This window comes from Balaenoptera acutorostrata, chromosome 18, assembly GCF_949987535.1.
Source record: "Balaenoptera acutorostrata chromosome 18, mBalAcu1.1, whole genome shotgun sequence".
In the NCBI taxonomy this organism is placed as follows: Eukaryota; Metazoa; Chordata; class Mammalia; order Artiodactyla; family Balaenopteridae; genus Balaenoptera; species Balaenoptera acutorostrata.
Window position 1 is genome coordinate 35,620,270 of NC_080081.1, and position 72,089 is coordinate 35,692,358.

Here is a 72,089-nt window from a genome sequence, read left to right on the forward strand (position 1 = left end):
TTGGTTCATTTGTGTTTATGAAGCATTTTATTTTTATTTATTTACTTTTTTAACATCTTTATTGGCATATAATTGCTTTACAATGGTGTGTTAGTTTCTGCTTTATAACAAAGTGAATCAGCTATACATATACATATATCCCCATAATTCCTCCCTTTCCCACCCCTCTACGTGGTCACAAAGCACCGAGCTGATCTACCTGTGCTATGCGGCTGCTACCCACTAGCTATCTATTTTACATTTGATAGTGTATATATGTCCATGCCACTCTCTCACTTTATCCCAGCTTACCCTTCCCCCTCCCCATGTCCTCAAGTCCATTCTCTAGTAGGTCAGCATCTTTATTCCTGTCCTGCCCCTAGGTTCTTCATGACCTTTTTTTTTTTTTTAAGATTCCATATATATGTGTTAGCGTACGGTATTTGTCTTTCTCTTTCTGACTTACTTCACTCTGTATGACAGACTCTAGGTCCATCCACCTCACCCAAATATTCCATTATATATATGTGCCACATCTTCTTTATACATTCATCTGTCGATGGACACTTAGTTTGCTTCCATGTCCTGGCTATTGTAAACAGAGCTGCAATGGACATTGTGGTACATGACTCTTTTTGAATTATGGTTTTCTCAGGGTATATGCCCAGTAGTGGGATTACTGTGTCGTATGGTAGTTCCACTATTAGATTTTAAGGAGCATTCATATTGTTCTCCATAATGGCTGTATCAATTTACATTCCCACCAACAGAGGAAAAGGTTTCCCTTTTCTCCACACCCTCTCCAGCATTTATTGTTTGTAGATATTTTGATGATGGCCATTCTGACCAGTGTGAGATGATATCTCACTGTAGTTTTTTTTTTTTTTTTTTAACATCTTTATTGGAGTATAATTGCTTTACAATGGTGTGTTAGTTTCTGCTTTATAACAAAGTGAATCAGTTATACATATACATATGTTCCCATATCTCTTCCCTCTTCCATCTCCCTCCCTCCCACCCTCCCTATCCCACCCCCCTAGGTGGTCTCAAAGCACAGAGCTGATCTCCCTGTGCTATGCAGCTGCTTCCCACTTGCTATCTATTTTACATTTGGTAGTGTATATATGTCCATGCCACTCTCTCACCCTGTCACATCTTGCCCCTCCCTCTCCCCATATCCTCAAGTCCATTCTCTAGTAGGTCTGTGTCTTTATTCCTGTCTTGCCACTAGTTTCTTCATGACCTTTTTTTTTTTTTCTGAGATTCCGTATATATGTGTTACCATACTGTATATGTTTTTCTCTTTCTGACTTATTTCACTCTGTATGACAGACTCTAACTAAATCCACCTCACTACAAATACCTCCATTTCATTTCTTTTTATGGCTGAGTAATATTCCATTGTATATATGTGCCACATCTTCTTTATCCATTCATCTGTTCATGGACACTTAGGTTGCTTCCATGTCCTGGCTATTGTAAATAGAGCTGCAATGAACATTTTGGTACATGACTCTTTTTGAATTATGGTTTTCTCAGGGTATATGCCCAGTAGTGGGATTGCTGGGTCGTATGGTAGTTCTATTTTTAGTTTTTTTAAGGAACCTCCATACTGTTCTCCAAAGTGGCTGTATCAATTTACATTCCCACCAACAGTGCAAGAGTGTTCCCTTTTCTCCACACCCTCTCCAGCATTTATTGTTTCTAGATTTTTTGGTGATGGCCATTCTGACCGGTGTGAGATGATATCTCATTGCAGTTTTGATTTGCATTTCTCTAATGATTAATGATGTTGAGCATTCTTTCATGTGTCTGTTGGCAATCTGTATATCTTCTTTGAAGAAATGTCTATTTAGGTCTTCTGCCCATTTTTGGATTGGGTTGTTTGTTTTTTTGTTATTGAGCTGCATGAGCTGCTTGTAAATCTGGGAGTTTAATATTTTGTCACTTGCTTCATTTGCAAATATTTTCTCCCATTGTGAGAGTTGTCTTTTGGTCTTGTTTATGGTTTCCTTTGCTGTGCAAAAGCTTTTAAGTTACATTAGGTCCCATTTGTTTATTTGTGTTTTTATTTCCATTTCTCTAGGAGGTGGGTCAAAAAGGATCTTGCTGTGATTTATGTCATAGTCTTCTGCCTATGTTTTCCTCTAAGAGTTTCATAGTGTCTGGCCTTACACTTAGGTCTTTAATCCATTTTGACTTTATTTTTGTGTATGGTGTCAGGGAGTGTTCTAATTTCATACTTTTACATGTTCCTGTCCAATTTTCCCAGCACCACTTATTGAAGAGGCTGTCTTTTCTCCACTGTATATGCTTGCCTCCTTTATCAAAGATAAGGTGACCATATGTTCCTGGGTTTATCTCTGAGCTTTCTATCCTGTTCCATTGATCTATGTTTCTGTTTTTGTGCCAGTACCAAACTGTCTTGATTACTGTAGCTTTGTAATATAGTCTGAAGTCATGGAGCCTGATTCCTCCAGCTCCACTTTTCGTTCTCAAGATTGCTTTGGCTATTCAGGGTCTTTTGTGTTTCCATACAAATTGTGAAATTTTTTGTTCTAGTTCTGTGAAAAATGCCAGTGGTAGTTTGATAAGGATTGCATTGAATCTGTAGATTGCTTTGGGTACTAGAGTCATTTTCACAATGTTGACTCTTCCAATCCAAGAAAATGGTATATCTCTCCATCTATTTGTATCATCTTTAATTTCTTTCATCAGTGTCTTATAATTTTCTGCATACAGATCTTTTGTCTCCTTAGGTAGATTTATTCCTAGATATTGTATTCCTTCTGTTGCAATGGTAAACGGGAGTGTTTTCTTAATTTCACTTTCAGATTTTTCATCATTAGTGTATAGGAATGCAAGAGATTTCTGTGCATTAATTTTGTATCCTGCTACTTTACCAAATTCATTGATTAGCTCTAGGAGTTTTCTGGTAGCATCTTTAGGATTCTCTATGTATAGTATCATGTCATCTGCAAACAGTGACAGCTTTACTTCTTTTCCGATTTGGATTCCTTTTATTTCTTTTTCTTCTCTGATTGCTGTGGCTAACAATTCCAAAACTATGTTGAATAATAGTGGTGAGAGTCGGCAACCTTGTCTTGTTCCTGATCGTAGTGGAAATGGTTTCAGTTTTTCACCATTGAGGACAATGTTGGCTGTGGGTTTGTCATATATGGCCTTTATTAGGTTGAGGAAAGTTCCCTCTATGCCTACTTTCTGCAGGGCTTTTATCATAAATGGGTGTTGAATTTTGTTGAAAACTTTCTCTGCATCTATTGAGATGATCATATGGTTTTTCTCCTTCAATTTGTTAATATGATGTATCACGTTGATTGATTTGCATATGTTGAAGAATCCTTGCATTCTTGGAATAAACCCCACTTGATCATGGTGTATGATCCTTTTTTTTTTAATAAATTTATTTATTTATTTATTTTTGGGTGTGTTGGGTCTTCGTTTCTGTGTGAGGGCTTTCTCCAGTTCCGGCGAGCGGGGGCCACTCTTCATTGCGGTGTGTGGGCCTCTCACTATCATGGCCTCTCTTGCTGTGGAGCACAGGCTCCAGACGCCCAGGCTCAGTAGTTGTGGCACACGGGCCCAGCCGCTCTGTTGCATGTGGGATCTTCCCAGACCAGGGCTTGAACCCGTGTGCCCTGCATTAGCACATGGATGCTTAACCACTGCGCCACCAGGGAAGACCCATATGATCATTTTAATGTGCTGTTGGATTCTATTTGCTAGTATTTTGTTGAGGATTTTTGCATCTATGTTCATCAGTGATATTAGCCTGTAGTTTTCTTTCTTTGTGACATCTTTGTCTGGTTTTGGTATCAGGGTGATTGTGGTCTTGTAGAATGAGTTGGGGAGTGTTCCTCCCTCTGCAATATTTTGGAAGAGTTTGAGAAGGATAGGTGTTAGCTCTTCTCTAAATGTTTGATAGAATTTGCCTGTGAAGCCCTCTGGTCCTGGGCTTTTGTTTGTTGGAAGATTTTTAATCACAGTTTCAATTTCAGTGCTTGTGATTGGTCTGTTCATATTTTCTATTTCTTCCTGGTTCAGTCTTGGCAGGTTGTGCATTTCTAAGAATCTGTCCATTTCTTCCAGGTTGTCCATTTTATTGGCATAGAGTTGCTTGTAGTAATCTCTCATGATCATTTGTATTTCTGCAGTGTCAGTGGTTACTTTTCCTTTTTCATTTCTAATTCTATTGATTTGAGTCTTCTCCCTTTTTCTCTTGATGAGTCTGACTAATGGTTTATCAATCCTGTTTATCTTCTCAAAGAACCAGCTTTTAGTTTTATTGATCTTTGCTATTGTTTCCTTCATTTCTTTTTCATTTCACTGTAGTTTTGATTTGCATTTCTCTAATGATTAATGATGTTGAGCATTCTTTCATGTGTTTGCTGGCAATCTGCATATCTTCTTTGGAAAAATGTCTATTTAGATCTTCTGCCCATTTTTGGACTGGGTTGTTTGTTTTTTGATATTGAGCTGCAAGAGCTGCTTGTAAATTTTGGAGATTAATCCTTTGTCAGTTACTTCATTTGCAAATATTTTCTCCCATTCTGAGGGTTGTCTTTTGGTCTTGTTTATGGTTCCTTTGCTGTGCAAAAGCTTTTATGTCCCATTTGTTTATTTTTGTTTTTATTTCCATTTCTCTAGGAGGTGGGTCAAAAAGGATCTTGCTGTGATTTATGTCATGGAGTGTTCTGCCCCTGTTTTCCTCTAAGAGTTTGACAGTGTCTGGCCTTACATTTAGGTCTTTAATCCATTTTGAGTTTATTTTTGTGTATGGTGTTAGGGAGTGTTCTAAATTCATTCTTTTACATATAGCTGTCCAGTTTTCCAAACATGACTTATTGAAGAGACTCTCTTTTCTCCATTGTATATTCTTCCCTCCTTAATCAAAAATACGGTGACCATATGTGAGTGGGTTTATCTCTGGGCTTACTATCTTGTTCCATTGATCTATATTTCTGGTTTTGTTCCAGTACCATACTCTCTTGATTATTGTAGCTTTGTAGTATAGTCTGAAGTCAGGGAGCCTGATTCCTCCAGCTCTGTTTTTCTTTCTCAAGATTGCTTAGGCTATTCGGGATCTTTTGTGCTTCCATACAAATTGTGAAATATTTTCTTTTGTTTCTGTGAAAAATGCCATTGGTAATTTGATAGGGACTGCATTGAAACTGTAGATTCCTTTGGGTAGCATAGTCATTTCCACAATATTGATTCTTCCAATCCAAGAGTACGGTATATTTCTCCAGCTGTTTGTATCATGTTTAATTTCTTCATCTGTGTCTTATACATTTTTGCATATAGGTCTTTTCTCTCCTTAGGTAGGCTTATTCCTAGGTATTTTATTCTTTTTGTTGCAGTGGTAAATGAGAGTGTTTTCTTAATTACTCTTTCAGATTTTTCATCATTAGTATATAGAAATGCAAGAGATTTCTGTGCATTAATTTTGTATCCAGCTACTTTACCAAGTTCATTGATTAGCTCTAGTAGTTTTCTGGTAGCATCTTTAGGGTTCTCTATGTATAGTATCATGTCATCTGCAGACAGTGACAGCGTTAGTTCTTCTTTTCCGATTTGGATTCCTCTTATTTCCTTTTTGTCTTTGATTGCTGTGGCTAAAACTTCCAAAACTGTTTTGAATAATCGTTGTGAGAGTGGACAACTTTGTCTTGTTCCTGATCTTAGAGGAAATGTTTTCAGTTTTACAGCATTGAGAACTATGTTGGCTGTGGGTTTTTCATATATGGTTTTTATTATGTTGAGGAATGTTCCCTCTATGCCTACTTTCTGGAGGATTTTTCTCATAAATAAATGTTGAATTTTGTCAAAAGCTTTTTCTGCATCTCTTGAGATGATCATATGGTTTTTCTCTTTCAATTTGTTAATATGGTTTATCACATTGATTGATATGCATATATTGGAGAGTCCTTGCATTCCTGGGAGAAACCCCACTTGATCATGGTGTATGATCCTTTTAATGTGCTGTTGGATTCTGTTTGCTAGCATTGTGTTGAGGATTTTTGCATGTATGTTCATCAGTGATATTGGCCTGTTGTTTTCTTTCTTTGTGACATCTTTGTCTGGTTTTGGTATCAGGGTAATGGTGGCCTCATAGAATGAGTTTTGGAGTGGTCCTCCCTCTGTTATCTTTTGGAAGAGTTTGAAAAGGATAGGTGTTAGCTCTTCTCTAAATATTTGATAGAATTTGCTTGTGAAGCCATATGGTCCTGAGCTTTTGTTTGTTGGAAGGTTTTTTATCACAGTGTCAATTTCAGTGCTTGTGATTGGTCAGTTTATATTTTCTATATCTTCCTCATTCAGTCTTGGAAGGTTGTACTTTTCTAAGAATTTGTCCATTTCTTTCAGGTTTTCCATTTTCTTGGCATATGGTTGCTTGTTGTATTGTCTCATGATCCTTTGTATTTCTTCAGTGTCAGTTGTTACTTCTCCTTTTTCACTTCTAATGATACTGATTTGAGTCTTCTCTCTTTTCTTCTTGATGAGTCTGGATAATGGTTTATCAATGTTGTTTATCTTCTCAAAGAGCCAGCTTTTAGTTTTATTGATCTTTGCTATTGTTTCCTTCATTTCTTTTGTATTTATTTCCGGTCTGATCTTTATGATCTCTTTCCTTCTGCTAACTTTGTTTTTTTGTTGTTGTTGTTGTTCTTTCTCTAATTGCTTTAGTTGTAAAGTTAGGTTGTTTATTTGAGATGTTTCTTGTTTATGGAGGTAAAATTGTATTGCTATAAACTTCCCTCTTAGAACAGTTTTTGCTGCATGCTATAGGTTTTGGGCTGCCTGGTTTTCATTGTCCTTTGTTTCTAGTTATTTTTTGATTTCCTCTTTGATTTCTTCAATGTTATCTTGGTTATTTAGCAGTGTATTATTTAGCCTCCATGCATTTGTATTTCTTACAGATTTATTCCTGTAATTGATATCTAATCTCATAGCTTTGTGGTTGGAAAAGATATTTGATACGATTTCAATTTTCTCAAATTTACCAAGGCTTGATGTGTAACCCAAGATATGATCTATCTTGGAGAATGTTCCATGAGCACTTGAGAAGAAAGTGTTTTCTATTGTTTTTGGATGGAGTGTCCTATAAATAAATATAAATTAAGTCCATCTTGTTTAATGTGTCATTTAAAGCTTGGTTTCCTTATTTATTGTCATTTTGTATGATCTGTCCATTGGTGAAAGTGGGGTGTTAAAGTCCTCTCCTATGATTGTGTTACTTTTGATTTCCCCTTTTATGGCTGTTGTCATTTGCCTTATGTTTTGTTGTGCTCGTATGTTGGGTGCATAAACATTTACAATTGTTATATCTTCTTCTTGGATTGATCCCTTGATCATTATGCAGTGTTCTTCTTTGTGTCTTGTAATAGTCTTTATTTTAAAGTCTATTTTCTCTGATATGAGTATTGCTACTCCAGCTTTCTTTTGATTTCCATTTGCATGGAATATTTCTTTCTATCCCCTCAGTTTAAGTCTGTATGTGTCCCTAGGCCTGAATTAGTCCCTTGTAGACAGCATATATACGGGTCTTGTTTTTGTATCCATTCAGCTAGTCTATGCCTTTTGGTCGGAGCATTTAACCCATTTACAATTAAGGTAGTTATAGATATGTATGTTCCTATTACCTTTTTCTTAATTGTTTTGTGTTTGTTATTGTAGGTGGTTTCCTTCTCTTGCTTTTCCTGCCTGGATAAGTTCCTTTAGCATTTGTTGTAAAGCTGGTTTGGTGGTGCTGAATTCTCTTAGCTTTTGCTTACCTGTAAAGTTTTAAATTATTTTGTCAAAGCTGAGTGAGATCCTTGCTGGGTTGAGTAACCTTGGCTGTAAGTTTTTCCCTTTCATCAGTTTAAATATGTAATGCCAGTCCCTTTTGGCTTGCAGAGTTTCTGCTGAAAGATCAGTTGTTAACCTTATGGGGATTGCCTTGTATGTTATTTATGGTTTTGCACTTGCTGCTTTTTGTATTTTTTCTTTGTATTTCATTTTGAATAGTTTGATTAATATGTGTGTTGGCGTGTTTCTCCTTGTATTTATCCTGTATGGGATCTCTGCCCTTCCTGGACTTGACTGACTATTTCCTTCCCCATATTAGGGAAGTTTTAAACTATAATCACTTCAAATATTTTCTCAGTCACTTTCTTTTTCTCTTCTTCTTTTGGGAACTGTATAATTTGAATTTTGGTGCATTTAATATTGTTCAAGAAGTCTCTGAGATTGTCCTCAATTCTTTTCATTCTTTTTTCTTCATTCTGCTCTGCAGTAGTTATTTCCAATATTTTATCTTCCACATCACTTATCCATTCTTCTGCCTCAGTTATTCTGCTATTTGATTCCTTCTAGAGAATTTTTAATTTCATTTATTTTGTTGTTCATCATTGTTTGCTCTTTAGTTCTTCTAGGTCCTTGTTAAACGTTTCTTCTGTTTTCTCCATTCTATTTTCAAGATATTGAATCATCTTTACTATCATTACTCTGAATTCTTTTTCAGGTTGACTGCTATTTATTCTTCATTTCTTTGATCTGGTGGTTTTTTTACCTTGTTTCTTCATCTGCTGTGTGTTTCTCTGTCTTCTTATTTTGCTTAACTTACTGTTTTTGAGGTTTCCTTTCACAGGCTGCCCGTTCGTAGTTCCTGTTGTTTTGCTGTCTGCTCCCAGTGGCTAAGGTTGGTTTAATGGCTTGTGTAGGCTTCTTGGTGGAGGGGACTGGTGTCTGTGTTCTGGTGGATGAGGGTGGATTTTGTCTTTCAGTGGGCAGGAACGCTTCCAGTGGTGGGTTTTGGTGTGTCTGTTACCTTATTATGATTTTAGGCAGCCTCTCTGCTAATGGGTGGGGTTGTGTTACTGTCTTGCTAGTTGTTTGGCATAGGGGTCAAGCACTGGAGCTTGCTGGTCATTGAGTGGAGATGGGTGTTAGTTTTGAAATGGAGTTCTCTGGGAAAGCTTTTGCCTCTTGATATTACGTGAAGCTGGGAGGTCTCTGGTGAACCAATGTCCTGAACTCGGCTGTCTCATCTCAGAGGCATTTGCGTGACACCCAGCCAGAGCACGAAGACCCTGTCAGCCATATGGCTAAGAAGATAAGGGAGAAAAAGAGAAAGAAGAAAGAAAAAATGTAACAAAGTTATTAAAATAAAAAATGAAAAAATTAAAAGTTAAACATTAAAAACTAATAAGAAAAAGGAAAAAGAAAAGAAGAAGAAAGTAGAGAGCAACCAAACCAAAAAACAAATCCACCAATGATAACAAACGCTAAAACTATACTAAAAAAAAAAAAAAAAATGGACAGGCAGAACCCTCAGCCAAGTAGTAAAATCAAAGCTATACAGACAAAAATCACACAAAGAAGCATGGACAGAAACACTCACAAAAAGAGAAAAAGGGAAAAAAAATATCTATATCTATATCTATATATATATATATATAAAGAAAACAGCAACCAAATCAATAAACATATCTACCAGTGATAATAAACTCTAAATGCTAAACTAAGATAAACATAAAGCCTGAAACAAGTTAGATGCAGAAAACCAACTCCAAGTCTACAGTTTCTCCCAAAGTCCATTGCCTCAATTTTGGGATGATTCATTGTCTATTCAGGTATTCCAGAGATACTGGGTACATCAAGTTGATTGTGGAGATTTAATCCGCTGCTCCTGAGGCTGCTGGGAGAAATTTTCCTTTCTCTTCTTTGTTCGCACAGCTCCTGGGGTTCAGCTTTGGTTTTGGCCTCGCCTCTGAATGTAGGTCACCTGAGGGTGTCTATTCCCTGCCCAGACAGGACGGGGTTAAAGTATCAGCTGCTTAGGTGGCTCTGGCTCACTCAGGACGTGGGGAGGGAGGGGTATGGAATGCGGGGTGAGCCTGTGATGGCAGAGGCCAGCGTGATGTTGTAACAGCCTGAGGTGCTCCATGTGTTCTCCTGGGGAAGTTGTCCCTGGATCAAGGGACCCTGGCAGTGGTGGGCCATACAGGCTCCCAGGAGGGGAGGTGTGGATAGTGACCCATGCTTGCACACAGGCTTCTTGGTGGCTGCAGCAGTCTTAGCATCACAGGCTTATCTCTGGTGTCCGCACTGATAGCCGGGGCTTGTGCCAGTATCTGGAGCTCATTTAGGCAGTGCTCTGAATCCCCTCTCCTTGTGCACCCTGAAACAATGGTCTCTTGCCTCTTCAGCAGGTCCAAACTTTTTCCTGGACTCCCTCCCGGCTAGCTGTGCACTAGCCCCCTTCAGGCTGTTTTCATGCAGCCAACCCCAGTCCTCTCCCTTAGATCTGACCTCTGAAGCCCGAGCCTCAGCTCCCAGCCTTCACCTCTCCCTGCTGGCGAGTGAGCAGACGAGCCTTGCAGGCTGGTGAGTGCTGGTTGGCACTGATTCTCTGTGCGGGAATCTCTCCGCTTGGCCCTCTGCAGCCCTGTTGCTGCGCTCTCCTCCATGTCTCCAAAGCTTCCCCCATGCCAACCCCCGTCTCTGCCAGTGAAGGGACATCCTAGTGTGTGGAAACTTTTTCTCCTTCACAGCTCCCTCCCAGTGGTGTAAGTCCTGTCTCTATTCTTTTGTGTCTGTTTTTCTTTTTTCTTTTGCCCTACCCAGGTACGTGTGGAGTTTCTTTCCTTTAGGGAAGTCTGAGGTCTTCTGCCACTGTTCAGTAGGTATTCTGTAGGAGTTATTCCACATGTAGATGTATTTCTGATGTATTTGTGGGGAGGAAGGTGATCTCCACGTCTTACTCCTCCCCCATCTTGCAGGTCTCCCCTTGCCTAGTATAATTGATACAACTGCCTCATGGTAGCCTAGCTTGTACACTAATGAATAAATCTTTATAAAATTTTTATGAGGGAGACCTTCAAGATGGTGGAGGAGTAAGACATGGAGATCACCGTCCTCCCCACAAATACATCAGAAATACATCAACAACTCCTACCAGATACCTACTGAACACTGGCAGAAGACCTCAGACTTCCCAAGAGGCAAGAACTCCCAATGTACCTGGGTAGGGCAAAAGAAAAAAAGAAGAAACAGAGGCAAAAGAATAGGGATGGGACCTGCACCTCTGGGAGGGGGCTGTGAAGGAGGAAAAGTTTCCACACACTAGGAAGCCCCTTCACTGGTAGAGACAAGTGTTGGCAGGGGGGAAGCTTAGGAGCCATGGAGGAGAGCACAGCCACAGGGGTACAGAGGGCAAAGCAGAGAGATTCCCACACAGAGGATCGGTGCCAACCAGCACTCAACAGCCTGAGAGGCTGGTCTGCTCACCTGCTGGGGTGGTGGGGGCTGGGAACTGAGGCTCCGGCTTCAGAGGTCAGATCCCAGGGAGAGGACTGGGGTTGGCTGCGTGGACAAAGCCTGCAAGGTGTAGTGCACCACAGCTAGCTGGGAGAGAGTCCGGGAAAAAGTCTGGAACTGCCTAAAAGGCAAGAGACGATTGTTTGGAGAGCGCGAGGAGAGGGGATTCAGAGTACTGCCTAAACAAGCTCCAGAGACGGGTGCGACCATGGCTATCAGCACAGACACAAGAGAAGGACATGAGATGCTAAGGCTGCTACTGCAGCCACCAAGAATCCTGTGTGAAAGCACGGGTCACTATTTACACCTCTCCTCCCAGGATCCTGTGCAGCCCACCACTGCCAAGGTCCCTTGATCCAGGGACAACTTCCCCAGGAGAACATGCAGTGCACCTCAGGCTGTTGCAATATCATGCTGGCTTCTGCTGCTGCAGGCTGGCCCCACATTCCATACCCGTCGCTTCCCGTGGCCTTAGTAAGCCAGAGCACCTGAAGCAGCTGCTCCTTTAACCCCGTCCTGTCTGAGTGATAAACAGACACCCACTGGTGACCTAAATGCAGAGGCATGTCCAAATCCAAAGATGAACCCCAGGAGCTGTGAGAACAAAGAAGAGAATGGGCAATCTCTCTCAGCAGCTGCAGGAGCAGTGGATTAAATCTCCACAATAAACTTGATGTACCCTGCATCTATGGACTACCTCAATAGACAACGAATCACCCCAAAATTGAAGCGGTGGACTTTGGGAGCAACGATATATATATATATTTTCCATTTTCGTTTTTGTGAGTGTGTATGTGTATGCTTCTTTGTCTAATTTTGTCTGTATAGCTTTGCTTTTACCATTTGTCTTAGGGTTCTGTCTGTATGTTTTTTTTTTTTTTTCTTAGTATAGTTTTTAGCACTTGCTATCATTGGTGGATTTGTTTTTTGGTTTGGTTGCTCTCTTCTTTCTTTCTTTTGTTCTCTTTTGTTTTTCTTTTCTTATTACTTTTTAATTTTTTTTTTATTTTTAATAATTCTTTTTTATGTTTTAATTATTTTATTTTATTTTATTTATTTATTTTCTTTCTATCTTTATATTTTCTCCATTTTATTCTGAGCTGTGTGGCTGGCAGTGTCTTGGTGCTCCAGCCAGGTGTCAGGCCCTGTGCCTGTGAGGTGGGAGAGCCAAGTACAGGACACTGGTCCACCAGAGACCTCCCATCTCCATGTAGTATCAAATGATGAAAGCTCTCCCTGAGATCTCCATTTCAATGTGAACAACCAGCTCCACTCAACGTCCAAAAAGCTACAGTGCTGGACCACTATGCAAAACAACTAGCAAGACAGGAACACAACCTGACCCATTAGCAGAGAGGCTGCCTAAAATCATAATAAGGTCACAGACACACCAAAACACACCACTGGACGCAGTCCTGCCCACCAGAAAGCCAAGATCCAGCATCATCCACCAGAACACAGGCACCAGTCCCTCAAACAGGAAGCCCACACAATCCACTGAACCAACCTTACCCTCTAGGGGCAGACACCAAAAACAACACAAACAACAAACCTGCAGCCTGTGAAAAGGAGACCCCAAACACAGTAAGTTAAGCAAAATGAGAAGACAGAGAAACGCACAGCAGATGAAGGAGCAAGGTAAAAACCCACCAGACCTAACAAATGAAGAGGATATAGGCAGTACCTGAAAAATAATTCTGACTAATGACAGTAAAGATGATCCAAAATCTTGGATATAAAATGGAGAAAATACAAGAAACGTTTAACAAGGAACTATAAGAACTAAAGAGAAAACAAACAATGATGAACAAAATAAATGAAATTAAAAATTATCTAGAAGGAAACAATAGCAGAATAACTGAGGCAAAATAAAGGATAAGTGACCAGTAATATAAAATAGTGGGAATAACTACTGCAGAGCAGAATGAAGAAAAAATAATGAAAAGAATTGAGGACAGTGTCAGAGACTTCTGGGACAACATTAAATGAACCAACATTCAAATTATAGGGGTCCCAGAAGAAGAAGAGAAAAAGAAAGGGACCGAGAAAATATTTGAAGAGATTATAATTGAAAACTTCCCTAATATGGGAAAGGAAATAGTTAATCAAGTCCAGGAAGTGCAGAGAGTCCCATACAGGATAAATCCAAGGAAAAGCACTCCAAGACACCTATTAATCAAAATATCAAAAATTAAATACAAAGAAAAAATATTAAAAGGGAAAAACAACAATAAAAATGAAGGGAATCCCCATAAGGTTAACAGCTGAACTTTCAGCAGAAACTCTGCAAGCCAGAAGGGACTGTCAGGACATATTCAAAGGGATGAAAGGGAAAAACCTACAAAAAAGATTACTCTACCCAGCAAGGATCTCATTCAGATTTGACAAAGAAATTAAAAACTTTACGGAGAAGCAACAGCTAAGAGAATTCAGCACCACCAAACCAGCTTTACAACAAATACTAAAGGAACTTCTCCAGGCAGGAAACACAAGAAAAGGAAAAGACCTACAAAACCAAACCCCCAAAAATTAAGTAAATGGATATAGGAACATACCTATTGATAATTATCTTAAATGTAAATGGTTTCAATGCTCCAAGCACAAGACATAAACTGGCTGAATAGATACAAAAACAAGACATGTATATATGCTGTCTACAAGAAACTAACTCAGGCCTATGGACACATACAGACTGAAAGTGAGGGTATGGAAAAAAATATTCCGTGCAAATGGAAATCAAAGGAAACATGGAATAGCAATTCTCATATCAGACAAACTAGATTTCAAAATAAATACTATTAAAAGAGACAAAGAAGGAAACTACATAATGATCAAGGGATCAATCCAAGAAGAAGTTATAACAATTGTAAATACTTATGCACCCAACATAGGAGAACCTCAATACATAAGACAAACGCTAACAGCCATAAAAGGGAAATCGACAGTAACACAATCATAGGAGGGGATTTTTGCACTCAACTTCCACCAATGGACAGATCATCCATACTGAAAATAAATAAGGAAACACAAGCTTTAAATGATACATTAAACAAGATGGACTTAATTGAAATTTATAGGAAATTCCATCCAAAAACAACAGAATACACTATCTTCTCAAGTGCTCATGGAACATTCTCCAGGATAGATCATATATTGGGTCACAAATCAAGCTTGGTAAATTTAAGAAAACTGAAATCCTATCAAGTATCTTTTCTGACCACATCGCTGTGAGACTAGATATCAATTACAGGAAAAAAATCTGTGAAAAATTAAAGCACATGGAGGTTAAAAAATACACTACCTAATAACCAAGGCATGACTGAAAAAATCAAAGAGGAAATTAAAAAAATACCTAGAAGTAAATGACAATGAAAACTCGACGATCCAAAACCCATGGGATGCAGCAAAACAGTTCTAAAAGGGAAGTTTATAGCAATACAATCCTACCTTAAGAAACAAGAAACATCTCAAATAAACAACCTAACCTTACACCTAAAGCAATTAGAGAAAGAAGAACAAAAAACCCCCAAAGTTAGCAGAAGGAACAAAATCATAAAAATCAGATCAGAAATAAATGAAAAACAAATGAAGGAAACAATAGCAAAGATCAAGAAAACTAGAAGCTGGTTGTTTGAGAGGATAAACAAAGTTGATAAACCATTAGCCAGACTCATCCAAAAAAAAAAAAAGCGAAGACTCAAATCAATAGAATTAGAAATGAAAAAGGAGAAGTAACAAATGACACTGCAGAAATACAAAGGATCATGAGAGATTACTACAAGCAACTATATGCCAAAAAAATGGACAAGCTGGAAGAAATGGACAAATTTTTAAAAAGCACAATCTTCTGTGACTGAACCAGGAAGAAATGGAAAATATAAACAGACCAATTACAAGCACTGAAATTGTGACCGTGATTAAATATCTTCCAATAAACAAAAGCCCAGGACCTGATGGCTTCACAGGCAAATTCCATCAAACATTTAGAGAAGAGCTAACACCTATCTTTCTCAAACTCTTCCAAAATATAGCAGAGGGGGAACACTCCCACACTCATTCTATGAGGCCACCATCACCCTGATACCAAATCCAGACAAACCTATCACAAAGAAAGAATACTACAGACCAATATCACTGATGAATATAGATGCAAAAACCCTCAACAAAATACTAGCAAACAGAATCCAACAGCACATTAAAATGATTTACACCAGGATCAAGTGGAGTTTATCCCAGGAATTCAAGACTCTTCAATATATGCAAATCAAACTATGTGAGAAAACTTATTAACAAATTGAAGGAGAAAAACCATATGATCATCTCAATAGATGCAGAAAAAGCTGTTGACAAAACTCACCACTGATTTATGATAAAAACCCTCCAGAAAATAGGCATACAGGGAACTTATCTCAACATATTAAGGGCCATATATGACAAACCCACAGCCAACATCGTCCACAATGGTGAAAAAGTGAAACCATCTCCTCTAAGATCAGGAACAAGACAAGGATGTCCTCTCTCAACACTATTATTCAACATAGTTTTGGAAGTTTTAGCCACAGAAATCAGAGAAGGAAAAGAAATAAAAGGAATCCTAATCAGAAAAGAAGAAGTAAAACTGTCACTGTTCCAAAGGACATGATACAAAACACAGAGAATCCTAAAGATGCTACCAGAAAATTACTAGAGCTAATCAACAAATGTGATAAAATAGAAGGATACCTAATTAATGCACAGAAATGTCTAGCATTGCTATACACTAATGATGAAAAATCTGAAAGTGAAATTAAAGAAACACTCCCATTTACCACTGCAACAAAAAGAATAAAACACCTAGTCATAAACCTACCAAAGGAGACAAAAGACCTGTATTCAGAAAACAATAAGACACTGATGAAAAAAATTAAAGATGATACAAACAGATGGAGAGATGTACCATGTTCTTGGATTGGAAGAATCAATATTGTGAAAATGACTGTACTACCCAAAGAAATCTACAGATACAATGTAATCCCTATCAAACTACCAATGTCATTTTTCACAGAACTAGAACAAAAAAAATCACAATTTGTATGGAAACACAATAGACCCCGAATAGCCAAAGCAATCTTGAGAAAGAAAAATGGAGCTGGAGGAATCAGGCTCCCTGACTTCAGACTATACTGTAAGGCTACAGAAATCAAGACAGTATGGTACTGGCACAAAAACAGAAGTATAGATCAATGGAACGGGATAGAAAGCCCAGAGGCAAACCCACACACTTATGCTCACCTTATTTTTGATAAAAGAGGGAAGAATATATAATGGAGAAAAGACAGCCTCTTCAATAAGTGGTGCTGGGACAACTGAACAGCTCCATGTAAAAGAATGAAATTAGAACACTCCTTAACACCACACACAAAAATAAACTCAAAATGGATTAAAGACCTAAATGTAAGGCCAGACACTATCAAACTCTTCGAGGAAAACATAGGCAGAACACTCTATGACATAAATCACAGTCAGTTCCTTTTCGACCCACCTCCTAGAGAAATGGAATTAAAACAAAAATAAACAAATGGGGCCTAATGAAACTTAAAAGCTTTTGCACAGCAAAGGAAACCATAAACAAGATGAACAGACAACCCTCAGAATGGGAGAAAATATTTGCAAATGAAGCAACTGAAAGAGGATTAATATCCAAAATTTACAAGCAACTCTTGCAGCTCAATATCAAAAAACAAACAACCCAATCCAAAAATAGGTCAAAGGCCTAAATAGACATTTCTCCAAAGAAGATATACAGATTGCCAACAAACACATTAAAGGATTCTCAACATCATTAATCATTAGAGAAATGTAAATCAAAACTACAGTAATATATCATCTATCACCTGTCAGAAGGGCCATCATCAAAAAATCTACAAACAATAAATGCTGGAGAGGGTGTGGAGAAAAGGGAACCCTCTTGCACTGTTGGTGGGAATGTAAATTGATACAGCCACTATGGAGAACAGTATGGAGGTCCCTTAAAAAACTAAAAATAGAACTACCATATGAGCCAGCAATCCCACTACTGGGCATAACCCTGAGAAAACCATAATTCAAAAAAACCTCGTGTACCACAATGTTCATTGCAGCTCTATTTACAATAGTCAGGACATGGAAGCAACCTAAGTGTCCATCGACAGATGAATGGATAAAGAAGATGTGGCACATATATGCAATGGAATATCACTCAGCCATAAAAAGAAACGAGGGCTTCCCTGGTGGCGCAGTGGTTGAGAATCTGCCTGCCTATGCAGGGGACATGGGTTCAAGCCCTGGTCTGGGAAGATCCCACATGCCGTGGAGCAACTAGGCCCATGAGCCACAACTACTGAGCCTGCGCATCTGGATCCTGTGCTCTGCAACAAGAGAGACCATGATAGTGAGAGGCCCGCCCGCTGCGATGAAGAGTGGCCCCCACTTGCCACGACTAGAGAAAGCCCTCGCACAGAAATGAAGACACAACACAGCCAAAAATAAATAAATAAATAAATTAAAAAAAAAAAAAAAGAAACGAAACTGAATTGTTTGTAGTGAGGTGGATGGACCTAGAGTCTGTCATACAGAGTGAAGTAAGTCAGAAAGGGAAAAACAAATACCGTATGCTAACATATATATACGGAATCTAAAAGAAAATATGGTTATGAAGAACCTAGGTGCAGGACAGGAATAAAGATGCTGACATAGAGAATGGACTTGAGGACATGGGGAGGGGGACCTGGAAGATAGGACGAAGTGAGAGAGTGGCATATGTAATGTAAAATGTAAATGTAAAATAGATAGCTAGTGGGTAGCAGACGCATAGCACAGGGAGATCAGCTCGGTGTTTTTTGAACACCTAGAGGGGTGGCATAGGGAGTGTGCAAGGGAGACTCAAGAGGGAGGAGATATTGGGATATAAGTAAATGTATAGCTGATTCACTATGTTATAAAGCAGAAACTAACACACCACTGTAAAGCAGTTATACTCCAATAAAGATGTTAAAAAAAAAAAATGATGGGTGAAATTAGCAATATCTGCATCTCTTGTTATTTCTTAAATCCAACCCATAAACAATTTGTTATGACAGCTCTAGGCTGGGATTATGGCATGTTGGATGAGGTCTGATTATAGCTAAAAATAGACCCGTGTATTGAAAATCCAAAGAAGAATATTAAACAATTGAAATTGTGTGAAAAAAATAATTTTTACGGTATACAGTATTACAGTCAATAATACAGTATTGAAAACATTGTTATATTTTTAAAAAATGGAAATGTTATATTTTTTTAAAAAACACCTGTGAACATAAGCTCATACACAGTTTCTCCAAATAAAAGCGAGAGAGGCATTCTACAAGGTAATACCCACTTCAATGGAAGTCTTGCGCATAATATTCTATGCATATATTTTTGTATATTTATTGAAAAAAATCCATGTATAAATGGGCCTATGCAGTTCAAATCTATGTTGTTCAAGGGTCAACTGTACATACTGTGTAAGAGTTCTATTGTAGGTTGGTTTCCCCTAGAAACAGTCTCTAAGATAGAGATTAGAGTGCATTCAGGGAATGCCTTTGGAATCACCACCTATGGATAGGCCAGGAAGGAAGCAGGATTTGGCAGAGAAGTAAACTGAGCTTGATGTATTCCCAATGATGACTCAGCCAACCTTATATGTTGACTTCAATGTTATAGGCAGCTTGAACTTGGTATGGCCCTTCAGAGTTTTCCTAAGTTGGGGGAAAGAAGGGAGGCACCTATGTTGATCAGGCACTGGATACCACTGTCCCTAGAAAACAGGTATGACTTCAGGTAAGGAAGGTTTCTTCAGGTGAGGCAGTCCTCAAAGTGGGCTGAATCTGAGAGCCATTTTCTGTTATACTAATAGCAGTTGAGGACTAATAACTTCATTCCTGAAAGGGGATCTGGGCAGCACATCAGAATCTACCATGTTCTCTTAACCAGTATTTCTTTCGTTAATGATAGCATAGACATGATTCAATTAAAGAATATAAGTCCAAAGGAATGAATATATTATCGTTGAGAATTGAATGAAATAATTTGTGTTGGAGATTAATGGGGGATATACTTAACATGTACTATTGGAACTTGGCTTTAGGGTTATAAAATCTGGAAGAGGAAGTTGGATTTGATACAAGTAAGCAATATAGTGGTCCTCGTGCTTTCATGATTGGATTATTACAACAGTGGAATGTTGGTTAAGTTGAAGAACAGAAGACTGGAAGTTAGGAGATCAAATAAATGACTCTAACAGTAACAGGTTTTAGTAAATGTAGGTATGGACTTGTTAATATTGATGATAAAAACAGAAAATACATATATGAGAAATATTTTAACAACAAAAAAGACAACAGTTAGGCATAACAAGAAGAGAGAAACAATGATTTGGATTTTGTTGTTACGTTAATAGGAAGACTTAAAAGATATTTGCACCACTGAAAAGACATTTGTATTTTTATAGACTTTCACATTAAAAAATGAAATTCTAATTTTGAAAATTGCATTATCAGGGGGATGGAAATTTTGGATATTCTAAAGCAAGGGATTTTTAAATAGCATAATATAGATAGACTTCTACAACAATTATGTATGGATAGCATTCCAATAAATTGATTTTACAGTGTGTTTAGGACAGGAAACAACAGGATTGATTGCTTTTAGAGGAAAAGACACCAGTAGATATTAATAACCCATGCCTTAGCTGTGTTGCATCAGAAGTTGATTATGCAAGGCTCAGTAGCTGCCAGGAAAAAGATTATATCCACAGACCCACTGCTTCTTTTCCTGTATTATAAGACAGGTCCACTAGGCTCTGAGTGAGTAAATGATAACAGGCTATGTAAGTAGCTGATGCATTTGGGATTTTTCCAGAATCTTCAGTGAGGATTAGGAGATATTGTTCTCTTAATGACCATGTAGTAAACTATCAAAACAGCACTGTGCTACAGAGTCAGAAGGAAAGCAACTGTCTACATCGAGATATATTTTTTTCACAGAGTGAATTTAAACTGAAATTTCTTCCAAGATTCAATCTATTTTTTGCAGTTATTTTTAAAAATAACACCATTATTGAGATAAAATTCACATACAAGTTACTCTTTTAACCATTCAACTTAATGGTTTTATTATTATTCATACGGTTGTTCAATAATCAGCAGTATTTAACTTTATTTTTTAATTTTATTTTATTTTATTATTATTATTTTCTTTAGGTTTACGGTATTTATTATTTACTTATTTTGGAATTGATATTTGAGTGACATTTTAAAATTTATGTAAACTATCTGGTTTGGATAAGTACATTCATTTCAAGATAATTTACTTTATCAATAAAATTCAGAAGGTAAGTCTTAAAATAAATAATGATCTATAAAAAGAGCAATATTTTCACCTGTTATTCTTCATGTATTAAAAATGTTAGCATAAACAATTCTCCCAAAATTTTTAAATGATTTTTCAAGAACTGAAAACTATTCAGTACTTGAGCACTTATTTTTATAAGATTATATATTTATTTTTATGTATTTATTTATTTATTTTTGGAACTGTTTAGGTATTTATTTTTAAATTTTTTTAACATCTTTATTGGAGTATAATTGCTTTACAAGGGTGTGTTAGTTTCTGCTTTATAACAAAGTGAATCAGCTATACATATATACACATCCTCATATCTCTTCCCTCTTGCATCTCTTTCCTTACCACCCTCCCTATCCCACCACTCTAGGTGGTCACAAAGCATCGAGCTGATCTCCCTGTGCTATGCAGCACCATCCCACTAGCTATCTGTTTTACATTTGGTAGTATATATATGTCCATGCCATTCTCTCATTTGTCCCAGCTTACCCTTTCCCCCTCCCTATATCCTCAAGTCCATTCTCAAGTAGGTCTGTGTCTTTATTCCCTCCTTGCTCCTAGGTTCTTCATGACCTTTTTTTTTTTTTTTTCTTATATTCCATATATATGTGTTAGCATACGGTATTTGTTTTTCTCTTTCTGACTTACTTCACTCTGTATGACAGACTCTAGGTCCATCCACCTCACTACAAATAACTCTATTTCATTACTTCTTATGGCTGAGTAATATTCCATTGCATATATGTGCCACATCTTCTTTATCCATTCATCTGTTCATGGACACTTAGGTTGCTTCCATGTATTGGCTATTGTAAATAGACCTGCAATGAATATTGTGGTACACGACTCTTTTTGAATTATGGTTTTTTCATGGTATATGCCCAATAATGGGATTGCTGGGTCGTATGGTAGTTCTATTTTTAGTTATTTAAGGAAACCCCAAACTGTTCTCCATAGTGGCTGTATCAATTTACATTCCCACCAACAGTGCAAGAGGGTTCCCTTTTCTCCACACCCTCTCCAGCATTTATTGTTTGTAGATTTTTTGATGATGGCCCTTCTGACTGGTGATAGATGATATATTACTGTAGTTTTGATTTGCATTTCTCTAATGATTAATGATGTTGAGCATTCTTTCATGTGTTTGTTGGCAATCTGTATATCTTCTTTGGAGAAATGTCTATTTAGATCTTCTGCCCATTTTTGGATTGGCTTCTTTGTTTCTTTGGAATTGAGCTGCATGTGTTGCTTGTAAATTTTGGAGATCAATCCTTTGTCAGTTGCTTCATTTGCAAATATTTTCTCCCATTCTGAGGGTTGTCTTTTTGTCTTGTTTATGGTTTCCTTTGCTGTGCAAAAGCTTTGAAGTTTCATTAGGCCCCATTTGTTTATTTTTGTTTTTAATTCCATTTCTCTAAGAGGTGGGTCAAAAAGGATCTTGTTGTGATTTATGTCATAGAGTGTTCTGCCTATGTTTTCCTCTAAGAGTTTGATATTGTCTGGTCTTACATTTAAATCTTTAATCTATTTTGAGTTTATTTTTGTGTATGGTGTTAGGAAGTGTTATAATTTCATTCTTTTACATGGAGCTGTCTACTTTTCCCAGCACAACTTATGGAAGAGGCTGTCTTTCCTCCACTGTATAATCTTTCCTCCTTTATCAAAGATAAGGTGACCATATGTGCGTGGGTTTCTCTGGGTTTTCTATCCTGTTCCATTGATCTATATTTCTGTTTTTGTGCCAGTACCATACTGTCTTGATTACTGTAGCTTTGTAGTGTAGTCTGAAGTCATGGAGCCTGATTCCTCCAGCTCCATTTTTCTTTCTCAAGATTCCTTTGGCTATTCAGGGTCTTTTGTTTTCCATACAAATTGTGAATTTTTTTTTCTAGTTCTGTGAAAAATGCCACTGGTACTTTGATAGAGATTGCATTGAATCTGTAGATTGCTTTAGGTAGTAGAGTCATTTTCACAATGTTGATTCTTCCAATCCAAGAACATAGTACATCTCTCCATCTATTTGTATCCTCTTTAATTTATTTCATCAGTGTCTTATAATTTTCTGCATACAGGTCTTTTGTCTCCTTAGGTAGGTTTATTCCTAGATATTTTATTCTTTTTGTTGCAATGGTAAATGGGAGTGTTTTCTTAATTTTACTTTCAGATTTTTCATCATTAGTGTATAGGAATGCAAGAGATTTCTGTGCATTAATTTTGTATCCAGCTACTTTACCAGATTCATTCATTGATTAGCTCTAGTAGTTTTCTGGTAGCATCTTTAGGATTCCTTATGTATAGTATCATGTCATCTGCAAACAGTTACAGCTTTACTTCTTCTTTTCCAATTTGGATTCCTTTTATTTCTTTTTCTTCCCTGATTGCTGTGGCTAAAACTTCCAAAACTATGTTGAAAAATAGAGGTGAAAGTGGCCAACCTTCTCTTGTTTCTGATCTTAGTGGAAATGGTTTCAGTTTTTCACCATTGAGGACGATGTTGGCTGTGGGTTTGTCATATATGGCCTTTATTATGTTGAGGAAAGTTCCCTCTATGCCTACGTTCTGCAGGGCTTTTATCATAAATGGGTGTTGAATTTTGTCAAAAGCTTTCTCTGCATCTATTGAGATGATGATATGGTTTTCCCCCTTCAATTTGTTATCATGGTGTATCACTTGGATTGATTTGCATATATTGAAGAATCCTTGCATTCTTGGGATAAACCCCACTTGATCATGGTGTATTATCCTTTTAATGTGCTGTTGCATTCTGTTTGCTAGTATTTTGTTGAGGATTTTTGAGTCTATGTTCATTAGTGATATTGGCCTGTAGTTTTCTTTCTTTGTGACATCTTTGTCTGGTTTGGTACCAGGGTGATGGTGGCCTCATAGAATGAGTTTGGGAGTGGTCCTCCCTCTGTTATATTTTGGAAGAGTTTGAGAAGGATAGGTGTTAGCTCTTCCCTAATGTTTGATAGAATTCGCCTGTGAAGCCATCTGGTCCTGGGCTTTCGTTTGTTGGAAGAATTTTAACCACAGTTTCAATTTCAGTGCTTGTGATTGGTCTGTTCATATTTTCTATTTCTTCCTGGTTCAGTCTCAGAAGGTATGCATTTCTAAGAATTTGTCCATTTCTTCCAAGTTTTCCATTTTATTGGCATAGAGTTGCTTGTAGTACTCTCTCATGATACTTTGTATTTCTGCAGTGTCAGTTGTTACTTCTCCTTTTTCATTTCTAATTCTATTGATTTGAGTCTTCTCCCTTTTTTTCTTGATGAGTCTGGCTAATGGTTTATCAATTTTGTTTATCTTCTCAAAGAACTAGCTTTTAGTTTTATTGATCTTTGCTATCGTTTCCTTCATTTCTTTTTCATTTATTACTGATATGATCTTTATGATTTCTTTCCTTGTGCTAACTTTGGGGTTTTTTTTGTTCTTCTTTCTCTAATTGCTTTAGGTGTAAGTTTAGGTTGTTTATTTGAGATGTTTCTTGTTTCTTAAGGTAGGAATGTATTGCTATAAACTTCCCTCTTAGAACTGCTTTTGCTGCATTCCATAGGTTTTGGGTCATCGTGTTTTCATTGTCATTTGTTTCTAGGTATTTTTTGATTTCCTCTTTGATTTTTTCAGTGATCTCTTGGTTATTAAGGAGTGTATTGTTTAGCCTCCATGGGTTTGTATTTTTTACAGATTTTTTCCTGTAATTTATATCTAGTCTGATAGCTTTGTGGTTGGAAAATATATGTGATAACAATTTCCATTTTCTTAAATTTACCACGTCTTGATTTGTGATCCAAAATATGATCTATCCTGGAGAATGTTCCATGAACACTTTAGAAGAAAGTGTATTCTGTTGTTTTTGGATGGAATGTCCTATAAATATCAAGTCCATCTTGTTTAATGTATCATTTAAAGCTGTGTTTCCTTTTTTTTTTTCATTTTGAATGATCTGTCCATTGATGAAAGTGTGGTGTTAAAGTCCCCTACTATGATTATTTTGCTGTTGATTTCCCCTTTTATGGCTGTTAGTATTTGCCTTACAGTATTGAGGCAGAGTATTGAGGTGTTCCTATATTGGGTGCATAAATATTTAGAATTGTTATATCTTCTTCTTGGATTGATCCCTTGGTCATTAGGTAGTGTCTTTCTTTTTCTCTTATAATAGTGTTTGTTTTAAAGTCTCTTTTGTCTGATAGGAGAATTGCTACTTCAGCTTTCTTTTGATTTCCATTTGCATGGAATATCTTTTTCCATCCCCTCACTTTCAGTCTGTATGTGTCCCTAGGTTAGAAGTGGATATCTTGTAGACAGCATATATACGGGTCTTGTTTTTGTATCCATTCAGCCAGTCTACGTCTTTTGGTTGGAGCATTTAATCCATTTACATTTAAGGTAATTATTGATATGTATGTTCATTTAACCATTTTCTTAATTGTTTTGGGTTTGTTATTGTAGGTCTTTTCCTTCGCTTGTGTTTCCTGCATAGAGAAGTTACTTTAGCATTTGTGGTAAAGCTGGTTTGGTGATGCTGAATTCTCTTAGCTTTTGCTTGTCTGTAAAGCTTTTGACTTCTCCATCGAATCTGAGTGAGATCCTTGCTGGGTAGAGTAATCTTGGTTGTAGGCTTTTCCCCTTCATCACTTTAAATATGTTCTGCACTGTCTTCTGGCTTGAAGAGTTTCTGCTGAAAGATAAGCTGTTAACCTTATGTGGATTCCCTTATGTGTTGTTTGTTGTTTTTCCCTTGCTGCTTTTAATATTTTTTCATTTTATTTAATTTTTGATAGTTAGGTTAATATGTGTCTTGGTGTGTTTCTCCTTGGATTTATCCTTATGGGACTCTCTTTGCTTCCTGGACTTGATTAACTATTTCGTTCCCCATATTAGGGAAGTTTGAACTATAATCTCTTCAAATATATTCTCAGTCCCTTTCTTTTTCTCTTCTTCTTCTAGGACCCATTTAATTCTAATGTTAGTGTGTTAAATGTTGTCCCAGAGGTCTCTGAGGCTGTCCTCGATTCTTTTCATTCTTTTTCTTTATTCTGCTCTGCAGTAGTTATTTCCACTATTTTATCTTCCAGGTCACTTATCCGTTCTTCTGCCTCAGTTATTCTGCTATTGATCCCTTCTAGAGAATTTTTAATTTCATTTATTGTGTTGTTCATTATTGTTTGTTTGCTCTTTAGTTCTTGTAGGTCCTTGTTAAACATTTCTTGTATTTTCTCCATTCTATTTCTAAGATTCTGGATCATCTTTACTATCATTAATCTGAATTCTTTTTCAGGTAGACTGCCTATTTCCTCTTCATTTGTTAGGTCTGGGGGTTTTTTATTTTGCTCCTTCATCTGTTGTGTGTTTCTCTGTCTTCTCATTTTGCTCAACTTACTGTGTTGGGGGTCTTCTTTTCACAGGCTGTAGGTTCGTACTTCCTGTTGTTTTTCATGTCTGGCCCCAGTGGCTAAGATTGGTTCAGTGGGTTGTGTAGGTTTCCTGGTGGAGGGGACTAGTGCCTGTGTTCTTGTGGATGAGGCTGGATCTTGTCTTTCTGGTGGGCAGGTCATCATCTGGTGGTGTGCTTTGGGGTGTCTGTGGCCTTATTATGATTTTAGGCAGACTCTCTGCTAATGGGTGGGGTTGTGTTCCTGTCTTGCTAGTTGTTTGGCATAGGGTGTCCAGCACTGAGGCTTGCTGGTTGTTGAGTGGAGCTGGGTCTTGGCATTGAGATGGAGATCTCTGGGAGATTTTTGCCATTTGATATTACGTGGAGCTGGGAGGTCTCTTGTGGACCAATGTCCTCAACTTGGCTCTCCCACCTCACAGGCACAGCCCTGATGCCTGGCCTGAGCACCAAGAGCCTGTCATCCACACGGCTCAGAATAAAAGGGAAAATAAAAAGAAAGAAAGAAAGAATAAGATAAAAATTTTAAAAAATTATTAAATTAAAAATAAAAAAATAATTATTAAGAAATTTTTTTAAGTAATAAAAAAAAAAAGAAAGAAAGAAGGAAAGAAGAGACAACCAAACCAAAAAGCAAATCCATGGATGATAACAAACACTAAAAACTATACTAAAACAAAACCCAAGAAACAAAAAACGGACAGACCAAACCCTAGTACAAATGGTAAAAGCAAAGCTATACAGACAAAATCACACAGAAGTATACACATACACACAAAAAAAGAGAAAACGGGCAAAAAATATATATATTGTTGTTCCAAAAGTCCACCTCCTCAATTTGGGATGATTCGTTGTCTATTCAGGTATTCCACAGATGCAGGGTACATCAAGTTGATTTTGGAGGTTTAATCCGCTGCTCCTGAGGCTGCTGGAGAAATTTCCCTTTCTCTTCTTTGTTTGCACAGCTCCTGGGGTCCAGCTTTGGATTTGACCATGCTTCTGCATGTAGGTCGTCTGAGGGCATCTGTTCTTTGTTCAGACAGGACAGGGTTAAAGGAACAGCTGATTTGGGGGTTCTGGCTCACTCAGGCTGGGTGGAGGGATGTGTATGGAGTGTAAGGTGAGCCTGCAACAGCAGAGCCTGGAGTGATGTTGCAACAATCTGAGGTGCCCCATGTGTTCTTCTGGGGAAGTTGTCCGTGGATCATGGGACCCTGGCAGTGGCAGGCTGCACAGGTTCCGGGGACGGGAGGTGTGGATAGTGCTCTGTGCTTGAACACAGGTTTCTTGGTGGCTGCAGCAGCAGCCTTAGCATCTCATGCCGTCTCTGGGGTCTGCGCTGATAGCCGTGGTTTGCACCCATCTCTGGAGCTCCTTTAAGCGGTGCTCTTAATCTCCTCTCCTCGCGCACCAGGAAACAAAGAGGCAAAAAAAAGTCTCTTGCCTCTTCGGCCGTTCCAGACTTTTTCCTGGACTCCCTCCTGGCTAGCTGTGGCTCACTAGCCCCCTTCATGCTGTGTTCATGTAGCCAACCCCAGTCCCTCTCACTGGGATCCAATCTATGAAGCCAGAGCCTCAGCTCCCAGACCCCATCTCCCGGTGGGTGAGCAGACAAGCCTCTCGGGCTGGTGAGTGTTGGTCGGCACCAATCCTCTGTGCAGGAATCTCTCTGCTTTGCCCTCTGCACCCCTGTTGCTGCACTCTGCTCCATGGCTCCAAAGTTTCCCCCCTCCGCCACCCACAATCTCCACTCATGAATGGCCTTCCTAATGTGTGGAAACCTTTCCTCCTTCACAGCTCCCTCCCACTGGTGCAGTTACCATCCTTATTCTTTTGTCTCTGTTTTTTCTTTTTTACTTTTGCCCTATCCAGGTATGTGGGGAGTTTCTTGCCTTTTGGGAGGTCTGAGGTCTTCTGCCAGCATTCAGTAGGTGTTCTGTTGGAGTTGTTCCACATGTAGATGTATTTCTCGGGAGGAAGGTGATCTCCACGTCTTACTCTTCCGCCATCTTGAAGCTCCTCCCTATTTAACTTTAGAAAATCTCATCTCCCCTCAAAGCTCCATAAACATTAGTGGTCACTCCCCTTTCTCTCTTAGCAACCTCTGATGTTCTTTCTGTGTATATGAATTTCCTTATCTGGATTTCTCAGATTTTTCATCCTTTTATACAGAATTTATAAGGTGTAAGGAAAACATTTGAACTCAAATCCATTTCATGCTAAGATGACTTTTTTCCCCCATTATATCATCTTGACACAATTTGGAGCAGTTGACTTAATACAAACAATAAAATAGACTTTGTGGCAGCTGTCCCCTAATGTTCATCTAGGTAAGTGTATAAATGGAGGGCAGTTGACTAAGTGTCTAAATATTTTCAGGTTATAGATCAAGTTACAAAGTTATCTATCAAAGGGGATCTTGACACCCCTCTTTCTCTCTCCTTTATCAATAGTTTCTGGCCACAGTCACTCCCCTTTGCTTCTCCTTATGGTGTGGTACAATCTGCCCTTGGTAGTGTAGACCCATGGGGAAAAGTCTGTACCTGTCCTTGACATGGGCTTGGAGGTGCTTGGAGTGGGGCAGATGGGATTGAGTTGTAGCTGATACCTGCCCTGGACATGGGCTCGGAGACATTTGGTAGGAAATTCTGGAGGCCTAGGGGCTTGGAATGGTGCAGATGGGGTTGGGTTGCTACTGAGTAGACACAACCCTTTGGGTCCTCTAAATTATTGTTTCTATAGTGAATGGCAAAGCCAGAGAAAGGCCAGAGTAAGGTCCTCTAATGCATGGATCCCAGATGCTGTAACCTCTTGCTCAGCTCTGAAGGCAATACAGCAAATAACCCAAGTCTAGGATAGGTGTTTGGGAAAAATATCACCTTTCTAAGGGCCCCTAAAGTCCCTTAACTCAATCCGTTCATAAGAACTTCCTCCATCATTAAAATAACAAAGTGCATTCATATTGTAAGGAACGCATTTTTCTCATGTTCTATTTCTTGAAAGAATGATGAAACACAAATTATGGAAAGCTGTTCCCATAGTTAAGGAGGCTTAAGAAAGCTAAACAATGCATTGAATTCAGGTAACTGTAAGTGATGAATTGGAATTTTATAAAGAACCAGTAAAACTTAGTTTATTTTCTAATTCTCTTTATGGCTAACAAAAAGAATATTAAAGAAAGAAAGGAAGAAAGAAAAGAAAACCAAAACTAAACCAATGCAAACAAACCCCTCCTGATTCCTTGATTTTTAGAGTAAGTAGAAATCAATGAGGAGAAATGAGTGATAAATTCTTAAAATTAGATGCTAATGTTACATTTACCTCCAGTATAGAAGGTGAGAGCAAGACACCTCTAACACATATGCCAACAGTGAAGCAGTTCAGATTTTTCTATTCCTCCAGCAGTCCTGAGACAATGATATATGAAAATGTATTGACTTGAAACAAGAAATTAATTAAAAATAGAAATGTAAAACGTGGAGTTTGAAGAATTCTCTTGGGTCACTGCCTTCCTGCAAAGTAAAGTTTCTTCAGGCTCTCTCTGAGTGAGACTCCCTCTCTGCCACTTAGTGTGACTGAAATGATTGTCCCAGCCAGCATTGTGGCTTGCCTTTTTTTTACTACCTGTTCAGGTAATCAATCAGAGAACAATGTGAATGCTGTTGCCTCTGTCAATTAAATTAGGTCAAAAGTGTAACATCAGTGGAAAAAAAAAAAAAAAGATCCGACAGTAAAGCAAAAGCCCAAGACACTGGAGCACCTTATGGTGTGAGCAAACAATTCACTACACAATTTCTAGAGAGAAGAAGCTCACTAACTGTTAAATACTGTTTTCCTTTGGGTAAAATTTTAATTAAAAAAGCAGCATGGATGCAGATTTCAGATCGTCACTATTCAAATAACTGAGAAAGCTGTTTGAATTTTAAAACCTCATAGTATGTCATTTAAAAAATATTTTTTGCATGTATTTAAATATGATTTGATCAATGCTTATAAGGTCACAGTAGAACCAGAAAAAATCAGAATAAGGTTGATCTTTGTATGTTACACTGTGGGGAGCTGTTAGAGGTTGGTTCATTTAGGTTTTGGTGAGATTGGTTGTTTCCTGAGAAAATTATATTGGTAAGTAAGTATTCTTAAAATTGCTGTAAATAACCTAGTCAAAGGTCTTGTTTCTTTGTAAATCAGTTATTGAATGAAAAGAAATTGATAAGAAATCAAATAACCTCAAGGAGATCTTAGGAATGAACTATGTAAATAACTGATACTGAGGTAGAAGAAACAAAAACAACAAACAAAGCAAAATAAATAGAAATTGTCTAAATGAACTGTTTCTTTATTGCTGAAATTATATGCTGTGGCATTATTTATAAAGCTGGGAGTTTGAAAGTTGCTCTTGTTGAATGATAGGTAAGTTTCCAAGGAATTTTTTTTAAAAAGCACCTTCAATAGTTAGAATTGCATTTACAGAGCTCTACTTTGTTTTATTTTTATATAGTTCTTTTGAAAATACTATATCTAGAAATAAACCATAGGATCAGCCAACAAACATAGGCTTTATTCTTCACTTTCAAAACATTTCACTATTATGCCCTGAGCAATATTTATCATTTCAAAAAATGTACTACATAAGCATTTAATTTACTGTATATATTATAGAGCTTTCCTTGTTATTCCTTTGATATCATTGCTAACAAAAGCATTTTCCACAATGGAAACTGTAGGTAGTCAAAAATTTATTTATATGAATTATACACAAACATAAACTAGGCATACAGATTTATGTTTTGTGTGACCCTTTTAACTCTCTGTGCTTGCTGTTAAGTTGTATATTTTTCCATGGGAGCACGTAACTCATGAGAAAATGACTAACATTGAAAACTCAGTTAAGTCTCAAAAATAGGCATTAGTTCTCAGACATGACTCTCCTTTTGGGAAATCAAAGTTTTTATTGCTGGATAAATTAAAGTTTCAAATGTATGAATACAGATGCTGTTTGCAAATTTGTCACAATCTGTCTTCCAGCAGAAGAATTTATTCTGTATACAGTAATAGAAAACAGAAAACTGCATATTTTACTAAATTGCAGCTGTGTGTGGAAGATTTATGTGATTATTTTTTGTCAGTGAAACATGTCGTGAAACACCCATGTATTTCACTGGAGTATTGTAAATGAACCATATATATTTATTTTAAAACTTATTCTACATTTATTTCACAAAATATATAATGCCCTTACATTAAAAAGAACAAGCGTATTAAATCTGTTCAGAGTAATTTCATTACTTCAAAAGCCAGTTTATATTTTAAACATTGAACAGCATTTTAACTTTCAACCTTAGGAGAGTAACCCATATGTTTTTTCATCCAAACTTTTTCTTAGATCTTGAAAAGGTGTCAACATTCAACAAAATGAATTGTAAATGTATAAAATGTGTCATGAATTTGATTATTATTGGTAAATAAACCTGAGCATTGCAGGTCCAAAGGCAAGCATTATATAAAGAATTATTTAATTGTCCATGTCATTGTGCATGTACATGTAAAACTCACAAAGTCATTTTTGCATAAAATGGTTACATCCTGTGCTATTATTGTGTGGGAAAAGCTTAATATTATAAGGTATGTCTCAAGGTGCTAGGATAACAGAAAAAATTCTGCTTTGGGGTTATATTACAAACTAGAGGAGAAGAGTAGTCTCTTTCCAAAGAGGTTTGGAAATTAGCCCTTCTCCAGTCTCCCATAATATTTACCTATAGATGAAATTGATGACACTAGACCATCAACTCAACAATGGCATAATGTCCAAGAGTCATGGAGCATTCTGACTGGAGAGACAATAACAAAAAGTCTTTTCTAGAGTTAAAAAAAAAAGGTGCTCAGAATTTATACTTTAAATAAATTCAAGTTAAGCTTTCAAAAAATTAATTATTAATTCGAAGTTTGATAGGAAATTTTCTATAAAAGCTAGAAGAATAAAATAGGCCATAAATATTTCTTGCTTCAACATCTAATAGAAATTAAAAATAGCACCAATGGAAAAAGAAAAAGCAGCAGCAGCATCCAAGAGAGGAATGGGGCAACATCATGCCGTAACATTTCAAGGGCAACAGCAAAAGAAAACAGAATATTCTAGTTTCCAGAGACAAGGCTCAGCTTCCAACCCAAACTCCACTCTCCAGAACAGAGAATACAGAGTCAACAAAATCCTGAAAGCTTTCATTAAAGCCCCTAATATGGAAAATGATGAGCCATCAATATTCCTTATTGTTTTCTTTCTGTAACCTTGGGGCAGAAGGGAAGGACCAGATGGGAGAAGAGACTGATAAAACAGGGGATGTGACAGCCTAAATTTACTTTCATAGATGGAAGCATAGGATACAGAGTATCACAATGAAGGGGAAAAATTCATAATTCTATGAAATTGTATCTTTTGTCTTATAAATATGAGATACAGGCCATACTAGAAGAGTACACCAAACAAGACATTTAACATACTATCAGAAAAGAAAGAAGAACCTTAGGCCTCCAAGAAAGTTTCAATTTGGGCTGTAGAAAAGTGACATAGGTAGAGAAATTGGTCTCAGAAAGATTTAAGGGAACCAAATAGATTCTGATTGATGTATCTTCTCACTTTAACCACAAGCAAGATACGGGATATGACATGACAATTATATAAATCAAGCAAAGAAAAAGACCAAGCAAATGTAGCAAGAATAAGATGAATTTGGAAAAAAGGGGGGAGGGAGGAGGAGGAGAAAGAAAGAGAAAGAAGAAAAGGATGGAGGCAAATACGTAACATAAAAAAAAAAAAAAATCACAAAATAACTTACTTTCAAAGAAAATATAACCCAAAGTAAGAAAAAAATTTTTGATGAGTGTTTTGTAATACAATTGGAAACATTAAGATAATTCAATATAACAATAACTTAAAAACCACATTACAAACAAACCAAAAAACTGGAATAAAAGGGAAGATTGTGAAGCAAAATAAACAAAAGGAAATTGATATCAGCATAATAAAATTAACATATACATTTGAAAAATCTAGAGGAACTACAATTCAAATTACTGACATAAAATGTTTGTGGTAATAAAAGGGAATACCCATGAATATTTTTGAGAAATTAATGTAATGAAGAGACAATATAGATATGAGGCATAAATAGAGATAAAAGTTTGGAGAATGAAACAAAAGTTGTTCAAAATTCAAATAGAAGAAAATTTAGCTGCAATGTAAAACAATTGAATAGTGGTGTGAAAGAGCAACAGTAGTCCCAAGCAGGTGAGGGGGAATCACAGAAACTACTGGTTTAGCCACAGTAATTAAGGGTTATTTTGAAACTTTCTTGAAATGTCCTGATAATGAGAAAAAATTTTTTTTAAAAAGCTCAAAAATGGAGAAGCAGTGTTGGTAAATACCAAATCCCGTTGTGAGTGAAATAACTGTGGCAGTTGTGATTTCAGGACACACTGTGAATGTTTAAACCTTGTCAGTAAATAATAAAATCATATGTAACCAAACCTTTGTGGGTCAGTAGGTGGAAGATGTGAAGAATTCTAATATTCTCCTCTTTCCTAACATAAATCAACCAATATTATCTAAAATTGAAATAATTTTTTAAAAACTCCTTCAACTTCTGAACATTTTCTTGCAATTTCTTTTCCTATCTATCCTTGTAAATTTTAGGAAATATTTCTTAGATACAGAAACTTGTTTTAATTTTGGGAATTTATTCAATTTAATTCACCTTTTTTGACTTTGATAAAGTGGAAAAATATTACATGTAAATATTTTATTAAAATATACTATACAAAAATTTACCCTCTTTCTAGTATTATTTCTTTCCTTTCTTTCTTTCCTTCTTTTCTTTCTCTCTTTCTTTTTCTTTCTCTCTTTCTTTCTTTCTTTTTTAAAAAATATGTTAGCATACCTATTTATTACAATGGTTCTCAAACATTTTGTTCTCAGGAACTCTTTCCACTAAAAAATTATTGAGAACACCAAAAATCTTTTGTTTATGTGGCTTTTATGTATAGTTATTTATCATATTGGAAAACAAACCTGAGCATTCAAAAATATATATTTTTAATATATGTAATCTATTTAACCTATGTAAAACTAAAACCTCAAATGTTAACATATTTTTTATGAAAAATAACTATATTTTCCAAAACAAAAATTATTTAGCAAGAGTGGCATTTTCTTATATTTTTATAATTCTCCATAATGTCTGATTAAAAAAAAAAAAAGCTTCTGCGATGAATTTATTGCAATCTTTGTGTGTATCTGAATTAGATTCAGAAACTCCAACCTCATATAGATATGTAGTTGGAAAAATGAGAAAAATAATTACATCTGATACTACACTAAAACTCAACAAGAGGAAGTTTCTCAAAGACTAGTTGTAATGTGAAATCATATCAATGAACTTTTCATAATCTGTCATATTAAAATCCACTTGTCTGTCTTATACTTTGAATAACTCTAAAATGCAAAATTTTGTAATACCATGTGTTGATTATTTTGAAAATATTGATGTTATGTAGTTCTTAATATTAACATTTTCCTACACAAAATAAAAATAAATCACATTAATTTTGCCTTCATCCTCATCGGATTTATCTACAAGGACAAGGACGCTGTAAGTTTCACAGAGGCAGATTTCCACATATTTTGTCTGTCAGTCATTCTTTTAGATTAAAAAAAAAAAAAAAACATTCCATGGAAAATGGGGCTAGCATAGTGCACAACTCATATAAGTACACAAAAGCTTTACTTCACGGTAACGAGGATATTCAATATGCTCCTTTTTCAAGAACATTTTTAAGTGAAGTTGGATATGTTTTTAACTGCTAGTGCATTGTGGTGAAGAATACAATGCCTGTAAATGCTGTTTGGTGACAATGTCTTAATTTGTGAAAAGAAGGCAACAGTTTCATTGATCCCTGTTTTAGCATCATCAGTTCAAGGACCATACAGTAAAAAAGGCACATATTGTCTCAGCGTTATAATAAAAATGGTTTGGCCTTTTTTATTCCCTAAAATGATCCCTGAAGATACCCATGGCATTGCAAAGTAAACTTTAAGAACTACTAATCTATTTTATTTATCCATCCATCAATTTATTAGGCATTAAGACATATCTGTCTTATGCCTTAATTGTAAAATGTTTTAAAGATTTAATAATGGTTTAAAATTTAATAATGGTTATTTCTGTTTGGTGGGATCGGGGATGTTCTTTATTTTCTTCTTTGCACTTTGCTATACTGCTTGAATTATATATAATAAGTAACATTTTTTAAAAAAGATGATATGTTCTTAAAAGCAAGGAGAAATTGTGAGAGATTCATTGTTTACAAATTTATTTAAATGAGGGAAACAATAAAAACAAAGATATAATAAGAAAGGTGAGGTAGGAGGAAATGATTATTCTAGAAAAGACAAGACTAAATGGGACAAAGGCAATATGAATATGCAGAAGAGATACCAAACCAGAGAGAAAGTAGAGGACTGTCCTGCACACACTGGGACTGGTCCCTGCTCTCTTATGGAAGGAACTAGAGTCTGCTACCAGAACCACCTGTGTATCACCTACAATTTGGTACACAGGAACCAGCACACATTTCTCCTTACAGAATATGTGTTCAGTCATTTTAAACAAAGGTTTTTATCCTCCTCACAAAGATTCTAGCAAAAAAAAACCACATTCTAAATGTCAAATATTGGTGCACACAGTGAGCAAAATCAAGGTAAGTCTTTCTTTCACACAAGTACTCACACAGACCGTACAAAATTATGTTTAAATCAGGCTATTTGTTAGGATATGAAACATACAGCACACAGATCAACATTAGATTCCTTATCCTGGGCCTAAAAATGTCTTGTTACTTTATTGACAGAAAATTAAATAGAAAAAGTGCAGCATTCATTTTATTTATACCAAACAAAAAAGTACTGTTGCAAATGGTTTTGAGTTGTCCCTTACACATAGCCAGACACAATTTAAAAACTGAGTAGACTATTTCTACACTTTATTTCAACAACTGTATCTTCTAGAGTACTTACAGCACTCTTGTTTTCTAGTGTCATCTTTTTAGTAACAAAGATTAAAATTGGAAGCCAACATTTTTCAACTCTGAAGTACTGGATCCAATTACTCACAGCAACTAAAAGCAGAGTTTATTTTAATAGGATTTGCAGTAAAACAAGGCATATAAAAATCAGATGCATAGGCGAAGACTTTTTCATCTTTAATCATTAAGCTACCCGTACAAATTGAGCCCTGAAGTTCTTTCATTCCCAAAGGAGATCAGAGATTTAAAGAATTCAGGGGGATTAAACATTTGTGTTTGAGTGAACATGCTAAGTGTTTTTGTGCTTGCTATCATTAAAATAGTATTTTCAATATTGTAGTTGCATATACCATATATTTTCTTCTTTCTTAAATGATGGCTTGTAACTCCTTCTAGGAAGTGGCATTAAGAGCTGGTACAGTGAATATTTTATTATTAACCCTCCCAAATACTGCTTATATATAAAGTTTTGTTTTGTTTTTGTTTTTTTTCAGGACATCCTTCTTCCTTAGACATTTCTATCTAATTGTCCTGTTTAACTTTTTTTTTTTTTTTTTAAAGTTTATTTATTTATTTATTTTTATAGCTACTTTATTTATTTATTTATTTATTTATTTTGGCTGTGTTGGGTCTTCGGTTCGTGCGAGGGCTTTCTCTGGTTACGGCAAGTGGGGGCCACTCTTCATCGCGGTGCGGGGACCGCTCTTCATCGCGATGCGCGGGCCTTTCACTGTCGCGGCCCCTCCCGTTGCGGGGCACAGGCTCCAGACGCGCAGGCTCAGCAGTTGTGGCTCACGGGCCCAGCCGCTCCGCGGCATGTGGGATCCTCCCAGACCAGGGCTCGAACCCGTGTCCCCTGCATTAGCAGGCAGATTCTCAACCACTGCGCCACCAGGGAAGCCCTGTCCTGTTTAACTTTGATCGTAAATTAAAGAAGGAAAGTTACCAATGGTAGAATAACTTCTCATTAAGCTATGGCTTCTGAGGATAAGTTTTAGTGTGTGACTATATCAGAGTTGAAGAACCAACTTGTACAAAGATTCAAAGTTTGCATGATAAAATATTAGCTTGTAAAAGCTTTTGTATCAGTAAATATATGATTAATTATCCATTTCTTTTTTTTTCCTATATAGGATACTATGTATAAATAAAATATTTCCATGGAGGAGGCTTAGTAAGCTAGATGTAGGCAACTAAGACCATTCCTTTTAAAATATATATTGAATGCTTTCTTTGTGTCCAGTACTATTTCAACCACTGAATTACAAAATACAAGCTAACTGCATGTCAATAACAATGTTTATAAAACATAATATGTATAGTGACAGTTAAAACTGAGGAAGAAGGCAAAGGTTATATGAAGAATAGGCTAAGTGATAGAAGCTACTTACCTAAAATGCAGAAGAAATGTGTTGACAAAGGAGGGTTAAAGGCCAACCTGTTCTAGCTAAAAATAGCCATGTGCTGAGCACATTGCTGGGTGCATTCAAAATTTTTTCTCATTTATTTTTTCAGTTCAATATATGAGATAGTGTATCAGTTATTGTGTTCTTCTGTGAGTAACAGAAAACTCTAAGTCAATTGGTTTAAATATTAAAGAAATTTAATATCTCACCATAATTGGAATTTCAGAGATAAGGCAGACTTTTGGTTCAGTTCTATCTGGGGCTTACTTATATCATCAAAAACTCACAATCTTTCTACCCCTCTGCTCTGCTTTCTTAACCCTTCATCTTACTTCAGTCTAGTTTCTTTCATGGTAGAAGGTGATCACCAATGGAAATTGAAGGCAAATGGCTCCAAGTAGGAAGGAAAGGAGGAAGTCAAGTGTATACGGTTGACCCTTGAACAACATGGGTTCAAACTGCACAGGTTCACTTATACATGGATTTTTTCAATAGTAAATACTGCAGTACTACACAGTCCATTGTTGTTTGAACTGCCGATATGGAACAGGGATATGAAGGGACTGCAGTATATGGAGGGCTGATTATAATTTACATGTGGATTTTCCACTGCTTGGAGGATCTGCACCCCTGTTCAAGGGTTAATGAAGTATAATGCTTTCCTTCAGTATGATTTGGTCTGCTTAGGCTATAGGCTCACTATGGATGAATAACAGGGCCTAGAGAAATATCATAGCTTGACTTATAATAACCAGGTTTTCATACCAGGGGCTGGGAGTGGGCTTACTTTTCTCTGATTTGGGGAGTGAGTGGATTCTTGCATAAAACTGGAAACAAAGATTGTGGTCAAAGTCAGGGATGGAGGTTGACCAGGAGCTTACCCAAGGAAGGAAGACACTTTGACCACTGTTACCATTTTACAACAATGTGAGATGGGCCATAAAACTGCTAAGTAACTGGCCAAGGGATACATAGCTAAGAAAAGGAAGGCTTGGGTTTCTAATCCAGGTGGTCTGGTTTCAGAACCTATTACCTGGAGAAGCATGACAATTGCTAGAGGACAGCCATTAAGTCATGATCTTATCCTCAGATGGCTCTGGATACCAAGACTATAGCATCCAGAGCCAAGGGATGTTAATTTCTCAAGAGAGGAACACAATTATCTTTGGGTGCAGAAAAGTCTGGTTTGCTCTGATTACCACATCACGCCACACTAAAAGGATTAAATCTGTTTTATATCTTATGCTGTCAAGTGTGGTGATTTCAAATCTCCACCTACAAATTGATACCTAGATTTTCTTTACAATGAAATATTTCAGTATGCAGCAAAATATATATAGAATACCCAGCTTTTATTTTTACTTGTAAACATGCAACTTTTTTTGGTTTGCTTCTAATCTTTTAAAAATATTAGGAATTTAATGAGAAGCTTTACTTATCCCAAATCAATTTCATTCATCTTTCTCCATCTCTAAATATAACCACTTCCTTAAGTTTGATATTGATCACTTTTTTGGATATTACATATTTTACCATGCATGCAAGCATTTATAAATAATATTTGCTATTACTTTGTATGCTCTAAAGTCTTATATTTTTCCATATGTTTCTATTTCCCTCATCATTATGCTTTTGACATTTGTCCATGTTAGTACATGTAACTTTTATTTATTTTGACTGCTCTATGGTATTAGGCTTTTTGAAAATTTTTAGTATAGCTTTAAATTTTCCTTCTGATAAACATTCCTCCACCTTCTCTTACCATCACTTGATATTTTCACAAATTTTAAAAATTTGCCAAACTTAAAAATATAAAATAGTATTTCATAAAGGTTTACCTTTCAATTCCCTAAATACTATTGATTTTAGGAAACATTGTATATTTATTGGCCATTGTGGTTTCTATTTCTTATTTTTTGTTCATCTTTTTCACTCCTGATTTACATGCATTTATCATATGGTTATATGGCTTCTTATTGATTTTTAGAAGTTCTTTATTTATCATGGTTATTAATCCTTTACAAATATTTTTGTACAGCCTGTGTTTGTCTTTCACTTCGTTTGTCTTGAAAGACAGCTAGTCATCTGGCAATGCCCAAGTTATTCTATCCAACCGGAAAAACAAATGAATAAGCAATCAATCTATCAATAAATACATAAAAGAATCATGAATCCTTTACTGGAAAAATGAAGGCTGTTTGTATCTCATATTCATCTAACACACTCACTTTTTAAATCTAATACTAAAAATCACAATCAAACTGGGGGGTGTTCACCTTGAAGCAGGGGGTAGCAGTCCATTTTGTTCAGGGTGCTCCGATCCACACATTCCTAATTTTCCCAAAACTCCTCCTTAACAGCACAGTCAAACTTGTAGAAATAACTCAGAAATAACATCACTAAATGCAAATAACACAAATCAATTATGTGACTAGGGACAAATTACACAACTCTCATTAACATTTCCTTATCCTTGCTGGAGTTACAATTTTAGCCTATGTATTGGTAGTGCTATTTTAAGTTCAAATAATGTATGCATATTGAAAATCTTCGAAAAAAGAAAGGCACAAACAAATGGCAAACATCTTCACCATCATTAGTATCATTATTATTATTAGCCTTCTCCATATTATTATCCCTCTTCATCTCTATCACCTAAGAGCAGTTAAAATGTGGAATCTCAACCATGAGCACATAACCCAAGGTGAGCTGAACAAAGTACATACCCAGGACTTTTCCTCAAACTATCAAAAAAGAGATGTTTCTTTTTTCTGGGGATACTAGTTGGAACAAAAACATAAATTTAGATCTGCAGGTGGTCATATTAGCCACTGAAACAATACAGCTTGCTTAAGAATAAAGCTATCACAGAAGAAAGCAGAGAAAACAGAGGTAGAGAGAAGGAGAGAGAGAGAGAGAGATAGAGAGAGAGCATCACAGATCCTGGAAGACATACTTGAAGTGCTTTTTGAAGCCAGATCCTTCTTTTGAACATCTAGGTATATTAATAAATCAATAAATTTACTTTAGTTGCTGCCATTTAACTAAAGTTGAATTTTTTAAAAAATTACTTTCCCATGAAAGTTGAGTTAAAGGTCAGATTCCTTTATAAAATCTTCTTAAGAATAAATATCCTCATTCTTAGAAGGAGACATCAAAGCTCCCTAGAAGTTATGATGATTTAGTCAGGTATTTTCACACAGATTTAGAAGCTACCACCTACTCTCCCATCCTCTAAAGTGACACAAAATTAGGGCATGGCTTTGAGAATCTTATTCTTGCATATTATTGAAAAAAGAATGTTAGTAAAAGATTGTACATTTTTGAGAAACATGTACTCTAGTTAGAGGAATAAGCAGTATTCCTCCTGCTTATTATTTATTCTGGAGTAAACACATTGGCAATATCTGGAGACAGAGAAATGGAGGATCATTGTAGACGGAAGGCCCTAGAAAACACTTCTGTGTCCTTGATGTGTTTAATGCTTCAGTGATTGTGTTTGAGTATGTTGACTATCTAGGAAGTATGCATATCAGCTCTTTGGGCATTTAGCAGAAGGCTAAAATAATATGTCTACATCTGGTTTGGTGTTAGAGAATGTCTGGAGAAGACATTCTCTTGTTCAAGGATACTTACATCCAGAAGTTGTAGGTAGGGCCTGCTTAGAACACATGGGAACTGAGTCTACTCTTGGTAGACGTTTGTCCTAATCTCACAATGACTATCTCAGCATCTGAGTTTATCTTAAGAAGGAGAAAAGAGCAAGGGAAGTACAGCAGGGAAGAAACATGGTGATGTCATTGATCAAGACATGGGTGAGTAATGTGGATACAGATCAACACAAGAAGTTCAAAGTTTTGCAAGTAATTTTAGAGGGCTTTGGGAAATTGGCTAGGGACATTTTCTTGTAAACCCTTGGAGAGGAGCATGCTGACCAGTGTGTATCCCACTCTCACACCTCTTTTAACATTTGTTTATTTTTAAAATATAAAGATTTTCTAAAACTTTGCATGTTACCTTGTACAGGGACACTATTAATCTCTGCACCCACTCAAGTTTTAGTTTGTCCTGAAGAACTGATGTCTCTATTCCTCATTTCATAGATAATGAGACTGAAATTTGGTGAAATCTGGTAAATTCTGAAATTTCAAATAGCTAGTAAGGATAATACAAACACACGAGAATACATACCCCAAAATACCTTGCAAAATTGTAAAAACCATGGGTCAACTGCAAGTTTGTCCTTAGAAAAAGCAAGGAAAATATTCCCCAGACACTTGAACTCTTAGTTCAAATTTTCATTCTAGTATTTCTTTTGTATTAGTTCCATATTGCTTAAATATGGTTCGAGTCATGGGTAATATAGGTCCCTGATCTATTATCCTAAGATAGCAAGAATTTTGAGGAGGAAAGTTAGAAAACTCAACAATTTCTACACAGGAATCATAGTGGATCTAGATCTAATATGAAGCAAATGGAGTAATTTGAAATCATCAGTGTTATGTTTAAAAACTGGTTTAGATCAATCTTCTGTATCTGGGGGTAAAAGATCCCAACTCCTATGAATTATATATGTGAACAACCAAACTGAGGCAATAGGAACCATAATAATACAGCACAGTTAACATTCTTCTGGCATTTTGCCCTAATGTATAACAATGTGTTCTTGCCTACAATACTCTAAAAAAATAATCTGTCAGACAAAAGGAAAAGATTAATTAAACCAAAAATCAGTTACAATTGTTATTTAGAATTAAGAGTAAAAATAGTAATTTTAAGGATATCTTCAACGTTCTACATGAAAGATCCAAGACCATTGAGTAAAGGACACATGAAAGATTATTTTAAACACACGTGTTTTCTTTAACATTTAAAACCGTCCAGTAATGACATGAACAAAAAGCACATGAAAAGATGCTCAACATCACCAATTATCAGAAAAATGCAAATCAAAGCTACAGTGTGGTATCACCTCACACAGGTCAGAAGAGCCATCATCAAAAAGTCTACAAACAAAAAATGTTGGAGAGGGTGTGGAGAAAAGGGAACCCTCCTACACTGTTGGTAAGAATGCAAATTGGTGCAACCACTATGGAGAACAGTATGGAGGTTCCTTCAAAAGCTAAAAATAGGACTACCATATAATCCAGCAATCCCACTCCAGAGCATATATCCAGAGAAAACCACTTTCCAAAAGGATACATGCACACCAATATTCAGTGCAGCACTATTTACAAGAGCCAAGACATGGAAGCAACCTAAGTGTCCATCAACAGAGGAATGGATAAAGAAGATGTGGTACATATATACAATGGGATACTACTCAGCCATAAAAAAAAGAATGAAGTAATGCCATTTGCAGCAACATGCATGGACCTAGAGGTTATTTATCATACTAAATGAAGTCAGACAGAGAAAGGCAAAGGTCATATGATATCACTCGTATATGGAATCTAATCTTAAAAAAATAAAGATACAAATGAACTTATTAACAAAACAGAAACAGACTTACAGATATTGAGAAAAAGCTTATGGTTACCAAAGGGGAAACATGGAGGAGGGGAGATAAATCAGGAGCTTGGGACGAATACACACACTATACTATGTAGTATGTATAAGACAGAAAACCAACAAGGACCTACTGTATAGCACAGGGAACTCTACTCAATATTGTGATAACTTATATGAGAAAAGAATCTAAAAAAGAATGAATATATGTATATGTATAAATGAATCACTTTGCTGTACATCTGTAACTAACACACATTGTAAGTCAACTGTGCTCCAATGAAATTAAATTTTTAAAATATTGTCTGGTTATGTAAGAAATTGCTTTGCCATCTCTGAATTTCAGAATGTTGGAAATAAGATTTTTACCTTAAATGGGAGATTGCATAAAATGTCTCCAAGATCTTTAACAATTCAAGATTATTTTGGCATGTTCATTTATTTCTTTTCTCAGAAAGAGTGCAACCTATAGAATTAATTTTTGTAATTTTGTAATCAGGTATAGGTGCACCTGAAACCACCTGTCTATGCTGAAAGCTCATTCCAGAAAATAACAGTTTCCGGAATAAATGGAACTAAATATTCTGGTTGACTGGAAGAGCTGGTGGCCATTCAATGAGTGAAACTTAATCAGTATAAGATTATTAAATTCAATATCTGATTCTAAGTAAAATGAGAAGTACATTAAGAAAACTTTTGTTAGGAATATTGAGCTTTTCAAATTTTCTTTAAACAATTTTTTTGTTTGCTTTTGACTGTGAGAGAATTTTCAGAAACAATGGCAAAGCCAATCACTCACGTTGATAGTTTGCATAATATTATCATTAGGGAAAGATCAAGACTAATTACTAAAATTTATTGGAATAAGGTTTAAATCCTGAATAGTTTTATTCATCATAAGTTATGCACATATTTATTCTTTACAATGTTTCATACATAATTTAACATTTAAAATACTTGCTTTGGGAATTCTTTGGGAATTCAGCTTGACATTTCATTCAGCAGCAATCTTGGCCAATGTTTCTAATTATATTTTTCAAAATTCTTGCTTGCTCTGTTTTCCACTTTTAAAATTATTTCTGAAATTTAATTGACATCTTAATGAATACATTTTTATACCCTTTGAACATAAGCCAATTATAGAAGCTTTCCTTAAAATATTGAGGCACAAGAAATGATTATAATTTTTTTAAATTTGAGGGAATAATAGTAACTTTCTCATAGAATAATACTGTTTAGAATTTAGTCATGTGACTTTCTGTTTAAGAGAGGAAAACTTTGCAAATTATTGCTAAAATGTTGCTTTATGAAAATAAAAAAAAATTGGAAAATTAATTGAAAGATAATACTACAGAGATACATGATCAAATATATTAAAATCTTTAAAAATGTTTATCTACTTTACAGGAAATATATAAGATTAGAGCTAAGAGTCCTAATAGTTGCAATTTATAATTACAACTCTGGTTTCCACATTAGTTTGAGCAGAAAACCACTTGAAATTAGTATTCATCAGTTGATGGTTCATATTTGTATTTTATGCCTGATGGGAATATAGTACAAAAAAATTATTTCTTGTAAGAGATATATCACAAAAACACATGTTATTAGTAGCCAATGTAAACAGTAGTTAAGCTAGAAAATTCTGTTTAGATATTTTCTCATAGCCTAATTCAAATTTCCTAACTAAATAACAACAGGCCGTTTTAATATTTACAATTGCCAGTTCCATTCCTTGTACACCCACACATACACATGTGCAGACACACACACACGTTTTAAGACCATTTGAGTGTAGGTAGCCTGGGGATCTGAAACCTTTTCTTCTGACATAACACATATAGAAATTGGTCGATTTTCTTTTTTTTTTTTGGTTCCATAACTGTCCAGGAAGAGACATTGGTAGTTACATTGTAATAATTGCTTTGTTTTGTAGAACACCTTACAGTTTTCAAAGCCTTATCATGTTATCAAAAAATAGTAAATCCATGAACTCATGGACTTGGGTAACAATTTGTTTACAGGATTCTTTCTTTTTCATCAATCTGCATCTTTAAATTGCATTCATTCTTTTTTATTTGTCTCATGTATGAATGTGAGCAATGAACATTTACTAGCTAACAAGTTTGGGGAGGCAAAAATAAATAAGAAAATATGTGTTTGCTTGAGAAACTTGTAATCTGGTATAGGGTACAGTTAAATAAATAAGTGAAATAAGAGAAAGCAAAAAATTTACATTGGAAGCCCAAAGCCTGGACTCTTCATTTGTCATTGAAAGCCCAGGAAGGGCTTCACAGAACTTATATTTAGGGTGCATCTTAAAAAATGGGTAGTTGTTGTCCAGGCAGATGAGGATGGATTAGAACAGTGATTCACAACAAGCTGCAAATCCAACATTTCAAAAGATATTTGGCATTGTCTGGGGGCATTATTGATTGCCAAGAGTGAATGGTTGTGTGTGCTACTCTCATCTACTACGTAGAGGCCAGGGATGCTGCTAAACATCTTATCACCCTAAAAGCAGATCCACCTATCCCCCCCAACCCAGTAAAAATAATTACCTGTTCCAAAATGTCAATAGTGCCAAGGTTGAGAGTCTATGGGTTAGAGGCATTATAAGCAAAAGGAATAAATACATGGAGGAAAACATTCTACTGACTTATGAAAATATAAACTGCTAGATGTGCATAGAGAGATTAGGCACAGAAAGAGGAAGAGTGCCCACTGAATTATGGAGAGGACAAAAGAGCCTGTATTTTAGGGCAGCATAGACTTTAATAGACACATCTTTGTTTCTGTACAGTACAACACTTTTTGTAAAGTAGTAGAATGTTAAAATAAGAATGGGTCTTTAAGTCCTCTAAAGAAACAAAAATTAACAGACACATAGGTAGTTCAGTAAAATGATACCATGATCTTAAAATATAAAGAAACTAAATGAGGAGTATCACTAATAATATGTAGTCTATTATTTTTGGTCAAAAGTCAATAGAGGTGTGTGTGTGTGTGTGTGTGTGTGTGTGTGTGTGTGCACTTATTCAAATATTCAAATTTTATTTTATTTTATCAGAAATAGATCATGGGCTCCCACATCACATCATAACATCTACTCCTGCTTCACAATATGCAATCTTAGAAAAAGCTGATCAGATAAACTGCTTATTAGGCCCCAGAAAAAGAGGTGGAAGGAAAAGCACTTCTATTTTAGCCTATAAAATTTTTAAAAAGTAGATTCTATATGTGGCACATGTACTTAAAAGACTACTAGATATCTTCAATGGTGCTATATTTTAAGTTAGTGTCTTACACAGTGCCTGGTAAATACTTACTGAATGACTGTATAAATAAATAAATGATCAATTAAAAAAAGAGAAAAGAGAGGAAAGGAAATTTAAGGAAAAGAGGAAGAAAAGAAAGAAGGAAGGAAGGAGGGAAGGAAGGGAGGGAGGAAGGAAATGGAGAAGTTATATCTGTTAAAAGCTCACAATTAAGCTCTATGAGGGCAAGCTTTTCAGTCCTTTGAGCACTGCTGAATTCCCAGTAACTAGAAGTATGTCTGATACATATTAGTGTTCAATAAATGTTCATTAATTGAACGAATAACCCAGCCTCATCCAACTTCCCATACTTTAGTGAGCCTACAAAAAATTTGCCAGGGGTAGGAAAGGGCAACAAAATAATCAGTAATTACATCACTGATGACTGCCTATTTGGGTAACAAATGTATTAACTATACAGTAAGTTATATTATGTAGAAGTGATTCAAAAAGAATATGAAGATAACAATTTAGTCATGCTTGGATCTTCGGGAATAGATTACCTCAGCTAAACTATGACTGTGATTTTCAGGATCATGTGTGTGTGTGTGTGTGTGTGTGTGTGTGTGTGTGCTGGGGGAAGGGAGGGGAAGAGAGAGAGAGAGAGAGACATAAAGACATGATCTGATAAGATAAACAGAGAAAAAAAAGAAGATATAAAAGCAATAGGAAATATCATCTTCTTTCTTTCTGCTAAGTACACTCTATAGGCATATTATTGTATATTGTATTAGGGATTTTCAAAATATATACATTGGGTATACATATTGAAGAGATCTTATCACAGCAATACTATCATACTTTAACTTTCTATTTAATTCTTCAGTCTTGTCTTAAAGAAAAACTTTCTAAGAAAATTTTCCTCTTATAGCACTATTTGTAAACTTATCCTACTTTTTTATTGAAAAGTATGGTACACGTTGATATTTTATATAACAAATTAAATATTTGATTTTTGTGTATTAATTTTGGCTTTTTATCAAAAGAGTGTGTATTTTTGGCCTGTTACCAAAAAAAAAAAAAAAAAAAAAAAAAAAGCTATGTTCCAGGAGCCAGAACAATTAAGGTACTACATTTTGCCTATTTTTTTCTGGCATAAAGACACAAACAACAATCTACTTTGCAGATCAGGTATTTAACAATTCTTATAGAGTGTCCATTTAGAGATTCTAATTCTTAAGGTTTAAGGTGAAACTCTTGGCAGTGTGCCCCCTGAAAGGAGTATTAGAGAGAAGGTCAGAAGTGTGTCAACACAGAACCTTAACGTGACTCTGTGACCTTTCTTTCTTTCTCCCTCAATGTCTTCACCTGCTGAATGGGTATAAAAATCTGTCTCTATTAACACAAAGACTGACTGGATTACTGGATTCAAAAATAACTTTTAAAAATAGATGTTTATATTTTGAATGCTTTACAATAAAGTTTATGAGCATACAGTTATACTGTATATTAAATCCATTTTCTGTGTTAGAGTTAATTTTCACTTTTCTGGGAGACAGCAGTTTATCTGAAAATGCTCTATACAATTTTGTGATTTTTGGATTGTTTAGCACTTTAAATTATTTTTTAATTGGGAAGATTTTTGTCTTTGTCTATAACGGCCCTTTCAGGTAGAATCTTTAATATTATTAAAGGAAGAATTCTGAAAGTTAGAAACTCATTTAGCAAAAAAGGAATATAAACTATTAATATATTTTTTCAAAGCTCTTAAAATCTACCTGAGAGGTCACTCCTGGTAGCATTTAGTGTTTTTCTCATAGTTTGATATATCTGAATTATTCCAAGAGTAAATTATTAACATGAGACCTAATGTGAAATTCCATACTATTTAAAATTACTGGTCTGGGATGATAGTTTGACCTTGGTATTCCTTTTTTTCCAGCATGGAATTTGCCAATGGAGAAATAACAATTTGTTTACTATTTCCTTTTGTTTTAGTTGTCACTACAATATCTATTGTGAATAAGTGTTTAGGAGTAATTTTGCCTTTTAAGTATCAAAAACATTAACAAATGCTGTTTGATTCACTTACAAATTATATGAGAAGAGCCATGAAATTTTCCTAACCTTTTCTGTAGCTCAATAAATCACATACAGACAGGAAAGTTAAGCACTACTTCAGTGGAAAATCAGCAGACAGATGTAGCACATATTCCCCTCAAAATAATTCAGAACCTGTTTCAATTTATCAAATGCCTACTTTATCTGTCAAAACAATGTCCTTTCTCAAATAAAGGGCATTGTTTCTGTTGCAAGAAAAAGGTTCTGATGTATTGTTATCTGCAAATGGATGGCGGAATAATGGAACAACAGGCAGTGTTTCAAACTAAGAGATCAAAGGCCAGAATGCATTACAAATCTTGTTAAAATAAATGAGGGTAAGAGCATAATTCCAATAAAGATATTTATAGTCTTAAACAATCTCTCTCTCTTTTTAAAAGAGATCTTTAAAAATGAACCTAAATCCCCTCATAAACACAAAAAGATTTTTGCTCCTTCTCTCAAAGAAGTTCAGCATTCAAAGAAATATAGATTTGTAGAATTCTCACGCAAGCTGGATATCAGGACCTTTTGTATGTGCTGACATTGTAGAATTTTACTGACACTGCTAATCTTTCTATTTGTTGCCTTTATCCACATACATAGTATTTGAGGAGGAAAACACTTGTTCATAAAATATTCAAATCTAAAACATGTTTTATTATGAAAATGCGTAACTAAATAAATATTTATTTGGCAAAATTAAGCGAAAAAGACAATCTCTCTTATAGTAAGCAATGTTTTTTCTTAAATAATCTCATTACTTGAATATCTAACATCTAATGTAAATCTTTTAACTCCAATTTAAGATGTAATATTTCCTTCTTTAAGAGTATCAAGACAATTCTAATATAATTATGACAATACTGAGCATTAAAGTTGTGCTGTACATGTACACAGTCAGCTGTTATTTCCTAGCCATTGTCATGTGCAAACGTTTGTTTTAACCTAAACATGTCAGATATTTATAATGATTCCTGCAGCCTAGTTGATCTGGAGCTGAAATCTGACAATGCAGCCTGATGGATCTATCTTCTGTGTGATTGCAGGTTGCTCTCCTTTACATTATTCTATCTCTTTGTTTTGTTTAGTTTTGCTTTTAAATGCAACCATGACCTTTGTCAGATGCCAGAGTATCTTTTTAAAACAAATCTATAACTATCTTGTCTTGAAAAGAGGCTCTATATTCAGTAATAAACTTTGGAATTGATGATTATAAAATACATTAATTCATGATCATCAAATGATAAAATAGGCATTTGTGACCATATATCCATACAATTCTATCATTGAATAGTTTTTAAAAACTACTGGAGAGTTATTAAAGTCTATTGAAAAAACTACTGGAGAGTTATTAAACTCTCAGTTATTTGAGAACTATCCCTGGAAATGAAAAGCCTTTTGTTTTACATAATGTAATATGGATTGTGATGTTTACTGCCTGACACTAAGATTTGAAGATACTGTGATTAAACATAGTTTTGTCATCTAAAACTTAGTTTTCTCACTTATACCGATAAATATTGGAATTAAATAATAAATATGTAAAACAAATGTGAATTAAGCAGGCAGGAAAAGACTGGCATTACATAAACGCTATTACTATTCTTACAAAAATGCTTCTGTACTCACCAAATAGAGGATTCCATGAACTCAATTTCTGTTCAGTTTTATATAGCCTATAAAAGGAAAGTATTAATTGGAGTCCCTTTGGAATATTCAATTCAAAATTACTAGTTGGCCTGTAGAATTTGTTCCAAAGTGTTTCAATAGACAGTATAATCACCAGTCTATGGGAGTCCAAATATCCTTTAATTTCCTGTTATATGCCATTAACTATGCTGGACATTAGAGGCAGAAGGAATGCTAAGACTTTATCCTGTGTTCAGGGATGTCACAAGCCTATATTATAAGAACAGCTTAAACACTTCAATTATTTTGTTCACATTCTCTCTACCATCTCATACCCTCTAAATCATAGACTTAAGTAATAATAATTGAAATTAAAAACTGGGCTTCAAATATTTTTAAATATAACTTGTTCAAAAATTATTTATTGTTCATCATATTACTTTATTCTGCAAATATATAAATATGTTATATATCCATAAGCCCATTTATAGATCTATATATTCCAGGAATGTGTATCTGTGGATGTATACAGATATACACAAACCTATAGTCATCTGCTTATCCGTCAGCCTATCCATTTATCCATCCATCCAAATCAGAAATTAAGACTCTTAAAGCCTGAGTCAAACACATTTGAATTCAATTTCTGTCTTACTAGCTATAAGGCTGAAGAAGTCAGTAAATCTCTCTATTCACTTTTGCTCATGACACTCTTCTGTGACATAAGGCACTGAAGGGTTAGAGCAACGGGCCCTGCTTTCTGCTTCAGTAAACCAAATTTGGGTGCAGAGAGATTGTTCATAGGAACATTATAAAATGTACTAATTTATTGCAATATGTGAAATTTGTCATCTTGGAGATCTGTGTACACAGATCATCACATGATGTTTTCAATCTCATTTGTTTCCTATTGTACAGTGAGTGTTAGAAAACTTTACACTTATGAGGGTGATTTTGACCAAGGATATCCAAGATTATGCCTCTAGTTAACAGAATATGTTTGAAAGAAACACTGGGCTTTCTTATTCATTATCATAAACACTGAAGATCCAGGTCTTTTTTAGTGCTTTACACAGCATCTATCTATATTTAATGCACGTTATTTAAAGAAGAAATACATGTGAGAGGAGAGAGCAGTTAATAAGACAGGACGTGGGTGAGTCTTGATCATGGTGAAGTTTCTGTCTGGAGGACCTCCCCTGGTGCATTCTGACTTCTGTCTTAAAACTCTCCCAGACACTAGGGATGCCTAACAGCAGTACCAATATCTCTAAGTACCTGAGTATGGGGTATGGGGTAGAGCAAGGAAGGAGTTTCCAGTCTCCAAATACTTCTCCTTACAGTTTACCTTGATTCTATCCAAGGACTAGGAATAAGTTAGATGCAAATATAAGTTAGAGCAAATATGTTACTGCTTCAAATGATATAGTGATCCATTATAAACATTAACATTTAGAAACACATAGGCAAATTAATCAGATTTAAAAAATAAGTTCAAAATAAAATAAATTCCAGTAGAATTCTCTACCAATTCAAGGTTAGAAAAAAATTAGAGAAAAAATGAAATCCCCCCTACAGAAGACTAGCACTGCAGGAGACCTTAAATAAAGTGAAACATAATGACACTGAAGAGAAAGATGAGGAGAAAAGATCCTTCAGGGGACAACGTTTGTCTAGGGAAATACTTATGCATAATCTGTGTCTACAAACCAAAGAGACAATATTTGGGTTGAATCTGAACCTACGTAGTTTAAATAAACAGTGGTTTTCTTGGTTGATTGGATCATTTGGTTAATACAGAGAACCCAGTGGAGGCAGAAAAATTAATCATAAAACTTTGAAGTATTTTGCAGTGCAAATTATTCATTGCTTCTTCAAATTTCTCATTTTTAATAATAGTTACTGTAGCAGTTTAAAATATTATTTTATTTAAAAGAAGACATTTATTTACATAAAATGAGTTATTTAAAATAATTAGTGTGGAATGTTGTTTAAACTGATACATTTTGTGATATGAACTGAAAATGGATAATAGTATAAAGACTATTAAAGATATTGCTTATTTTTCCCAGTATTATACATCTTTTAAAAAGCCATCATCTTTTTGATCTCTTTATCACTTATCTGTGTTTTTAAATTTCTGCAAAATAATTGAAATATTATCAAATTTTAAAAGTCATAACCTTAGGAAATATTTCCTAATAAACTGTAGAAAAATATTATCTTATTAACTATAAGGGAATTTGATAGTAAACATATTTCATATGCAAGCTTCTGATTAATATAAAGAAAACATTAACAGACTATAGCAACAGTGATAATACAATGATTTAAAATGAAAAAAAATGCCTATATGAAGATTAAGTCAATAACTTTCTTCTGAAATATAAAATGTTCATGACACTGAAAATTAATGATTGCTTGCATGTAAATTACCATATTTTAAAAGAGATATCTTCAAGAACCATTTTAATCTTTGCTATATTTTCCATATAGTACTTTTAAATTCATATTTCAGTGTTGACATATTTCAAATAAAGAAAATGGACTATTGTAATCCTCTGTATGGTGTTTTCATTCAATTAGCTCTATCTTTCTTTTTCTAAGCAAACAAGATGGCAATTTACTCAAAGTCAACCCGTAATAACATATATCAGCCAGAGTCGAACAAACACAGTACTGCTCATGCTACACCTTTTAAAATCAAACAATTTTAAATAAAAGCAAACATGAACATAAATAGCATTTCCCTTTGGGATTTGACTGTTGACAGAAAAATGATAAAAACATAAAAATGGTTTGAATTTGTAAGGAAGTTAAATAATTCAGGAAATGTTTTATTAACTGATAGTAAAGAGAACAGGATTTTGGTCTGTACATTATGCAGTAATGAAAGAATAAAATATATGATATGTGGCTTTTTTTTTTAAACTCTTCCTAACCGTATTAAAATTTCACAAGGTAGTTGAAAACCACATTCTTATCAAGCACTCACAAAAATATAATTATGTTTAAGTATCTTTTTCTCTTAGATGTTAGTTGCCACATTTTCAAAGGTGAAAGAAAGAGCCTTGTGGTTTACATTTTCAACATATTATAACAGAAATTCAAAGGAAGCAGAATCTGAAACCACAAATAGATACTTTTATCCCTTTTAATATTTTTTCTTTGCAATCTTGGACCGTTAGCTGCATAAAACTATTACTCACATAATGAAAATAGAAGGTTATCATCTTTAAAATATTATTGCCAAAGCATTTGTTTTCCCTTAATTTAGACAAAATATAACAAAATATAAAGGAAGATGTCATTTGCAAATGGAAAGTTTATAAAAGTTCATAATTGTATATTCATACTAAATTCATTAATTTAAGAACAAAATTTCTTAATATTTGATGATTATTTGATATAATCATGTCCCAAATCATGTAGACTTAGCAAATGAATTAAAAATTAAAAGTTATATTGGTTTCCCACCTACTTTCAAATAGTTTAAATTACGTATTTGTGTAGAAGTGTGGAATTATATATTCCTGGGCTTGGATTCTAGATCTTCTATTTACTAGTTATGTGACATTTGGCATTTTGCTTATTTTTTATTCCAAGTTTCTTTATTAAAAAAGAACAGACATAATACAATGGCTATGGTGAGAATGAAATAGTGAAATGCATTTAGGAGATTTAGCATAAGAGAGGCTTGATTAGCTGGTCAGCCTTTATTACTCATTTTAGTTTTTCCTGCATACTGCACAGTTCCTATTCATGATGGCACTAAATGCCCAGTCTCTGAAAAAACTAAGTAAAACCAAAAAAAGTTAACTTTACAACAATTTAAGTAAAATGTATATCTTTCCTTCAGTGGCCTAGGTGTTTTCATTGAAAATATGATCTGAATTGTTCATATATTTATAGAACTTTATTTTTGAACTTGCTAAACATTTGGAATAAAAAGTAGTAAAGCAACTCCATTCTGAAGGAGAAGCTGCGAGGCCTCTTCTCGCAGCTCCCTACGAGCAAGTGAAACTAGACTAAGTGCAAAGGAATAAAAGGACATCAGATAATCCAGGAGTCTATGTGACCTGGTGGGACCCCTGGCCCAGGATCTCCCTTGCCTTGCTTATGCCAGACATGCGGGATCTAGTCCCCTGACCAGGTATCTAAGCCAGGCCCCCTGCACTGGGAGTGTGGAGTCTTAACCACTGGACCACCAGGGAAGTCCCGAAGTTGCTACTCTTAAGAAACATACAGTCTACTGAAGGAGTCAGAGTGAAAAAATACACAAAGACATAAATAAATTAAAAATGCAATAACTTGTATGAAGGGAAATAGAGGGCTGAGTTAGACCTACCTTCCATACCGTTCTTCAAAAAGCATCTTTGAGGAGCCCAGCCTCGCTGCCTCAGCCTGCTGCGTTCCGGCACTCAGCCGCCATGCCAGAGGCGAGCGCTGTGCTCAGGGAGCCACAATCCCTAGGACATGGCCTATCCGACACCTCCGGCCCAGGGAAATTGGCAGAATCCATGGCAGGAGCGGCTGTAGCTGCCTTGGCTCCTCACTCGGGTCCTTCCCATCACCTCGCTGACAGCCTGACCCAGCCACAGGGACACCTCTTTCATCCTCCCTTCAAGGCTCGCAGGACATAAGGACAGCAGCGGCGACTGAGGGCTGGACTGCAAGATACTGTCAAGGTGGCAGAAGAGTAAGATGTGGAGATGAACTTCCTCACCACAAATATATCAGAAATACATCTACATGTGGAACAACTGCTGCAGAACACCTACTGAATGCTGGCAGAAAAGCTCAGACTTCCCAAAAGATATGTATATATTTTTCTTTTTCTCTTTCTGTGAGTGTGTAAGTGTATGCTTCTTTGTGTGATTTTGTCTGTATAGCTTTGCTTTTACCATTTGTTCTAGGGTTCTGTCCGTCGGTGGTCTTCTTTTTTCTTTTAGTATAGTTTTTAGCGATTGTTGTCATTGGAGGATTTGTTTTTTGGTTTGGTTGGTCTCTTCTTTCTTTCCTTTTTTTATTACTTTTTAAATGTTTTAATTTCTAATAATTTTTTGTATTTTATTTTAATACTTTTATTTTATTATTATTTTTCTTTCTTTCTTTCTTTTTTTCCCTTTCTGAGCCATGTGGCTGACAGGGTCTTGGTGTTCTGGCCGGGTGTCAGGCCTGTACCTCTGAGGTGGGAGAGCTGAGTTCAGGACATTGGTCCACCAGAGACCTCTGGCTCTACATAATATCAAACAGCAAAAGGGCTACCAGAGATCTGCATCTAAATGCTAAGGCCCAGCTCCACTTAATGACCAGCAAGCTACAGTGCTGGAAACCCTATGCCAAACGATTAGCAAGACAGGAACACAACTCCACCCATTAGCAGAGAGGCTGTCTAAAATCAAAATAAGGTCACAGACACCACTAAGCACACCACTGGAAATGGTCTTGCCCACCAAAAAGACAAGATCTAGCCTCATACACTAGAACACAGGCACCAGTCGCCTCCACCAGGAAACCTACACAACCCACTGAAACAACCTTAGACACTGAGGGCAGACACCAAAAACAATGGGAAATACGAACCTGCAGCCTGCAAAAAGGAGACACCAAACACAGTAAGTTAAGCAAAATGAGAAGACAGAGAAACACACAGCAGATGAAGGAGCAAGATAAAAACCCACCAGACAAAATAAAATGAAGAGGAAATAGGCAGTCTACCTGAAAAAGAATTCAGAGTAATGGTAATAAAGACGGTCCAAAATCTTGGAAATAGAATGGAGAAAATACAAGAAACGTTTAACAAGGACCTAGAAGAACTAAAGAGAATAAAAACAATGATGAACAACACAATAAATGAAATTAAAAATTCTCTAGAAGGAAAGAATAGCAGAATAACTGAGGCAGAAGAATGGATAAGTGACCTGGAAGATAAAATAGTGGAAATAACTACCACAGAGCAGAATAAAAAAAAAAAAAAAAAAAAGAATGAAAAGAACTGAGGACAGTCACAGAGACCTCTGGAACAACAATAAACACTCCAAGATTTGAATTATAAGGGTCCCAGAAGAAGAAGAGAAAAAGAAAGGGACTGAGAAAATATTTCAAAGATTATAGTTGAAAGCTTCCCTAAAATGGGAAAGGAAATAGTCAATCAAGTCCAGGAAGTACAGAGAGTCCCACACAGAAAAATCCAAGGAGAAACATGGCAAGACACATATTAATCAAACTATCAAAAATTAAATACAAAGGTAAAATAGTAAAAGCAGCAAGGGAGAAACAACAAATAACATACAAACGAATCCCCCTAAGGTTAACAGCTGATCTTTCGGCAGAAACTCAGTAAGCAAGAAGAGAGTGGCAGGACATATTTAAAGTGATGAAAAGGAAAAACCTACACCCAAGGTTACTCTACCCAAAAGGATTTCATTCAGATTTGATGGAGAAATTCAAACCTTTACAGACAAGCAAAAGCTAAGAGAATTCAGCACCACCAAACTAGCTTTACAACAAATGTTACAGGAACTTCTCTAGGCAGGAAACACAAGAGAAGGAAAAGACCTGCAATAACAAACCCAAATCAATTAAGAAAATGGTAATAGGAACATACATATCGATAACTACCTTAAATGTAAATGGATTAGATGTTCCATCAGAAGACATAGATTGGATGAATGGATACAAAAACAAGACCTGTATATATGCTGTCTACAAGAGACCCAGTTCAGACCTAGGGACACATACAGACTGAAAGTGAGGGGACGGAAAAAGATATTCCATGCAAATGGAAATCAAAAGAAAGCTGGAGTAGCAATTCTCTTATCAGACAAAATAGACTTTAAAATAAAGATTATTACAAGAGACAAAGAAGGACACTACATAATGATCAAGGGATTAATCCAAGAAGAAGATATAACAATTGTAAATATTTATGCACCCAACATAGGAGCACCTCAATACAAGGCAAATGCTAACAGCCATAAGAACGGAAATCAACAGTAACACAATCATAGTAGGGGACTTTAACACCCTACTTTCACCAATGGACAGATCATTCAAAATGAAAATACATAAGGAAACACAAGCTTCAAACGATACATTAAGCAAGATGGACTTAATTGAGATTTATGACACATTCCACCCAGAAACAGCAAATTACATTTTCTTCTCAAGTGCTCATGGAACATTCTCCAGGATAGATCATATCTTGGGAAATAAATCAAGCTCTGGTAAATTTCAGAAAATTGAAATCATATCAAGTATCTTTTGATCACAATGTTCTGAGACTAGATATCAATTACAGGAAAAAATATGTAAAAACTACAAATACATGGAGCCTAAATAATACACTACTAAAGAACCAAGAGATCACTGAAGAAATAAAAGAGGAAATTAAAAAATACCTAGAAACAAATGACAATTAAAACATGACAAACCAAAGCCTATGGGATGCAGCAAAAGCAGTTCTAAGAGGGAAGTTTATAGCAATACAATCCTACATCAATATACAAGAAAAATCTCAAACAACCTAACCTTACACCTAAAGCAATTAGAGAAAAAAGAACAAAAAACCCTCCAAAGTTAGCAGAAAAAAAGAAATCAAAAAGATCAGATCAGAAATAAGTGAAAAATAAATGAAGGGAACAATAACAAAGAGCAATAAAACTAAAAGCTGGTTCATTGAGAAGATAAACAGAATTGATAAACCATTAGCCAGACTCATCAAGAAAGAGAGGGAGAATACTCAAATAAATAGAATTAGAAATGAGAAAGGAGAAGTAACAACTGACACTGCAGAAATACAAAGGATCATGAGACATTACTACAAGCAACTATATGCCAATAAAATGGACAACATGGAAGAAATGAACAAATACTTAGAAAAGAACAACCTTCTGAGACTGTACCAGGAAGAAATAGAAAATATAAACAAACTAGTCACAAGTCCTGAAATTGAAACTGTGATTAATAATCTTCCAACAAACAAAAACCCAGGAAAATATGGCTTCACAGGTGAATTCTATCAAACATTTAAAGAAGAGCTAACACCTATCCTCAGACTCTTCCAAAATATAGCAGAGGGAGGAACACTCTTAAACTCATTCTATTAGGCCACCATCACCCTGATACCAAAACCAGAGAAAGATCCACAAAAAAAGAAAACTACAGGCCAATATCACTGATGAACATAGATGCAAAAATCCTCAACAAAATACTAGCGAACAGAATCCAACAGCACACTAAAAGGATCATACACCATGATCAAATGGGGTTTTTCCCAGGAATGCAAGGATTCTTCAATATACGCAAATCACTCAATGTGATACACCATGATAACAAATTGAAGGAGAAAACCATATGATCATCTCAATAGATGCAGAAAAAGCTTTCAACAATATTCAACACCTATTTACGATAATAACCCTCCAGAATGTAGGCATAGAGGGAACTTACCTTAACATAATAAAGGCCATATATGAACAAACCCACAGCCAAGATCATTCTCAATCGTGAAAAACTGAAACCATTTCCACCAAAATCAGGAACAAGAGAAGGTTGCCCACTCTCAACACCATTATTCAACATAGTTTTGGAAGTTTTAGCCACAGCAATCAGAGAAGTAAAATAAATAAAAGGAATCCAAATCAGAAAAGAAGAAATAAAACTGTCACTGTTTGCAGATGACATGATACTATACATAGAGACTCCTAAAGATGCTACCAGAAAACTACTAGAGCTAGTCAATGAATTCGATAAAGTAGCAATATTCAAAATTAATGCACAGAAATCTCTTGCATTCCTATACACTAATGATGAAAAATCTGAAAGAGAAATCAAGGAAACACTCCCATTTACCTTTGCAAAAAAAGAGTAAAATACCGAGGAATAAACCTATCTAAGGAGACAAAAGACCTGCGTGTAGAAAACTATAAGACACTGATGAAAGAAACTAAAGGTGAAACAAACAGATGGAGAGGTATGCCATGTTCTTAGATTGGAAGAATCAACATTGTGAAAATGATTATACCACCCAAAGCTATGTCCAGATTCCATGCAATCCCTAGCAAACTATCAATGGCATTTTTCACAGAACTAGAACAAAAAAATTCACAATTTGTATGGAAACACAAAAGACCTCGAATAGCCAAAGCAACATTGAGAAAGAAAAATGGAGCTGGATGAATCAGGCTCCCTGACTTCAGGCTATACTACAAAGCTACAGTAATCAAGACAGTATGGTACTGCCACAAGAACAGAAATATAGATCAATGGAACAGGATAGAAAGCCTAGAGATATACCCACGTACATACTATCACCTTATTTTTGATAAAGGTAGCAAGAATATACAATGGAGAAAAGACATACTCTTCAATAAGTGGTGCTGGGAAAACTGAACAGCTACATGTAAAAGAATGAAATTAGAACATTCCCTAACACCATACACAAAAATAAAGTCAAAATGGAATGAAGACCTAAATGTAAGGCCAGACACTATATAACTCTTGGAGGAAAACATAGGCAGAACACACTATGACATAAATCACAGCAAGATCCTTTTTGACCCACCTCCTAGAGAAATGGATATAATAACAAAAATAAATAAATGGGACCTAATGAAACTTAAAAGCTTTTGCACAGCAAAGGAAAACATAAACAAGACGTAAAGACACCCCTCAGAATGGAAGAAAATATTTACAAATGAAGCAACTGACAAAGGATTAAACTCTGAAATTTATAAGCAGCTCATGCAGCTCAATAACAAAAAAACAAACAACCCAATCCAAAAATGGGCAGAATACTTAAATAGACATTTCTCCAAAGAAGATATACAGATTGCCAACAAACACATTAATAAATGCTCAACATCACTAATCATTAGAGAACTGCCAATCAAAACCACAATGAAGTATCACTTCACACTGGTCAGAATGGCCATCATCAAAAATTCTACAAACAATAAATGCTGAAGAGGGTGTGGAGAAAAGGGAACCCTTCTCCTCTGTTGGTGGGAATGTAAATTGATACAACCACTATGGAGAACAGTATGGAGGTTCCTTAAAAACTAAAAATAGAACTAACATATGACCCAGCAAACTCATTACTGGGCATATACCCTGAGAAAACCATAATTCAAAAAGAGTCGTGTACCACAATGTTCATTGCAGCACTATTTAGAGTAGCCAGAAATGGAAGCAACCTAAGTGTCCATCGACAGATGAATGGATAAAGAAGATGTGGCACATATATACAATGGAATATTACTCAGCCATAGAAAGGAATGAAATTGAGTTTTTTGTAGTGAGGTGGATGGACCTAGAGTCTGTCATACAGAGTGAAGTAAGTCAGAAAGAGAAAAAAAAAAATACCGTATGCTAACACATATATATGGCATCTAAAAAAAAATGGTTCTGAAGAGCCTAAGGACAGGAATAAAGACGCAGACATAGAGAATTGACTTGAGGACACAGGGAGTGGGAAGGGTATGTTGGGACAAAGTGAGAGAGTGCCATTGACATATATACACTACCAAATGTAAAATAGATAGCTAGTGGGAAGCAGTCGCATAGCACAGGGAGATCAGCTCGGTGCTCTGTGACCACCTAGAGCGGTGGGATAGGGACGGTGGGAGGGAGACACGAGAGGGAGGGGATATGGGGATATATGTGTACGTATAGCTGATTCACTTTGTTATACAGCACAAACTAACACAACATTGTAAAACAATTATACTCCAATAAAGATGTTAAAATTTTTCTTTAAAAAAAAAATGGAAGAATTAAGAATTGGTTAAATATCCATTATTTTCTAACATTTCAGACAATTTTTATCTGCGAAACCTGCAAAAGACAAATTGAGGCTATGTAAGCACAAAACGCATAGCCATTACGTAAAATAAGAGTTTAAAAAAAAAAAATAAATTTAGAGTCCATATTTTATTTTTGAACCCAGATTTTTACCCTTAAGTTCAGAAAATAGAGTCTATGATCCTTAGAAAAACTTGTACTGGCAGCCATATATCTTTCAAGGTAATACTAACCATGACACTAAGTACTGTAGTATTTGGCAAGATATACAGTCAAAGTGATTGCTTAATGACAACTTTAAAGTGAAAGATTTCTTGCCTAATTAAAAGCGTGATAATTAATGGTATCCATATTGAACTCTTCTGGAGTTCTCATCCACTTTGAGTTACAAATCAAAATCTAAGAACGTGCTATGCTTGTGTGTGTGTCTTCAAGACTAGAGCCAGTTAGTGATATATGATTTATTCAACTATATCTTACCTAAATTTATGAAATTATTTTGGGATTATGTGACACATAGAGTTCTATATGTGATACCTAAAGCTACCTTCAGATATGGTCCTTAGCCCAGGCCCAAGAACTGAATGATGCTATTGCTACCTTGATGATTGAATATTGACTAGTGACTTGGTAAGGCCATCAGTGTTGTTAAGAGAGGTAATTCTGACAATTTATGCTAAAGTGAAATTAACATACAGATAAAAACTCCTGGCCTCATACACATGAATACACATAGCCTACATGTACTATCACGGGATAAGGCATTCCAATTCCACACAGACTTCTGAATATTTATTACCTTAATATGATTGATATTCTTTTTCAAGATTTCCTTTAGTTTTACTTTAACTTAGTTGTATTTGTAAAAAGTCATCATGAAGTATCAGTTCAAGTTATTGGAAGCAAAATGGTAGATAATGTCAGTAGTGACCGGAGGAAGTCATATCACAATAGTGGCATCAGTCTACAGATATGGAAAATTGTGCTAAAACATACAGGATGAGTCCAAGGAAATCAGCTGCAGCAGAGAGGAAAACATGGTCTCCAGATATTTAAAGAGTTTAGAATATTGTCACTCTAAGTATTCACATTGGAACTTGGATAATCCTGCTGCTCAGGGAGAGAGTTTTTCATCCTCTGACTTGCTTTATATTAGCTGCTAGTTGTGGGCGTCTGTGAGCATGAAGGTGTTGCCCATAAGCAGATGAAAAATGTGGGTTAATCTTATCCTAAACAAGGCAGGGATAAGGTGACAAGATTACAATCTAAGGTCAGGGTGGGAGCAGTACCTTACCACTGTAGTTCTCACACATGCCCAGTTAATAGGCTTCCCCAAATTGACAATCGAATGTGCATTTTAAATTGAGGGGCTTATGTCATCACATGATTCCATATCAAAGGAAGAAATTTTGAGTGAAAATGTATCTACATATTAATAATAATTATGGAGATTAAAGCTGAGTCTTCTGAAATATGTAACAGTGAATAACAACACAGAGTATGTACTTATTAGCGCAAATGTACTTAGCAAAAGAAAAGACAGGTTTAATGTTGGTAAGAGCACATATACTTTTTGTTATAAAATGTGTCTAAGACTATGGAAAGAAAACTATTGTTTCTGTGCTGTTAAGAAAACCATATTTAGAGTGGAATAGGGAAAGGAAAAATACCAGATACCTTTATGTGTCCCAAAGAGTTTCTGTTTTCTAGAAACCTCAGAGATCATAATGATCCATAGCACCTCAAATATGTTTCAAAATACTTTCATTTGTTTTTTCACTAGTGTCCATTAATATAAGACACCTCTGCTTTGTGTTTACTCTAGAAGCTTATATAGATGATGAGTTTGGGTCTTAAAGGCCAGAGATATAAGCACTTGAAGCAGGTTTTACTTTGTTTTAAACTCCTTATATATAGCAGGCAGGTAAGAAGTTTTGCAAGATTAATGGACAGTTTCTGTGATTTTTTTACTATCATCAATGACATTGTTATCTCTAAAACTAAGCTAAATCTCCTAATTTTAAGATTTGATAGCAATGTCATTCCAACTTGCCATCGCAAACTTACTTTATTGCCTACTCAAATTAATCTACCTCGTTTCTCTCAAAACATGGTTGCATCTTTCTTGTTAGTGTGATTTTATTTCACCTACATCTCAAAAACCGTATATGAAACACATGCTTGTAATTATTATACACTGTACCTTATCTTCTTTTGTCCAAAATGAGAGTTGTCTCTTTTACCTTTGCATTTCTAGCCTTGCAAGGGAAATTTTTTTAAAAGAATGTAGACTCTCAATTAATATGCTTTTACCTAAATTGCAAAATACATTCCTAAAATTTAATTAGAAAAACAGTATATTTGATTTAAAATTAACTAAATCTAAACTATTTTGTTTAAACTTTGAAAAGTGTACCATATACAATATATGAAGAGTACCCTTTTTTCCCTAAGTATTGGACATAACAGTTGAAATTGTATTGTTGTATTGGTTGGTTTACCAATAAAACAAAAATGATAGCTCATGAGTTTGAATATGAATTTTAAAAAATAGAGTGCAAAAGTGTTCCAGAATTAGTTCCTGACAAAAAAGATTTAAAAATAGATTTATATATTTTAAAGTGTATAATGAAATAAAAAATCTTGACAGTAATCTAAAGAATAATAATAAATGACCATTAAACAGCTTACCATGCTGCATAAACCTGATAGTTATTTACCTATTTAATGCTTAAAATTATATAAGTCCTCTTACATATCATAAGAAGAGGGTATCATGTTACTTGTTTTTCCTCCCACTCTGAGGGATCAGCCAGATTTCAGAAAACAACAGAAGGGGACACTGACAACTGTTTGAACCAGCCATTGCTCGAGAATACTATTCAAACACTTACATTCAAAACTCTGAAATTAAACTTTTGTCCCATCAATTATGGTCAGTGAATGGAGAGAAATAATTATTTTATTTTTTGCAACGTAAGTATTAAGTTTAAATTCCTACTTTCCTTCATCTTGTACTGATAGCGAATATGAGTTTACATATGTGAGGTTGTTTAGGATTATGGAATTTAAGGGTAAAACTGACAGCAGTCCATATACTTAATTATACTATCACCCTATTGTGGACCCGTTTCCATGCATTCCACCCATTATACTTGAGGAACTATTTCCAACTTTCTTACACACTTTAACTGGCTTACAATTGACACTTTGATAGTATATTCTAGTGGTTAAAAGCATAAATTTCTGTCAAACTGATCTTTATTAAGATCTTAGTCCTTCCACTTATTAATACCCCTTGGACAGATACTGTAACCATTCTAAGCTCTGGTTTCCTCAACTGTAAGATGGGGGACAATAATTTCATTTACCTAAGAAGAATTTTGCAAAGATATAAATAGAACTTGGTTGTAAATCAATTTGAAAATTCCAGATATTAACTCATGGATACTTACATTAAATTGCAGAAAAGGGGAATTGGCTTAGAAGTGTAATGCACCAGAAAAGCCTGGAAGCTCTATAAATGTGGAAGCACTTTTTATAGAGGCATATCTGATAAAAGATAGCAAAAGTTGAAATATATAGACAAATGGGAAGAATACCATCATGTCTGATGAAAAAATCTTTTACTGTCATATTCTAAGGAGAGCAATTACTAACACGTTGGTGCCTTTTCCCAAGACATGCAGAAACAATTATTTATCGTTGAAACTGAATAGGAACTCATATTCTTCCTCATCTACCTATTTTTAGGGAGAGACTTGGCTGTTTCCAAAGCAGCCATATGCAGGTGGGTGCAGATGTGTGTTCTGATTATTGATGCTGGTACTTTATCAGTTGTTAGGTGTTTTGAATATCAGTGCTTGGTAGATAGGGGAAACTAAGATGATTATTTCATTTTGTTTTAAGTTTGAAAAGTGGAAATATATATGTCATAAGCATTTTAGGATAAATATCCTAACATAGTCAGATACCCAAATATGAATATATGTGAAGAAAACAAAACAATAGAACAACAGAACATGCCATATATGTTTCAGGATTGAAAAGTGTAAGACATTTTTAAACATGTAAACATTTATCTCTATGCAATTAATGGAGAGACTTAAATTTTTTAAAAAAAGAATAAAATTCAAACTTGGTTATTTTTACCATGTACTTCAGTAATTACCACAAGGAAATTTATTGCAAAAATCTAATCTGGACTTTAAAACCTTAATTCAACCTAGTCTTATTGGAAATTATGCCAATTAATACCTGTTCTATTTACTACTGCTGTATTCAAATTGCCTAAATGTCTAAGCTGGAACTTTTAATTTTAGTAACATTCAGCTAATATGGATTTTCCTTTACTTCCATTTGCTAATATACAGACTCCTATAAATCATAGGATTTTGGAGATGAAATAAATTTTATAGGTGGATCCTCTAGTCCAGTTTACTTACTATATAAATGAATAAACTGGTGGCAAGGATATTTTAGTGACTTGGTCAAAATTACAGTATAGTTGGAAGACAAAATAAAGTTATAGTTTTTATCTTTTCACTAGTAAAGCAGAGAAGGATTAAAAAAATCTAAAGGTGTCTACAAAATTTCTATGTGTTAGTTGTTTCCTTTGTTATTTGTGTTTACTCAGTTGATAGATATGGCTTTACTATGGCAGACATAATAACTGGATGAAAGAAGAAAGACTGATTATCTGTATTCAGATTCATGACTAGAGAAAGGAGAGAACTTAGAGATAAATTACTTATCAACAGTATGCAGATAGACTTTGTGTCCTCTCTACCTTAACACCATTTGCTAGTGCCTTTTAGACAGTACATTCCCATACCCCTGAATATACCTTATGAAGATTTGTCCTTACTGAAGTGCTCCTTTCACCCAAAGTATACAAAATGTAAGATTAAGTAGATCCATTCCACACCTGGAGATTTAGGAAGGCCAGTGTATTAGCAAATATTGTTTGGCTGCTTTCAGCAGAGACTTCAAATAATAGCAAATTAAACAAGGCAGAACTGTATTTCTCTCATGTTTCAGTGAAACAGGAAAGGAGATAAATGTAAAACCAAAATTTCTGTGTAGACAAGAAGGGAAGAGATTCTTCAAACAAATGGGAGGATTGGTCTTTAAAGAAATAGACTCTTGAACCATCATAGCAGGAGAAAAAATAGAACATGTAGGTAAAGAAGCAAATAGACTGGTCATTCTGGCAGTAGGACCATAAGGCAGGGAGTTCACAGATTATTCCTTTATTAACTTGAAAATAAGCTGGGGATGGGGTCATTAGTAGAGCAGAGACTCAGTTATGCATACATAGGGGAGCTTGTGGTTTAGAGCAGATGCTTCATTACAACAGAAAGTGCATAAGGTACAGAAGCCAATAAATAGTGGACACAGTGTAAGATTCTGTTATGTGGGTGCATCTTGGAAGATTGTCAGAATCTGCAGAAGCTAAAGCTGTGTGAATAAAATGGTGGTTGTTGTTATGTGTTCATCCATACCATGACTGTTTATTTCTTTCCCTTATCAGACTGTGAACTCATCAGAAGAGCTTATCTCAATTCTGTATCCTTAGCATTTCATGTAGATGATATTGATAAAAAAAATTTTGAGTGGATGAATAAAGTACATTATTAAAAATGTGAGATAATCATATTTTGTCATGTATATGTGTTGTGTCCAAAAATAACACTGCTAAATACAGCTTTCTGTGTCTTATCTACTAACATGCTTTCCACCCATGGTCCTTGAAACTCATAGAAAAAAAACCCTTTTATATAGAGCCTCTATTTTGGTTAAGATTCAGCACTAAGTCATTGCTCAAAAAGAAGAATCAGTTTTCTGACTGCCCAAAGCCACTGTGATTTCTACATAATAGTGACTTTCTGAGATTTTTAATACATTGCTGGTAATAGGCCACTCTGTTTCATTCTAACCTGAACCCTAAATATAGCAGTTATTTATTTATTTTTTTCTCTCTGCAGGCTGTATCATTCAGGTCTATGGAGTATCCTTGAAAGAAAAGAAGCATCTAAAAACAAGGCCTAGGAACTCTACTATATGGCCATAAAATCCTTCACAAAATGGAAAATAGAATAGTTATATTGATTATTTTAGTGTCAGAGATGTTCCATGGTTGCAGGTCTGGCACCTTTTGAAGTTGCATTTACTCTTTTAGGCTGTTAAAGCACTATTTAATGAATCAATTCAGTCATTTAGTCAATAAGAATATCCTTGTCTCTTAAAAGAGTTAATATACATTTTCAGTGGTGCTTCACTTATAAAAAAGGAATAGTTAAAACACTCGACAAATCAGACTTAATATCACTTAAAATGCACATTTTTCAAAAGAATGGATTTCCTCCTACCTCAATTACATACATGCTATTTGTGAACAAATTCATAGACCCACCTGGAAAGAAGTATTCCCTGTTTAGAAATGCCAGCAGAATGAAACACTGTCATAGAATAATGATCTCTTGTTCCCACATAAATACCTAGGGAAAACTAAGATGTTCATTTTCAAAGCAAGAAACATTGATCCACTGTGTATGTCCTATTAAAATGACTTTATTTTATTTCATCAAATAGCTGATGTAAATTCAGTCATTTAGTCTGATAGATATGGGTTCCAGAGAATGACACTTGTGTGCTACAGTACTACTAAATAGATGAAAATCATTGCATTTTGCTTTGCTTTATTTGTCAGCAAAGCAGAATTAAGTTTGTTCATGAACGCTCTAAGGTTTAATATGGGCAATTTAGAAATGGTATACACTGATTTTATTTTTCTTTGATTTCTTTTAAGCAAAATGTACAGATCTAATGATCATTTCAGTTACATAATTCTGAATTATATGCATTCTATTGAGAATTCTATGTGTTGTTATATATCAGAAAGTAGGCACTATAACACAACATCTGAAGGTTTGTGGCTAATGACTGTTCAAATGAAGGTAAATGTTACCATAATAAAATAAATGATGGTGAATCATGCCTGGTTTTGATAGTATTTTAATCTGAATGGTTAAAAGAAAAGATGCCTAGAGCTCCAGGGGGAAAGACAGAAAAGGACAGAGATTTATATGTTCAAATAATATGCATGTACATACATATAAGTCTGGGCACAGATGATCTGTAGGTGGACACACCTTGCATGATGAATAGTAGCATAATCCCTTAAAGCAAGTTTCATACTTACCCTTATGTTGAACACTGTGTATATGCTGTGTCTTCTGGACAGTTCACCGTACAGATTGTGATACAAATTAATGCGCTCAGGAAAAGTCTTTATATCATTATTGCCTTTCTTCAGGATTTAAATTTCATGTTACCACAGTCTGTATGGCTGGGGGAAAGCAGTGAATTTTTTTTGACATCAAAGCATATGAAATTATGGAAATAAAAGCTAAAGTAAAGAAAAAAGTACTTTCTTAAAAATTTTTATTTTCTATTGGAGCATAGTTAATTAACAATGTTGTGTTAGTTTCAGGTGTACAGCAAAGTGATTCAGTTATACATATGCATGTATCTATTCTTTTTCAAATTCTTTTTCCATTTAGGTTATTTCAGAATATTGAGCAGAATTCCCTGTGCTATACAGTAGGTCCTTGTTGGTTATCTATTTTAAATACAGTAACATGTACAACAGTGTTTTTTATTGAAACAGGTATACTTCCTTTCAAAATGGGGTCATTGCATAACACTTCTGAAATATAGGATAGTGATTATCAATAAGATAAAAGCTGCATAAAATATGAGAGATGTAGATTTAGCTCAGAGTTTAATATATTATTTAAAGGAAATGTTTCCCATTTCTTGCTAATATCTTTTTAAGAAAAGATGGAGTCTTGTCACATGTCTCATGTAGTAATCCTCACTCTAGCCACTCATTCTAAACTTATTTTCTCCATTTTGAAACTATAACAATAAACCCCACTTATGTTCTAATTCTCCTTTATCTTCTCTGCATTGCTTTTGCTTTCTGTTCAGATAGTGTCGTTCATATAGTCATAGTCTCAGAGGAGGCATAATGCTATTTAACCTAAAAACATGCATCCAGGCCCGTCAAGTGAGGAAGGTCTTGTGAGACTGAACCTGAAGGATTACACAGATACAAGACACAGCAAGCAGTAAGTAGAAAGGGAAGAAATGAAGACTTGCCATAGGAAAAGCAAATCAAGAACTTGGTTATTGTAGTTGGGGTCGAATTTTTTTAAGCCTTACTGTGTATTGATTTAGAGTTCAAGTGGCCTCAGACTGAAGGCTCTTCCTGCCTAAGGAAAGAGTTACAATGAGAACAGAGTTCCAGTAAGTATGTTGAGAGGATAATGTGCAAAATAAATTGCCCTTGTTTCACAAAGGAGATCATTGCTGGGGCAGGTAGTCACATGCATCAGAATAGGTTGTTTTCACATGCTCCTATACCGAGCAGGCACTGTTAGTGATGTAACCATCTCCCAACTCCCCCCTTTACAGTACAAACAGTACACACGTACCCAGCATTGGATGAAAGAGTCACTCTAAGACACGACACAAGCACGTGTTGAAAAGAGCTACAAAGGATCAAGACATCTCCCTTGTTTCACCCTGCCTTGACACAGTGACTGCTTATACTTTTGTTTTTTCACCTCTTCTGACTTTTTAGATTTTGACACGCTACACCTTTTCCCCAGTGCATTTTGACTCAAAATAAAATAAGCAAACAACAGAAGCTCTTTTTGTCTCTCTCCATCAGGTCCCACATTCCATCTCCACCTCCATCTTCTATATTTCTACCACCTTGCAGTAGCCTCAAAAATTTGAAATCCAGAGATTTCTTCATCATGAAATACATTATTTTACAGAATTTTCCCAATTATATGAAATAATTGATTAACTGGAGCTTTACTTAGAATTTCTTTTAAAGCCATAAATCAGAAGATGCATTGTATACACAACTCAAGAATTAGTCATGAAAGAGTTTTTATTTCTCTACCCTCCTGTGTTTTTGCACATCTCACTAAGTGCTAATTTTTCCAAATTATTCTACCACCTTAGATACATAAGGGCAGACACATTTCCTTTCAAATATATTTTTAGTGACTCTTTTGCTTCATGGACAAAAATCAATTAGGATCTACTTAAATATTCTAATTTAAAATAAAAGATTACAATCAGTAGAACTAACATTTTCCTGGTTATATTTCTAAATGAAAAGTGAAAGGGAATATATATTGGCACATTTAACTGAAGAAATCAATACAATTCCAAATCATTCTGCTTTATTTTAAAGTGCCTTTGTTAAAAAAAAAAATCTATAGTGACTAATTTATGAGCTCCTAGAACCATTTAATAACCTTGTCTAACCTTTGAAATGTTTCATAACTTTAAAAAGCCCAATGAATGCTATAATCTCAGAATTACTAACTTCCTTTCAAGTAGTGGAATATTCGTGAAAGGGCCTAGATCCTTCTTAATTTCACTGAAAACACTTCCCCAGGTGACCCTCTCCACATGTCCATTATTTCTGCTATCATAAGTCAAATTGCCTATTATGTTTATAAATGTTGAGAATGGAAGTGAATTTTAACAAATTCACTTGTAGCTTGCATACTTGGAGTAGATAAAAAAATGTATTGCCAGGAGATAGGAAAAAAATTAAGATGGTTTATACAGGTAGGACTTTGTTTGTTATGTGTCATTCACCAAATGTGAATTTGTTTCCTACTACACACCAGAAACTATATGATCATAAAATATTGAAAGTACTTTGTAAATTGCCACATCCAAGGTAAATTTGTTTATAGTTCTTAGTTCTTAGATACTTAGTTCTCTCTCCCATTTATGGTGTGTGTGTGTGTGTGTGTGTGTGTGTGTGTGTGTGTTTGTGTGTGTTTAACTCTTAGAAACACCTAACACTTATTAAGTGAGAATTTAAACTTTGTTGATCACACACAGAAAACGCAATATGTAAAGACATATTTCCTGGTCACAAGTATATAGTCTCCGTGGAGAAAAAGTCAACAAACATAAATCAGTAGAAAATAATATAAAGCAATACATCATTTAATGCCTTGTCTTGTGACCTAATAGTTTCCCTAGGAACTAAGAAGAAAATAATTGAACAAAAATCAGAAACTGGGTAAATGGCAGTAGTAGTACTTTACTTTGTACCGGCAGACAAACAGAAAGTTACAGCTAGAGATATAGAAAGGGATTCCCAGATTAAAAACAACAAAATGAGCATGAATTCAGAAGCTCTTTACATTGTCTAAATTGTTTTTACACGGGGCGAGAACAATGAGACATTTAGCTATGTCTGGAGACATTTTTTTTGGAGACATTTTTGGTTGTCACAACTGAGCTGAAGTTGTGGGCTAAAGGAAAACTGGGATGGGGAATAGGGGGTTTGACTTGCATCTAGTAGATAAAGGCCAGGAGTGGACTGAACATTCTACAACGAACAGGCTAGTTTCCTCACTAGAGAAAGAATCATGTTGTCCAAAATGTCATTAGTGTCAGGGTTGAAAACCCCTGGCCTAAATATGAGTCCGGCAAGTGTTTCTCTCAAGTTATATCCCATATCAAGTTGTAGGGGGGCTGAAACAGGGACTTCACTGCATTTTCCCAGCATTTACCATACAAATGGTTATAACAGGATCTTTAGAAACCAATGAAAAGAAATAATAAGAAAAAGTTTATTCTGAGCCCTTTGATTCGCATCACTAAAACATGGGGTGTGCCAATAAGCACTTCAGAGTATCTACTACAGTAAGTACCATTTGAACAAGGAGGTGTCTTTCCATTTATGTAGGTCTTCTTTAATTTCTCTTGACAATGTTTTGTAGTTTTCAGTGTCTGAGGCTTGCACTTAAAATTATTCTTAATTATTTTATTTTCATAATGATATCGTAAATTGAATGGTTTTCTTAGTTTCAATTTTGGATTCTTCATTACTAGTATATATAAATACAACTGATGAATAAAAACACTTTGTTGAGGTATGAGTGGCATACTAAAACTACACATGTTTAATATATACATTTCATGAGTTTGGAGACATGTATATACCCTTGAAGCCATCACCACAATCTATGCCATAAACATATTCATCACTTCCAAAAGTTTCCTCCTGCTTTATTTATTTATTTTTTGTGTTGATAAGAACACTTAGAAAAGGTACCCTCTTAGAAAACTTTTAATTATACGATACAGTATTTACTATAGACTATACAATAG